The sequence below is a fragment of the Berghia stephanieae genome, chromosome 12, assembly GCF_034508935.2.
Source record: "Berghia stephanieae isolate SIO BIC M18660-M18661 chromosome 12, UCSD_Bste_1.3, whole genome shotgun sequence".
NCBI lineage: Eukaryota > Metazoa > Mollusca > Gastropoda > Nudibranchia > Aeolidiidae > Berghia > Berghia stephanieae.
This window is the reverse complement of record NC_088371.1, coordinates 26,254,878-26,317,253: the sequence shown is the minus strand read 5'-3', so window position 1 is coordinate 26,317,253 and position 62,376 is coordinate 26,254,878. Positions and strand designations below refer to the sequence as shown.

Here is a 62,376-nt window from a genome sequence, read left to right as displayed (position 1 = left end):
GGATTTGAACCCAGGACCATCCGGGTCAAAATGCATTGCCTTAACCACTCGACCACTTCCCCCCCCCCCCCCCCCCCCCCCACCAATTTGCTTTCAACAACCACAAAAAGTAGTTCTTCATAGCCATAAGGCGCATTGGGGATGGAGTTTATCCCGGTTTCTATAGCATTAACGCAGAGTAGACATTGTCACCCCTTTGATAAGGTGCTCGTCTATAGCAAACTACTTTCCGCCTCGGGATCGAACCTGTTCCATTGCTTGTGAAGTGAGTACTATACCAACTGGGCTATTAGGACCATCCACAAAAAAAGGAAATCTTTTTCACCGGTGTGTCGAGGGAATTGATTTCCACGAGCCATCCTTTTTTATTCTTTACTAAAATTTTTACGGTGTATCCACGTGTAAGGCTTTTGCGATTACAGAAAAGAAAAGCTACACAGTTAATATTAATATATCATAATATATTAATATTAATTGATTAATTAATTAATATTAATATATCATAATATATTAATATTAATTGATTAATTAATTAATTATTCACACCTGCTTATTGATGCGATGCGTTTAGGTTGACGTGCACATAAATCCAGTAATCCCTGAAAACAGGAGTCCCTATGTTTTTACGTTAACACGGCATCAGATCTGAGATGGACAATATTTTGCGTCAGTTTGAAATTATCTCCATTACAAGAATGAGCCCATAGACCTGCAAATAAGAACACACCGCTGTAGGTAGAATACCCAATCATTTTGCCCGCCAAATGAATCATACCAGCACGTTTTTAATATAGGAACCAGACCAGCTTATCTAATGACCCTTTTAGACAGTATTTATTATATTGGTTTTATTTAAGTTCAAAGTGTTAGAATTTGTTGGAGTGACTGAATGACTTTCGTTATTTAATGCCACCACAAGATTCCTTTGTTATATTTTGTCCATTCTATTGATTAGTTTGTTGTCTTATTTGATTCTCTTTATTATTGCTTAAAATAAGAATATGAAATAGGAAAAAGTATACTTTTTGTTAAGATAATTTTATTATACTTTTCCCTTTCCATTGATGAGGGTCTTTTTGTTTGTTTGTTTGTTATTGCTTACAATAAGACGAATAAACAACTGTTACTGTCACAGAAACTCGATAGGGATTGTGATTGGGAGGAAGGGTAGGGGGTTAATATACTCAAGAGAACAATTGAAGAAAAGAGATGAACGAAAGAATTGGATATATAAGAGAAGACAAAAAAGATAAGGGTGGATGAGTTTTTAATTTTAATAAAATATTTTTTTTTTGGTGGGGGGAAATCACAGCATTAGGTAATAGATTAGGTATGAGCTATGTGTACATATATGCAGGTCTGACATCCGAACCCACTTATGGGCCTAGTTTAGCATTGTTGTAATGGACAATATTTTGCGTACAGTTTTTTTTTTTTTGGAGACTTCTATGAGGTATGAGAACTACAACAATGAGCCCATAAGGATTACGAGAAGCAGATACCTAGATATGGGGAATGGAGAAGTTTAGCTAGGTAAGGGATCTGTTGGCATGGAGTTAGGTAATAGATGATAAGATTACAGTTTGTAATTGAAAGAGTTTCAACACACAAAACTATGCAGAATGCCTAACGTTTACTATTCGATGGAATTTAGTCTCTAAGGTAAATAAACAAAGTACGGATTCTAATGAAGGAGTGTCGAGCGGAAGTCTCGATGATACCTCAAGTCATCGGCCACCAACACTCAAAACTTCCCGAACTCGATGACCAAGGAAAAGTCGGGAATTCCCGAGAAGTAGCACTTCAACTGAGCTTTGGATGGCTTTTTTGTATTAAAACTTAAAATACATTAAATAAATTCACTTTGTATAATAATAAAACATTGATACCTATAACCATTTTGATCTATTTACGACGTTTGTGTTTTGTTAGCTGTTTAAAATATGATATAACGTCAATACCCAATACCAATGACTAGGTATTGAATGAAAGCACCGATGACTAGAGCGATGCTCGAGACTTTTTTGAGTCTCGAGACTCAAAAAAGCATCGAGACGCAAAAAAGTCTCGAGCTTCGCTGGAATCATCGCCGACGAGAGAGGGGTGAACAATGCAGATAGTACACATTGTTAGTAACGCGTGCGTCGCTCGCGCAGTATAGTCTCGAGACTCGGGACTCGGGACTCAATACGAGAAGCATCGACGACCAAGATTCTCGAGACGAGAAAAGCATCGAGAACTAAGTGGAGGTCGGGAAGTTCTCAGTCGTCGATGACCTGACTTCTCAAAACCTAAAGCATCGATGACCTTTTGGTGATCCGGATGCCCTCCCCTATAATGAAGGGAAGTGACTCCCAAAATAATTTTTGAGCCTAACGATTGGTCAAATTGATGGCGCCCTCATAGAATTTGACCAATCGAAAACGATTTCTATTCACTTCCTGTTTACAACGCCGTCTGAAAAAATTCCGCCATTCTCTTTCACTTTCACCAACTTCACCGAAGGAGGAAGACGTATTTTCTCTTTACTTCATTTACGTACTTGTAAAAGAACCTTCAAAATGTCTGGACGTGGTAAAGGAGGCAAAACTAAAGGCAAATCCAAGAGCCGTTCGTCTCGTGCTGGATTACAATTTCCAGTAGGCAGGATTCATCGATTGCTTCGCAAGGGAAATTATGCTGAAAGAGTCGGAGCTGGAGCACCAGTTTACTTGGCTGCAGTGTTGGAATACTTGGCCGCCGAAGTTCTCGAATTAGCAGGCAATGCTGCCAGGGACAACAAAAAGTCGAGAATCATCCCCAGACATCTGCAGCTCGCTATCAGGAACGACGAAGAATTGAACAAGCTGCTGTCCGGCGTCACAATCGCCCAAGGTGGAGTTCTGCCCAACATCCAAGCTGTTCTCCTCCCCAAGAAATCCGCTGCTGCCACTTCAGCAAAGGCCAAGTCTGTCTCACAGTCTCAAGAATTTTAAGCTGTGAGTCTTGCTTTTTGGATTAGTCACACCGGCCCTTTTAAGGGCCCCAGCCAGAAATCCCGAAGTTCAATCGTCTTCTCGTCATGAAATCATTTTTTTCTCTTACGTCTTAGTCTTAGTCTTAGTCTTTAACTTTAGCCTTAGCCTTCTTACTCAGCATGTCTCTCCTACTTTTTCTCAACTCTATACCAATACTGCACGTGCTGTCCTGTTCATTTGACCTTTTTTGCTTTTTGTTAATATTTAGTATTTTTTTAAGGTCGGTAAGCTCAGCTCACCCCGTCGAAATTAGGCTATTTTGGGAGCTCTTCCATTCTCATGACTCATACTCTACCACTCCACTCTAAATCTCTGAACTGAATTTCGTCTTTTCTCACCATATCTTAAAGTTTTATAAAATGTGAGTATACTCTGTCGGTGAATTAGGCTTTCTAGTGCCTTTGCTGACCTAGGGTATAGATAATTCTTTGCAGTCATCTCGGTTTGAGTTTGATGAGGGCTGGGGGCTCATCTCTAAGCTGAATATTGCCTCTTGCCTAGCTGCTTGTAGGCGTTGAGGTCTGGAGCTTCTGCAACTGAGATTGGAAGATTGTTCCATCGATCAATTAATTACACACTGGCTAAAGAAATAATGCCTGAGTGATGTTGCATCTGGCTTTGTTTAATTTATATTTGTGGCCTCTGGTATTATTGTCATTAAACAAATAATCCCTTCTGGATATCGTATAGGTTGTGCATAAATTTATACATTTCTAAGTCTATCATGCCACCTCTGATACATCTACACTGGGAATTTCAATCATTTTCAGTCATTCTTCTTAGCCTTTATCTTTTACGCCTGGTATTATATTAGTTGCTCTGCTAACACCTTCACCTAAACTAACAGCTTCTTGTCATTTTTCATATTTGGGTGACCATAAAGCATTCTCATGGACTCTGATTTGAGAAATGTAAAGGACTTTCTAAGGAGTCCAAGGATTCTATTGGCCTTGTTTACTTGGATCTCAATACTCAATGTGCTTTGAAAAATGTTCGGCTACTATTAAGGTTGCAATGTTGGTAAGTGGTAAAACCATAACAAAGTAAGCTCTAATCAAAATATTTTAGCTTTAGAGGTGTGATGTTATGGAAAAACTCCCGATGTTCCTACACTGTGATCATAATTGAAATTCAGATGATTTCACAGTCAGAATCAGCGTCTTTTTCTGTGCTTATTATAATGTCACTTTTTGAAGGCATAATGAATTAAAAAATAGGTTGGGAGTGCCAGTGCGCGTTTTGGGTTATTATTCTTTAAGCCTACGTGCGACAACAAAAAACAATAGAACCTCTGCCTTATGGTATCATCAATCACTATCTAAACCTTTAATTTTCAATTGCAGTGCCGCAAATGAGATTTCTCAACACATACAATGTGTGAGGCTTACCAACGACATGGTATCGGTCTATTACGGAGACTGAGTGCCAGTAAAAATTTCCTTCACTCTTTGCTCTCTATATTTTCTCCTTCCTCTTCATCTTACCAGGACACAGTACTGGTACTCCGCTTCTCGGTCTTGAGAATTTACCGGTAAGGCCATTGCCGCTAGTAACGCACTCATGTTGACACTGCCTGGCACTAAAATATTTATATATATTTAGAGTTTAGGCTATCAATGCCAGTTTTCTCACAAATATTTCACTCTCCCGAGTGTTCCATTTCTTGATGGTTCTTGGGAAGAAACTTTTCATATGCGTTGGTTCTGTGTTGGAATAGTGAACTTACTGCCAAGATAATTTCTTGTGAATGAGCTTTTATAAAGCGCAATATCCACTTAATGTGCTCAAAGCGCTTTACAAGGGATCCCTGATCAACAGCAACACATAACATGTAGGACGAGACATGACGCCTGTTAGGCGATATTACAATTTTTTTTTCGACAGAGACAATGCTGTTCATTTTACACCCGAGTTCAGTGAGAGAATGTGAGTAAAGAGCCTTTTCCAAGGACTCAACTATGTGCCGAGCGAGGCTCGAACTCGGGACCTCGGGACCTTCCAATCCGAAAGCAAGTGTAATACCACTAGACCACATAGTCGCATGCTATAGTGTTGTTTTGTAAAATATTGTGGTAGAGTTACTGCTGTTTTGGTGGAATGTACTATTCTGTGGAGAAGTTGGGTTTTCTTTCTGCTTACTCTCCAGTGTTTTCCACTGCAACAATTTCAGGGCCTCAGTAACACATCTTGGTTCGTGTAAGTACTTGTTGGTGACAAACCTCGAAGTTGTCCTTTGAATTTGTTCGATTTTCTGGATCTGGCCTTGCCGATAAGGATTCCACACTGCACACATATTCAAATACGGGTCTGACTAAAGCATTGTATGCCTGTTCTTTTACCTTGGGGGAGGGGGGGGGGGGGGGGCACTTTTACAGGTTCCGCCTCAGGAAGCCAAGGGTATGATTTGCTTTTGCCACAATATTATCAATGTTTTGGTCCCATTTCAGTGATTTGTTTAGTTGGATTCCCAAGTACGGTATTGTATCCATGTGTTTTAAGAACTGCCCACTTATTTGTTGGTCATAATTAATTTGCTGTTTTTTGTTTGTTAATGACATCACAAAGCATTTCTCGGGGTGGAATTTCATCTGCCACGTTTTGCCCATGATAGAGTGAGACAAGATCAGTCTGTAATATTGTGTCCTTGTGGGTTTCAATGACTCAAAATGAGAGGCTGTCATCGGCGAACAGTTTCAGCTTGGTAAGAGTTGATATGTTTCTTCCTAAGTCGTTAATGAATGTTTGCAGAACAGCCCAATGACAGTTCCTTGATGTACTCCCAATAAAACGTTGCATTTCTCACTTCTATGTCCATCCAGGACTACTTCCTGAGTTTTATCGCAGAGCCAGTCTTCAATCCATGAAAGTAGCTTTCGAGTCTCTTTCGAGTCGTTTTCTTCATCAATGGTCTTTTCCTATTTCTTCTAAGGCAACACCATGTTTTCTTTTATACTGTTTAAAGATGTTTGCTTTCTCTGTGGTGTCAATGTCAATATTTCCGTTCCATCCGGTTTTTGTAAAACTGCTATGCCTGATGTATCTCTTTGTTTAAATTTGATGCATTTCCAGAAGCGATTTATGATGCCACCGTTTAGGTTTATATTAGAATCAGAGTCAGCTTTGAGTTTTTCAGTGACATATTTGTCATGCTTTTTTTTAAGTTGTGTGTTTATTTCCTTACGTAGAGCTTTAAAATTGCCCCAGTCCTGTTTTTTGTTTGACCATTTTGCTAAGTTATAGCAACATTGATTTTGTCGAATTAGACTCTTGGTGCCATCCAATGCAAGTGTTGCTTTCTACTTAAAATTTTGCTCGGGATGTGCTTATTGACTGAGTCCATGATGGTTGTCTGGAAACTCTCCCAATTTTTATTTATATCATTTAAGTTTGGTTGGTTTTCAAAAGCTTCAAAGTTGTCTTTAAGGTCATTCATTATCCCGTTCATGTTTCCTTTTGAGTATTCAAATACTTTTCTTGATGGTTTTCATCTGATTTGTAGTTTACCTTTAGTTTCTAATTTTGCAATGCCATGATTACTCATTCCTGGAAGAACTTGTATGTTTTGGATGAGATCAGGATGTGTGCTGAGGATGATGTCGAGAGTGTTTTCCCCACGAGATGGTTCCAATACTGTTCCATACTGTTTGGTCATGTTGAAGTCCTGGACGATTTGAAGCATCTTTTCATATATTTGTTGAGTGTCTAGTTGTTTTAATGTCATTTTGTTTATAATTTGAAATGTCTCTCTGATAAGGGAGTCCATCCAAGCTGTGTTATGATAATACATGTATATTTTTTAAATAGCAAAGATAATATACAGACAACAATGAAAATTACTGCACATGGGTGATTTCCATGGAAAATAACTAGATGCATTTGTTTTTGTTATATAAAGTCGCAAAGACTCTGGGTAGAGTTTAAGCAGAGAGTCTTCAAAGAGTACCCCCCCCCCCCTCCTCCCCTAAAATGAGTTATTCTTCAGTTTTTTTTTAATTACAAATGAGATCGATCCCAGGTGCAGTCCAGATTTTTTCTGACTCCCCTGTCCTGTCCACCCAGCACTGATTGGGTAATTTGGTCTTTTAGATGTGACAGAAAGTACTTTCCCATATAATAATGTCCTATCCAAAGGGTAACAAGCAATTGCTATTGTCCATTTCATGCTATAGAAAACAGAATAATTTCCGGCTCCATGGGCCTAAAGGCTCTGAAGGTTTACTACTACTAGCAATTTCCTTGAATCTCTTGGGACATGCAAAAAATTTCTGGGAAATCGTGTACAAAGAATAATGATGAAAAAATGTGGGACATTTGAGTTTGAGGAAACCATATGTTTGTGAATCTGTACATAAGTGGACAGGGTCCTCTATTATCTGGCCCCACGGTTTTTGCACAGGGAATTAGGGAAAATTTTCTGATTTGCATTGCAACCGCAAAATGTGTACGTTTTGCAGATTTTGGACAAATTCTTTGATTTTTAAATTTTTTTTTGCGAAATTTACAAGCTTTGATTTTTCTTTATTATAACTATTTCATTGACAGCAATTTTTTTATTGAAATTTTGTTTTCCCAACTTTGTGCCTATTTCCAAATCAGCATAATTTCTGGCAAAATTTGCCATTTTTTGTCCCATAATTTTGCATAATTTTGAGCTTGAAATTGAGTAATTCCGCGGGGATATTTTATTACATAGGTTGCATGTAGTTAGTTGTTAGGTGTGATACAACATATTTAGAAACCTGCAAAATTTTTGCAAAATTTACTTATTTTCTTCTGAAAAAGTTATTCTTTTCTTTTCAAATTTTTGAAATATTTTTTTTGCAAAAAACCGTGGGGTCAGTTTTATGAACACAAATTTCAAATAGTTACATCAGAGCAAAGTAATAAGAAAAAGATGCCAAACTCTGTAATCTTGATCAAATTGATTTATTTTTAATTAAATATTGAATGAATTTTGGTTATCAAGTAAAAATATAGACCAAAGTATCACTCAGTTTAAGTATCACATATTACATAAGTGGTAAAGCAAACTGACGATGAATACATAATTTATTCTTCCAAAAGAAACAAGCTTTTTCAACCTTGACTAATATTGAATGATTTCCTTTGTAGCCATTTTTATTCCCTTACAAGCCTAATCATTAAAAAAAATTATATTAATGGAAAATATTTACAATTTTAAATGCAGATAAATAGACCTATACTCCCCCCCCCCCCAAAAAAAAAAAAAACAAAAAAAAATTTTGTTTACATTGAACCACTAAGGTATTTGTTTATTATTATACAAAACAAGCCTCTTATAAAGGTGACAAATTAGGGAGCAGGCACGCACTGGTCTAAGATAAAGATCGGATGAAGTGTATCAAACAGTGCCAGAAAAAAACAGGGTAACCTCACTTGTTGCTGACTTTACTGTAATTACATTTAAAAAATAGTCCATTTTTGCTGTTGTAGCAAAATTTGAAACCGATTTCATGCCCCCCTAATTTGGATTAGGGGAAAATTTAAAAAATAAATTAAAACAAACAAACAAAAAAAACCCTGGAATTCTCATATCATATAAACTGTATAAAACGTAAACTTAATACATGAGCTTGGCACATCTGCTGAGATATAAAGGATGTATTCAATCAAGGTTTGTTTGTTTTTGACAGTCAAACAGTAGTTTTAACACAGTGCTCGCTGGATTCTTGCATGCTCTTTGGAGAAGCAAGAAAAGTGTGGTAGAATCTGAGCGTGCGAAATCCATTACTCATGGGAGGTAACAACAACTCATTACAGAGGAACTTTGGTATATAATAGTTATGGTGGGACCAGCCTAAAATCCCTGTTACAACCCCGAATTTCACAATCCAAATGGTATCACCATTTTTTATCATTTGTAATCTTTCTCTTTTTCTCTCTCACTTTCAAGCTGACCGTTGTGTGTGTGTGTGTGTGTGTTTTGTGCTCGCATTGTCTGCCTGCAGCAAGGCCAATGTAATACTGAAAATGGTTTAGTATAGTAGTAAGTAGCCTACACACATGCGTGAGCACCACACACACAGAGTAGTCACGAAATAGGCCTATAGCTCATCAGCCTTTAGCTGTAGGCGTACTTGAGCGTAATGTGGGCTAATATATTGTATTTGGAGATATTGAGATTTGGTACCCCTGTTATATCCCAATAGGCCCTTAAAAGTCCCTGCTATAGCCGAAAAATTTTACTAAAGGCAAAGAGGGAGAAAAAATGGGTATTTAAAAATCGGGTGCCTGTTATATCTGGAACTGTTATACCAAGGTTCCACTGTTTATAAAATTCGGTCACCCAGTTCCTGAGTGCCGTAATACAGAGCGTGCTAGAATACAGCGAGTACTGTACAGGCCTGAGACAAAAAAGATAAATGGAAGTATAGTATGATAGTGATAGAGGGAATGAATATTTGGCAAAACAACACTGCTTCATTCTGATCCTGGTAAAAAAAAAAAATGAATATGTGGAAATCTAATTCATTCTCTTAATAAGTAAATAATTGACAGCTTACTAAGATAAATCACAAGGAAAAGAAAGGTATGTCTCAAAAACAGATGGTGATTATCCGCCAATGAAAAAATAAACAAAAGAACACACACAAACCTTGGTATGAATTACTGAGAAAAACAATAAATGTATTATCAAATAAATTGTGGAGATCATACAAGTTGAAGAAAGGATAGGTCTATATTATCATAAGGTAAATCATGTGTTGATATAATCAGTGACAAGATAAATTCCATTACAAAAATAAAACAAAAGCAATTTAAAAATTAATTTCAAATTTAAAGGAGACAAAAGCAAATTTTCATTACTTCTGTCATTTAATTCAGTTTCAAGATCAAAATATTACGGTAAGCTTCAAAGACTTTTTTTTTCAGTTTTATCATGTTAGAGTGAGAATGCACCATGGGATTTTTTTTTTCTTTCAAAGTTGTATAGATGTTCAAAGATAGTCTATTGGATCAACTTCTGTTTTCTTAATAAACATGTTATAATTTTTTATTAATTCCAGGTAAATCTAGATGCTAAAGGTGTTGTTCTGACTCTAAATGAAGAAAATGAATTATAATGGCAACGGCAATCAATTGCATTTTGATATTTCTAGGGAACAAAATTAATCTGACAAACAATCAGAAACTAAAAAATAACCAAATCAACCCCCCCCCCTGCCCCCTCAAAAAAAAGAAGAAAAAAAAATGAAAGAAAAGAAAACAACCCATGTATACTTATTTTCAGACACTTCAACTGCTGGAAAATGTGATCATCCCCCGCCACATCCTCCGCCATCCAGATTAAGATCTAATTAACGAGTTCGATTGTGGCAACACTATTGTAATAACATCATCTTCTAATTATCAACTTTCTGTGCCTGTTATTGAGTTACCATCAGTCTGTGCTTGAAGATAAGCTTTCAATAGTTGTTCTGCTTTACTCCGATTGGTCAACTTGGTGGCCTTTCCTCGAAATACTCCTTTGCTTGGGGCGCCTTTCCCTCCAAGAGTTTCACAAAGCCTAAGGGAGATATCAATATTTATAAATTGGGATATACACACATTCAAATGGGTTACAACAGTCACCCTTATGACAAATTAAAAGTAAAGCAAAAATATAGGTTGATCTATTATTTTTCATTTTGTCTGTATTGATCGTTATCACGAACATAGCATCTGTGTTTATCATTTTTTTTTTTTTTTGGTCAAAGTTGCCAACAGTTGCCAAAAAGAGAAAAAGAAATGGCAAATGTTGCCATAAATTTTCTCGTCAGTGATGACGTATAATATAGCATTTTATGTTGGTGGAGGTAACTACATCTGAAATTATTGTGCTTTGTTAAAGTATCCAAAATATCATTTGGAGCAAGAGTGCTAGAGCGTAAAAACGTGGAAAATGAATGTCTCACAAGAGAATGAAATAACAATTAGAACAGCACATAAACAAAAACACCTATCCAAGGGCTGGCCATTTTAATTCAGGACATTTGTAACATTTAATAAAAGGTACAGAAATGTAAAATATAGAATCACACACTTGTGTCAGGGGGCCAGTCAGTATTAGGTTTTGGTGGAAACATACCCTGACGTGACACATTAAAAAATGGCATGGATAACATCAAATTATATGTATAAAATACCACACATACATACACACACACACACACACACACACACACACACACAAACACACGATAAAGAAAAACTACATCAAAAAAATAACTCGAAGTGAAAATTAACATACCAAAATTTTAGTTAAAACTACAGGAATAAAAAAAGAGGAACGGCAATATAAATAGCAAGTGGAATACTTTTATTTCCCGGTGGTTTTTTTAAAAACATGAAAATTTATTTATCAATTGTATTTGAAAAATGTAAAAATTTCAACCCCTATGCAGATTCCAAATGAACAAAGAATATAAGACCTACCAATACAGCATCACAACTAAAACTATGGGCCTCTACTTGAAATGTATATTTTTATGAATAATTCGATCATTACCTCAATGATAATTTTTAATGTCAAATAGTTAAATATGAGAAGTAATCATTGTTGAAAAAAACTCAGTTTGATGAAAAAAAATAGGCATGGTCATGGTGTAATAATAATATTCTTGAACTCCTGTGTTTCAAATTTCGAACTCCATCCCAAGGCGTGTTCCCACGTTTGCGCAGTGGAATTGGGAACATGTTTGAAATTTCAAAAGCAGGAATTCAAGAATTTTATGATCGTTTATTGTGATGATGTAAACTCGACTTACTGAGGTCCCAGCTCTTTCAAAAGTTGGTCATTCCCTGCAAGCGTGAAGTTTCCTCCCTCTTTCTCATCACCGACTGTAATCAACTTGGGAATGTTCTGAAATAAGATAATACATAATACAGGCATCTGGAAATAAGAACGATGGAAGATCATCATAAGAAAAAATGAATCTAAATTGTGGAAGTCTAATTGGTTATCTCAATAAAATATAAAGGACAGCTTTACTCAGATATATAACAAGGGAAAGAAAGGAATGTCCCAAAATTAGATTGTGATTATTCTCAGATGTAAACAAGACAACAAACAAACAGTGTGGTGAACTGCTGAGAAAAAACAATGTTATGTCAAGTAAATTGTGGAACTCATTACAAGTTGAAGAAAGGATAGGTCTATATTATTATAAGGTAAATCATTGATACAATCAGTGACAAGATAGATGCCATTACAAAAAACGAAAAAGAAAAACAATTTAAATAACTTTCTCTTCAAACTTAAAGGAGACAAATACAAATAGTCTTACCCTGATAGTTTGATCTTGAAATTAAAATTTAATATAGACTTATCATTAGGCAAATCATGTGGTCATGATATAATCAGTGACAAGATAAATGCCATTACAAAAAAGAGAAAGAAAAACAATTTGAATCTTGAATCTCTTAAAGAGGAGACAAATACAAATTTTCATTATTTTAAACATTTAAATTTCAAATCAAACTATCAGACTTTCAAAGACTTTCTTTTTTGCATATTAGCATGAGGATGCGCCATGTTAATTTATTTTTCTCTCAAAAGTTGTATAGATGTTCATAGATAAGGGATCAACTTCTGTTTTCTAAATAACCATGTTACACTAGTCTGCTTAAGATAGACTCCCGGGGACCAGAAAAAAAAAAAAGTTTAATCTTTTGAAATGAAATGAAATAAAATAAACATTTAAGAACATTTATTTAGAGAGCATTTTCAAGAATTCACCATTCTGAATGCGCCACATAATACATCATTTAGTCCCTTAGCAGGCCAAAAGAAAAATTTCAACTTACATCAGTACAAATCTTCAGTTAGGCATCATTTTTGCATATTAGCTTTCTTAGAATATTCATCACTGTTTATAGCTTGGCAGTCATTTCATACACATATTCATTTGGGTAAAATATGTAAAGTTACCCAACCCATTGTCATCCATTCAGACGATGACCACAACCAACATCATTTGACGTTGTTACGAGGCAGCTGTTTTAAGGCTACAAAGCTTTAAATTTTAACATAAGTATAGAAGGTTGAAAGTCCTGATCAAATCTCCTTATTGAGACATTCTGAGATTTTGTCTATTCTTCTATTTTTGATGTTACAAACTCTAAAAAGAAGTTCTGCCTGTTTTGAAAATTTTAAAAAAAAAAAAAAAGAGAGGGGAGGAGTGGGGGTATTTGCTCACAGCTCTCACCCTCTGATAATTAATAATAAAGACTTAATTTCCGTGAAGTTTAAAGGAAATTAAGCAAAAATATCATTGGCATTGCTTTATAAAACTGAAACTGAAATGCTTTCGCAGATTCATTTATTTTCTTTTCCTGGCAATCACCTCTCATGCACAGGAAACTGAACTTTACTATAAAAATAACATGGTACTCTCCTTTTCAATACTCACAATGTCACTGAGTTCAGACAATAGCACGCTGATGTAATCATTGTCGCCATCTTTTCTAGATGAAAGAAAATAGTACCGAGTTACTTTTTAATTTATAATCAGAGAGGAATTTGATAAGAAAAGGATGGTCTAATGATGAATTTCATTATGCTGTAACTGTAACTAACACCAAGTCTAGTACTCGTAATGGTAATAGTAACAATACCATTAGTAAATTTATATATATACGCCTTTTGCACAAGCATCAAGCCACTTTTACAATAAGTTATAGGACATTAAAACTCTAAATGCTCACTTCACAGCACTACATAAATCTATTGATACCTGGGATCTCTGTCATTTTTTCAAGATTGACTCAAACACAAATTTCTTATTAGGATGGACCTTAGAATTTGTGACTTAAAAAAAGTATCTTACCCATTACCATGAGCAATATTGGGTTGGCATGAGTAGATAATGCAGAGAAACCCGTTTGTTTGTTTTTTTTGAGGGGGATAGATATTTTCTTCCTTTGTAAATCATCTCTGTTAATTAAGGCTATGAGATAATCCTCCTCTGTGGAAATCGTGTGTCTAGGTTAGGTTCATTTCAGACAAGCCTAATGGATATATTACTATTTGTGATATATTTTATTCCTTGTTCGACCTAGTCCCATTGCCTTACTTTTTCTTTAGGGCTTGTAAACACATTTTCAAACAATAACATACACAATAATTAGGTGATAATAATCACAAGTCAACGAGACACTTCCATCAACCTACTGATGTGTGACAAAAACTCCATCTCCTTGGCCAGTCAGTTTAAAAAGTCTTGCTTCTAATGATGCCATTTCTCGTAATTGGTTATTGCAGTTCTGATAGAATGATATGAAACGATACAATTTTAATGAGCCAGGGTTGAAAACAGAGTTGAATATATGACCATGTCATCAAGTTTCTACAGTTACAGACTTGCCAACCATCCCAAATCTTCCAGGACTGTCCTGGATTCTAGTTCTGGAGTTTAAAAACCCTAATAAAAACAGTCTTCAATTCTTGTCGAGGTTAAAAAAAAACCAAGTCTCAGTTAAAATTTGGTTGTGTCGTAAAAACAATATCCGCAAAAAAGAAATATGGGTGACGTTTGTTATTGATTTATTATCTTCATCATCACTACCACTACAACTGCAATCATCACTACCACTACGATTGCAATCATCACTACCACTACAACTGCAACCACCACCACATCATCATCACTACCATTATTACTATTATTTCCCCTGGAAAAGAGGTTGCGATAGCGATCACTCATAAAAGTACTGACTTTGGTTCTGCCAGTATGGCATGATTTCATTTTCCAAAGATTGGCAAGTCTGCAGTTATATCATTTCACCATCATAGTCATTGTATAATATGTAATGTAATTCGAGACCCACTGCATCAATCTGGTTTCCTGTTGAAATGAACTACAATACATGAAGAAAATTGAGTTTAAAAGTTGAAATTAATAGAATTTATGTAAATGTTGCTGCTTGAAGCTTGAAGAAATGAATAACAATAATAAAAGGGAATAGAAACTATTTTGTTTTTTTCCTCCCAATTTACCATAGACCCAATTTGTCATCAGCTTAATTCTACAGCTAAATAAAGTTGTTTTTTTTCTCTATCTCCAGCAACCAGCTACACGGACTTGGAAACAAATCTACAAATACATTTGACTTTATCCTGATGTAACTCATTAGCGTAGATGACAAGAAAACTACCAACCTTAATGGCGTCTTATTCTTTTTCGTTAAAAAATGTCATGATGTAAATAAAAATGTATTGGTTAATCAAATGATTTTATTCATCAATTTATAGAATATGAATTTAACTCAAATAATTTTGTTTCTTTTGCTTAACACAAAATAATCAAACTGAAACTGACAAATTTAAGTTAACAAATATGCCAAATTTACAACATCAGAGATCAAAGTGAAATTATACACTACTCTGTATTGTGTACACATAATTTTGTATGTTGGTACGTTTTATGTGGCTGGCAGATGTGAATATATTACCTAAATGCATAGTACCAATAAAAAGGAAGTTCTTCAGAGCCATAAAGCACATAATAAAGCTAGATTTCATCTTGCTTTTAAGAGCTTTAAACAGAAAATGGCAAATGCTTGCTGTCTATTGTATATGAAGCTAGTTTATCACCTGGAATTGATTGCTTACGAAGTGAGTACTTTATCAACTGAGCTATCAGATGAAACTGCAGTAACACAAGTGTCAGTGTTTGAATATCTCTACCAAAAATTCTACTTTTTTATGGAACAAAATCACTTTCTGAAAATGATATCTTTGTTTCTTATCATTGTCAAACTTCTAATCAATTAAAAATTGAACAGGAATCTCAAATTCAAATTTTATACAGACTTGACTCAAGTGAAAGACCTTTGTGGTCTATTGGTATGACACTTACACTCAAACCTGCAGATCCCTAGTTCAAGTCCTTGGAAAAGGCTTTTGACGTACATTCTCTCACTGCACTCGAGTGTAAAATGAGTAACAACAGTCTTTTTCATTAAAAATTTGCATTAGCATCTTACAGCATTATGTCTTTTTCTGTGTGTTACTCGGTACTGTTGGCCTTGTAAAGACTTTTGAGTATATTTAGTGGACAATGCCTAGTGTCAAAGCTTAAGTATTTTCGAATTTAAAAGACCAAGCAGGTAACCTGACATTATCTACGCTTTTGTGTTGTTTACCTTTTGTGTCTGCTTTAAACTCTTGATAGCTTTGTCAGCCAAGTCACAGTGTTTGACTGCAGGGCCTCTGGATGGAAAAACGATTACAAAACAGAATAAATACAGATTACAATACACCCTCACTGTAGCCTTCAACGTGGTTTCAAACAAATTTCTAAATTACAGCGCATTGAAAACATTGCAGCCCGTATTGTCACTAGAAGTACTGTGCAAACTAGACAACAATCACTCGTGAATCTTCATTGGTTGCCTGTTGAGCATGTATTCATTATAAAATAGCATGCATTTGCCACCAAATTATTGGTGCACCATCCTACCTTCAAGATCATCTTAACTTTTATTCACCTGGGCACAATTTACGATTGTCTACGTCAGTGTCTTTAAAAAAAACCCAAAGTGAGCCCTCCAATGGGAATGTGCACTATATAAAAACGCAATTTATTATTATTAAATGCAGCTGCAACTTTTGGAGTAGCAATGGGAACGTTTTAACATTTCAAATGCAGAAGTTCAAGAATCTAATTTTATCCAAAAACCAAGGGGCTGGCACAAAGAGTTTAGGTGGAATAGTGGGTCAAACTGTCCAAAAATGGGAACAAAGTTGACCACAAATTTTCGCGATTTTGAGAGGCTATTTTTGCCAGTCTTTGAGCAATTTGTCATTATATAGCCCATATCTTATAAACCAATAATTATTGACTTAATGTTTCTAATGCAATATCTACTAAAATTGCTCAAGGTGCTATACAAGGGGTCTAAACCAAGCAGCAACACTTCACATGTAGGGTGAGAAATGATCTCTGTAAAAACGTTTCATTTTATACTTGTACTAGATTACAGTGAGAGAATATGAATAAAGAGCCTTTTCCAAATATGTACTCAACCTTGCACTGCTCAGAATTGGACTTAAACCAAGGACCTACCAGTTTGAAGGCTTGTGTAATACCACAAGACAAAAAAACTGTCCAGAGACAAGTTCTCTACAAACGTGACTCATAGAGATTGCGGTTGTTTCAAGAATTCATGATTAACTCACTTGAGAACTCCAGTGAGAGTTTTTTCTCTGTCAAAAGCTGCCCCTGTGTAATTCAGCAGACGATTTCCCGCTAGAAAGCTCAGGTTTACTTTTCCCTTTTTTCCCTTTTCTACTCCCAGAAGCTTTATGGCCTGAAATAGGAATGGAAAATAACAATGAGGGCTATGATACTGATGCAAATAATGATGAATGTGGTGATAATGATGATGATGCTGAATACCCCCATCCGGTAATCCTGGGTGGGGTTCCTGACCTCCCATAGTGGGCAGGGAAGTACTTACTGTGTCTTCTATCCCCTATATGTACTTAAGGTCTTTGTCTTGGAATGAGATTACTAGGCTTTGCCTGGCCGTGGCTGGGAGGGAAACGGTCAAATGCATAGTTATTGTTTTGGAAGATATTTTTTTCAGTGTAAATCATCTCTCTGTTATGTATTATTATATTTGTTATTTTGAATGTACAATGTAAGCATTTGTGTGTATTCCTCTTTGTTGGATCTTGTGCTTGTGTCCGGATGAGACTTATAGATGATCTCAAACTAAGAACATTGGTGATATGCTCTTGGAATCTACATCTGATCCCTACTTGTTCCCAGTTCCCCTTTGTCTTACTTTCTCTTGGGTGCTTTGATTGCAATTCTAGAACCTTTTACTATCCCATTTTCTTCCTTTTTACTTGCGCTGATATAACCTAAATGTATTGCAAGTGCCGTAAAACCCTTAAAAACAAAACAAACATCCGTTCATCATATTAAACGTTAAAATTAAATTCATCACTGAATGATACTTCTGTCCTTGTATCCTGCAAGCCAAGAGTTTTCTGTAAAAAGAAGTTACACAACTATAGCCTAAATGTGCAAGGAAATCTCAGAAATTTGTCATTGACAATCGATCCAAGATGCTTTTTTTATCCATTTTTTTTTTGGACATCCAATCAACAAATCACAGCAACTTTCATAATTTGTTCTCTTCTTCATTACGTAGTCTCCCCTTTTTATGGAAGATCACTCTACATTTGACAACAATATGAATACAAGAAAAAGCAAACCTTTAACACTTTCATTTTCATGGACATTACTTATCTGTCACTCAGAAGGAAACAAAGGTGGAACAAAGTGTCCACAGTTTGAGAGCTATGAGATGCTATGGACTATAAATTTTATATTCATTATCATTCAACAACTTTAACACCCCATAGGCCATAATTCAATGTTCCAAATACAATATGAAAATGAGGGTCCCAATGTTACAGTTAATAGAGCACCAAACTCACAAGCCAGAGGACTAATTTCAGATCCAGGTAGAAGTGGGATTGGTTTTCTGACTCCATTGTCCATCCAGCAATAGTTGGGTGGCTGGATCTGTGGCCTTGTGGTATGACACTGGCTTTAGGATCAGAATGTCCTGAGTTCGAGCCTCGTTCAGCGCATAGTTGAGTCCTTGGAAAAGCACCTTTACTCACGTTCTCTCACTGTACTCGGGGTGTAAAATCAGTACCTGGCCGTTAACGGCGTTGTCTCTGAAAAAAATGTAATATTGCTTAACAGGTGTCAGGTCTCGTTCTGCATGTGAAGTGTTGCGGTTGGCTAGGGACCCCCTAAAGTGCTTTGAGCAAGTTTAGTGGATTTTGCGCAATATAAAAGCTCATTTTAAAAAGATTGTTATTTGTGAGAGAATAATGTCCTGTGAAAGGGTTAGCTAACTGTTTTTCTTGTCCATGCAAGTCAGACAAGAAAACCTTGGTTCCATGGTGTTTTCACAGTTTGAAAAGTACCACATACCTGAATATGTGACAAATTGGAGACATGGGTGCCACAACATAGAGTGCTATCAATGCCGTCAATCACCAAAACTCTTACAGGACCAACATGGTCATCTGGGAGGCCTCGGGCTCGATACTGAGGGGGATGACAGAAAAGGTCATGCTCAAACTCTAATAATAATAATAATAATAATAATAATAATAACAATAATAATAATAATAATAATAATAATAATAATAATAATAATAATAATAATAATAATAACAATTACAATAATAACAATAACAATAATAATAATATTAATAATAATAATATTAATAATAATAATAATAATAATAATTAATAATAATAATAATAATAATAATATCAATGCTACATCACCATGTGTACAATTTTCACTGTAGCTGGGTATGGCAGGTACTGTTTATATATATAAAACATATGAGAGAGAGAGAGAGAGAGAGAGAGAGAGAGAGAGAGAGAGAGAGAGAGAGAGAGAGAGAGAGAGAGAGAGAGAGAGAGAGGGGCGGGGGGGGGGGGGGGGGGGGGGAGGAGGGAGAAATTCACTTTTAACGAGAGTGGCGTTCAAAGTCCCAACCAAAGACCTAGTTGAATCCGACTTCCACTGTCTACAACATTTGTAAAACTCAAAACTTAAGTTTAAACTAGCCTTTAATATAAATATTATTTTTACAAGAAATAAGTATATGAGACATTAATATAAATATGATGAATACAATGAGTCCATGTAAGAATGACAATTCTGTAAAATTTATCATTATGACTTCATCATACTTTATATCGATATGACTGTAAAGAACAATAAGTACTGAAGGCAGAAAGAAAAAAACATGTTTTGTAAGAAAACTGGTTTGCTTCAGAAAACTAAATATCATAAGGCATATCCAGCATCATAATAAATGTGTAAATCTTTGTACTTATGTTTGCTTTAGTTTTTTTTTTTTTTAGAATTTCACAAACCCTTTGACACAAGAAAATAAATAAAATCTAATTTGTAAATTAATAAAAATTCCTGTAACTGAATGCATCCCAAGGGACAATTTGCCTTTTTAGAAAATTGAGCAACAGGAGTTTAAATCTCAATGAAAATTGAGATTCTTGAAGTGGGTCTCAAACCTGGGTCCTCCCCTCCTCCATATTTAGTCATATACACAACGATGTATATGTAGTATGTAAATTTCTATTAACTACTATTCATTTGATTACGTAGGTGGCTCCATGGTGTAGTGGTTAAGCTATCAGACTCTAGCATTTAACTCTTTCAACGCCATTGGCCGCACTGTGCGGCCACAGCAGAATCTGTTCTACTGGCCAATGGCTGCACAGTGTGGCCGGTCTTGAAAGGCAAAAAACAATAATGTAATCCAATCCTACTTTCTACAAAAGTACTATTAATTGTACCAATGGTTTCATTTCTTTCATCAGAACATTCAATTGACCCTAGGGGGATTTAAATTGAGATTTTGTGCCGAATTAGAATGTCGCTTTGTCTTAGCTTGTCAGACTCATGCTGTCTCAATCAGATGTCAGCAATTTTGTGACGGAAATGCAAATATAGCCGCCACGCTGAAAGATTTAAGATATGGGTTTGAATCCCGGTGTGGACATTTGGTTACCTTTGTTGCTATTGGTTATTAAATGTAACACAGAATAAACATCAACTTTTCACCACAGAGAACACCTACTTTAGCTAGCTCTGGATCATCTTTGTCTTCATAGTAAATAGGATTGACAGATACACCGTTACGTATGCATTCATTGACATGTTTCTCCACCTCCTCCATTTCTGACACACTCATAGACGGTGTATCAAGTTCTATTGTTGCCACATCTGTGCCAATATTCCTGCAGATATGAAGCAATTTTTAAAGTAAATTTTAAAATCATATTAGCACTGAATAAAAATGCAGAAAAAAACCCCCAGTTAAACCAAAATTCAAGGGACTCAGTGTTCTAATTTGGTTTAGATAACAAAGTGAAATTGAATGTAAGCTTCAATTTAATATAAATAAAATAAATAAAATAAAATTCCCTTTATTCAACCCCAAGGGAAAATTTGTCTTTAGGGTCTATTCCAATGGAAGACGAATAACCCAGGCGTCAGCCGCAGTGCAGGGCCGCAAAGTGAGCTAGGGCGAGGTGACTTGCTCAAGGCCACACAACGAGGCGGGTAATCGAACCCGGTACCTTTTGGGTACGAAGCAAAGACCGTACTGCTGAGCCACGCCGCTGCCCCAAGACAGCAGTAATGTTGTAAATACGAAAACAGATAATATAGATGTTTCGGGTTTCCCCTTTATCAACAAAACATATTATTTCATTTGTCTGTAGTGTTTCATTCATCCTGTTTTGTTTATAAAGGGAAAAAACCCGAAACGTCCATATTATCTGTTTTTGTATATTAAATTGAAGCTTACATTCAACTTCACATTGTTATTTATTTCTTCGAGCTTTGAGCAGCAACATTTACATTAATTCGGTTTAGGCAAACCTCAAAAGTTAACATGATTTTCCAGGGGTATTATTACTCCACTGCTATTATTCATCCAACTGTCACACAAAATACATCGCATTTAATTCTCCAACTATGTAACTTTGTAGTTGAAGTACTGTAGTATGTGTGTACGTATATGTGCACATAAACAAGCATACTGGTAGTAGGTGCCAAAGAGAGCAATAGTCTTATAACTTCAACATCATCTTTATGGAGTTACAACATTACTGCTCTAAACCAGCACAATGTGTTATCACCATCAAGTAAGAATGGACTGGTGCGTTTGGGGTGGGATTGGTTGGGAGGGTGAAGTGAGTGGGAGAGTTGAGAGAAAAATAAGGCGTTGTGGATTAGTGTGGGCTAGGTTGAGGTGGGGGGTGAGTTGGTGGCTAAGTGGAGATTTTCATCAGAGGTGTGTAAAGTGTTTTTAATCGATACACGAGAGCACATTGGGTAACAGTTATAACAGGAATTTTGTTCAGCTATCAGAAAATTTTTAATTCAATTATTCAGGTATTCAGCAATTTCTTTTCGGTTTAAAGATAGTTTGAGCATAATGGCTTTCAGTTTATCGATACTTGATTAACAGAAATAAAGAGGAAAAAATGACAACATTTTGACTTCTTTTCGGTTTATCTGTCTTTTCAGTGAAGACATTTTTGGTTTAACCGTTTTTTGACTGTATAAAATTAATAATTAGGAATCCATTGATACCTAGAGTTATGTCTCTGTTATCCAAATGCCCGAATTACTAGCAATATGTCTGGGTCTCAAAGATTTTCATTTAATGGAATAACTGATCAAAATGGAACATTTTGTGACTTTGTGCAATATGTACTAATCCTCTTTTGAACCTTTTGGACCAGAATCTAGCTTCTACGTCAAACAATAGAAAATTCCATATGAAATCAGTATGGTTTAATAAGTGCAAAACATTTCCTATGTTTAGGACAAACCATGATGTTGTTTTGTAGCCAAATTTCATGTCTGTGACAGCAGTGATGAGATGCTGGCCTGAAACAATTTGAAATCAAAATAATGAATGAACAGTTGTTTAAGAATAAAAGGATAAAACATTTAAGTCAGGTTTAAGAAGACGATGGAGTTGAATTGGACACACCTTTAGAAAGAATGACTCCACTTTAACAAAGAAAGTATTGGACTGGAACCTTCAGGGCAGAAGATCAAGGGGAAGGACAAGGGGAACATGGAGAAGAATTAAAGAAGCTGAAATACAGAGAAGTGATAAGACATGGAACGAGATAAAAAAAAAAAGTTAGCTCAGGATAGAAAAGGATGGAAACTGTTTGTCTGTGGCCTATACCCTGACCCAGGGTGAAAAAGGCAATGATGATGATGATGATGTGCCATTAACTGCTTTGGTAGCCTTTCATCCTTTGTCTTAGTTATGTGAGATACCCATGTAATCTTCTGTGTGGTTTTGTGGGATAAAACTTGACTTTTGAAGTGTTGCTCCCTCTTTCAACTCCTACAGTTGGCAGAGCAAAGATGAGTCCTAGAGAAAGGCTTTTTTACTCACATTCTCTCACCATACTCAGGTGTAAAATGAGTACCTCAAGCAACATTGCCTCAGTCAAAAAAAAAAAGAAAATTTCATTTACACATTACAGGCGTCATGTCACATCCTACATGATTTGTATCGCTGTTAGCTTGAGACCTCCTATAAAGTGTTTTAATCACATTTAGTGAATATTGTGATATATAAAAGCTCTCTTTTTTTCTTTTTCTGTTTTGGTTTTAAAAAAAATCAAATTCATTTATAAGTTAATTTCCAGCAGACATATTTCTTCGTATCCTACCTAGCCTAAAGAAGTTTTCCAATGGAACTGAAATGGCAATCTTGCCAGATAACATTTGGTCTCTTTCATGCATCTCAATTCTCACAACTGGGTCAGAATATGAGAATGAGGCCAACAAGGGTGTCATACCAGTAAGGTCATGGGTTCAACTCTCACTCACTGTAAAAGGTTTTTATTCTACATTGTCTTCTGGCACTCTTTTAATAAGATATGAGTGCATATTCTACCCATTTTTATGAGATGAAGATGACCTCATTACAAAACACAGCACTCAATCAGTGGAATGATTCAAAATATATATAAATCAGAAAGAAAAGGACAAATCAAAAAATTAATCAACCCCCCAAAACTCAACCTTCCTTGACTGGAAATTTTTTTTGGGAGGATGACTTTTTCTTGTAGTCACCTGTGTGTACTTGCATGTGCTCAAACCTCCTTGTCCAATCAACCTTCAAGTTGACATCCGTACTGACTGGGATTTCTGTTTGAACAAAATGCACAGCCTCTGCTCCAACTCTGGTGATTCTCAGGACAGGGATGTCGTTTATCTATGAGGAGATAAAAGTTATCCTTTAGAGCTATGAGACTCATGGAGCCAAAAGTTTATCCCAGTTTCTGCAACATTAAATGAACAATAGAAATTGTTTGCTACCCTTATAACTGGCAGCAAGTACTTTGCATCCTATCCAAATAAAAGAGGAGAAAGCAAATGTCATCATACACTTAATGAAATAGACAACAATAATAAACTCCTATTTCATGGTTATGGTGACTCTAAAGGATAAGGTGTGTTGGTTTTGTAAGATACTGTGTAAGTCAGAGAAAATGTTAAAACATGGGGAGACAGCGGGAGACCCACCCAGAAATTCTCCCCAACCACTTAAAAATATGACAACAATAAAAAAAAAACACATCAGTGGGCCATGGAAAATGTAAAGACTTAAAAAGAAAATACAGTGAAAAGTGTGTGCTGAGGCACGAATTCAGACTATAATGATGGATATTGCTGATGAAGGATGTACAATAATAATTTGAGTCAATACATACCGTCCCTCTGTCATCTGGCTGTAAAGTAAAAGATAAAAAAAAAAGATAAGAAAATTCAACACTAAATTTCATGATATATTGATATATATAGTTAAAAACATATAAATAGCTGGGGGTGGGGGGGGGGGGGGGAATAAAAAAAAAAAGATAAGAGTATTCAACACTAAATTTCATGGTAATATAGTGATTAAGTTAATAACTTATAGCTGGTGGGGGGGAGAGATAGATAAGAGTATTCAACACTAAAATGTATGATATTATAGTGATTAAGTTAAAAACTTATAAATGGCTGGGGAAAAAAAAGAGAGGCTAGATTCTTACCACAAACCTCAACAGAGCATTAAAAACCTGTCTTACTACAGGTTGCATTTGTTTTGTCAACCATTTTGTCATGATAACTTTTAAATATATTATCTCACTACAACAAATTCATCATCACCATCACGATCATTAATTGAAGCATCACTCCCATATCTAATATCTTTTCCACATAATCAGTATCAAGAATATACAGGAATCATCATCATAACAAATGTCTTCATCATCGTTACTACCATCCATGAGAGATTTCATCACCATCATCATCAATATCATTTGTATATCAAATTTCCCAACATTACATTGCCACCATTGGTTATCTTTTCAGACTGCTGCATAATCTGAACTTTTTTTATATAGCTCAATATCCACTAAACATGCTCAAAGCGCTTTACAAGGGGTCCCTGGCCAACAGCAACATTTAACATTTAGGACAGGACATGATGCCTGTTAGGCAATATTACAATTTGTTCGGGCAGAGACAATGCTGTTAACGACCAGGTAGGCCTACTCATTTTACACCTGAGTACGGTGAGTGAATGTGAGTAACAATGCGTTGAGCGAGGCTTGAACCGAGGACCTTCCGATCCGAAAGTGAGTGTCATACCACTCGACCGCATATTCGCATGATAATTCATAATTTTTAAAGTATTCTCTTAATACCATCCTATCCACGTCATCAACATAATCATCTTTACCTGGCCACCCCCTTCTGGGAACAAAATGGTATCTTCCAGCATGACATCAAACCCTTGAAGCTTTTCTTTTTTCCCATCTTGGACCAACGAGAGGGAGGAAGGCTTGCAAGACTTTACTTTAGTTTCGTGCTGTGTGAAAAGAAAAACATTTTGTTGTAACGAGGTGTCATAATAGATAAGAGACAAAAAATTAGGGAGAAGGCACTGGTAAAGGGCAAATATCTGAAAAGGTGTGCATGATACAGTACCAGACAAAGCAGAAAGAAAAATATAGGAAAAAATAATTCCAAAAAATGAAAAATCAATTGCCGAGTGAATAAAACTAGAAAATGTCAGGTCACAATTTTTAGACTAGGATTGGGGCACAATCACCTGAATTATCACATACACAAGAACTTTAAAATAAGAGAAATGTGATTGGAGAGGGAGTGGGAGATGCTTATCATATACAGTGCAGAGCGGATATAACAACAACAGTTATATTGACATTAAGCTTACATCTGCATGACATCAAAGTCCCATTTTTTTCTTCGCTATATAACATTAGTAAATATTGCTTGCTTGTAATTATATTGACAATTTTACCACAAGACGTTTATAACGACATGCGCATAGTTGAGTCCTCAGAAAAGGCTCTTTACTCAATGTACTCAGGTGTAAAATGAGTACCTGGCTGTCAACAGCATTGTCTGTCGGAAAAAAAATTTGTAATATCGCCTGACAGGCGCCATGTTTCTTGTTTACATTACGTGTTGTTGTTTGGTCAGGGACCACTTGTAAAGTGCTTTGAGCATGTTTAGTGGACACTGCTCTTTATAAAAGCTTAAGTATTTTTTTTGGTCTTGTTTATTAAATTATTTTTTGTTATTATTTAATCTGCTGGTGTGCATGTTGCCGACATATTGCAAAGGTCTGTTTATAGATGCACGTTGGGGGTGGGGGGGGGGGGGTAACAAAAAGGAAAAATAAATGCTTTCCAAAATTATCTACTCTGATCCAACTACCAGACGACACCGCCTTCGGGCGGCAGCTCCGGCATGCTGGCTCGTAAAAAAGCGACAGAAGACGTTGGGTGTTTGGTATGGATAGGTCTATCGGCTTTTCTCTTTACTCCTAGTGTTTTGTCGGGTCGTCGGTACCAGTCTCCGATGTGGGTTAGCTTACACACAGCCAACGCCGACAGCCTCGACTCCTAGTCCTATGCTAGTCCTAGGCCGAGAGCCTACATACCCACATTGTCATTGATTTCTTTACTTTAATTAAGAAGGCGAGGGCTTTTAAAAACAGAGCAAGCAGAAAATTATGTTTAAAAACTATCAAACCTGTCGCAAATAGCTTTGCCGTTGGCATAAAAAACTCATTCTTCTTCCTGGTTCAATTAATTCTAACTAAAACAATATCAAAGAGAAAGAATGATGCAAGTTATGTCCAAATAATTATTTTTAGTAGGTACACCGAAACTTTTTCATTCCGAACCCGTTGTCTACCGCTTGTCGTCCATAGACTCGTTTCCTCTTAAACTCTCTAACTACGACTTTAATCTTTTTATAATTTTTATGCTAATAATTCTAAGTTTTTATGCCAATACTGGCTTTGATTTATCTAAATTATCTATCTCTCTCTCCCTCATACACAAACACACTCTCGCCCGCACACAGATACTCCACGCCCCCCACCCTCTCTCACTCCTTTGTAAATCTCTCTCTCTCTCTCTCTCTCTCTCTCTCTCTCTCTCTCTCTCTCTCTCTCTCTCTCTCTCTCTCTCTCTCTCACACACGAACACACATTCTCTCTCTCTCTCTCTCTCTCTCTCTCTCTCTCTCTCTCTCTCTCTCTCTCTCTCTCTCTCATAATAATAATAATAATAATAATAATAATAATAATAATAATAATAATGATAATTGATAATAATAATAATAATAATAATAATAATAATAATAATAATAATAATAATAATAATAATAATAATAATAATGAATAACACTTATTATAGCGCGCTATACTTTATATTCACTCAATACGTGGGCTTACCTATGTCTACATTGTCTCTACGTCATAATATGTTTGTCGAAGGGAGGAGGATCAAAAGATTAATTGCTGACTTGCTGCACTGTCATAGCAAGACGAGAGTGTGCTGTAATTCTTGGGTCCTTGGTTTGATCCTCATCACATCATGGCTCAGCGGTTTGGTCTTTGCTTCCTACCCGAAAGTTACTGAGTTCGACCACCCATAACGCTATGTGGCCTTGAGCAAGCCATCTTGCCCTAGCTCAATTTGTAGCGCTGCATTGCGGCTGACGCCTGGGTTATTCCAATCTTCCATTTGTATAGACCCTAAAGAGAAATTTCCCCATGGGGAAGAATAGAAGGAATTTTATTTTTATTTTTATTTATTCTCTATTGTCTTCTCCATTCACTATATTTCTTAATAAATAGAGGTGCCTAAATGAGTCAATTGTTTTGTGTTGTTCATTCATGAGTCAGATTTACTCCCTTTATCTTTATCTCCACTATATTTCTTGTTTGTTTTTAAGGGTTTTACGGCGCTTGCAACACATTTAAGGCCATATCATTGCCAGTAAAAAGGAAGAAAATGGATTAGTAAAAAGCTCTAGAATTACAATTAAAGCATCCAAGAAAAGGTAAGACAAAAGGGAATTGGTTCAAATAGGAAACAGGTGTAGAGCACCCTATCAAAGTACTTAGTTTGAGATCACCTAAAAGTCTCATCAAGACAAAAGCACAGGTTCCCACTAAGAGGAATACATTCAAATGTTTACAAATCATATATAATATGTAAACAAAACATAATACAGTGCATAACAGAGTAGATGATTTACAATGAAAATAATATCATCTCCCAAAACTAACTATACATTTGACTGTTTCACTCTCAACCAGGGTCAGGACAAAACCAAGAAATCTCATTCCAAGACAAAGACAGAAAGCATGTTGGAAAATAGATACAGGGGGATAGAAAACACAGTGAGTGCCTCCCTGCCCACTATGGGAGGTCGGAAACCCCACCCAGTACGAGGAAAAAACTATCTCCCAATACTAACTCATTCCAATACAGAAAGCATGTTGAAAAACAGATACAGGAGGTTAGAAGACACAGTTAGTGTTAGTGCCTCCCTGCCTACTATGGGAGGTCAGGAACCTCACCCAGCCTTTCTGGTCTTCAACTGTGCCATTCGCCATGCCTCTGTGGTTGTTCTCACAATCCAGTCTGCTACTGCTATGTCTTGAAACCACCTTCTCCTTGGCCTCCCTCTGCTATGCTTGCTCTCGCAGACAAATCTCCTTAAAGAAGTTTAGGTGTGTGTAAATTACCTTGGGAAATGTTTATGTTTTGTTTGTTTGTTTGTTTGTTTTTAAGGGTTTTACGGCGCTTGCAACACATTAAGGTTATATCAGCGCCAGTAAAAAGGAAGAAAATGGGATAGTAAAAAGTTCTAGAAATACAATTAAAGCACAAAAGAAAAGGTAAGACAAAGGGGAATTGGTTCAAATAGGGAACAGATGTAGATTCCAAGAGCACACCGTCAAAGTACTTAGTTTGAGATCACCTAAAAGTCTCATCCAGACACAAGCACAGGTCCCAACTAAGAGGAATACACTCAAATGTTTACCAATCATATAATATGTAAACTAAACATATTACAATGCATAACAGAGAGATGATTTACAAGAAAAAAAATATCATCTCCCAAAACTATAACTATACATTCGACTGTTTCCCTCCCAGCCAAGGAACTCCGGCAAGGATCAGGACAAAACTAAGTAATCTCAATCCAAGACAATGACAGGAAACAATTGGAAAACGGGTATGGGGGGATAGAAGACACAGCATGTACCTCCCTGCCCACTATGGGAGGTCAGGATCCCCACCCAGGCTTATGTTTTTAAGCGTTTTACGGCGCTTGCACTACATTTAGGTAATATCAGCGCCAGTAAAAAGAAAAAAAATTGGATCGTTAAAAGATTCTAGAATTACAATGACTTGTGGAAAAAGTAAGACAAAGGGGAATTTGTTCAAATAGGGAACAGATGTAGATTCCAAGAGCACAACATCAAAGTCTCATCCAGACACCAACACAAGTCCCCACTAAGAGGAATACACTCAAATGCTTACATTATACATTCAAAATAACAAATATAACAATACATAACAGAGAGATGATTTACAAAGGAAACAAAATATCATCTCCCAAAAAAATAAGTAATAATAACTATGCATTTGACTGTTTCCCTCCCAGCCAAGCACTAGAGCCAGGGCCAAGGCAAAACTTAGTAATCCCATTCCATATATGATATAAAAAACACAGCAAGTGCCACCGTGGCCACTATGGGAGGCCAGGAAACCCACCATTACCTTGAGAAAGATTCTGGTTTCTGACAATACAACCCGTATAACATATTTGTGACAAAATTTAGAAAACATAAAATTGAAAAATTCAATGCTTGTGTTTTTGATTGTTTATTCTTTTGCTCTTTTATTCAAAATCAAAACATGTGTATAATAATTGGAGAATTCTGAACAGGGAGTGACTCCCCCTGTCCAATTTCCCCTCAGAAAAAAAGCTCTGATACATGCATTGTGTATATGTGTGACCCATAGTCTCAAAGTGAAAATATGTCAGGATGAACTAGACTCATTTTTAATTTTATGTTTTTGGCAAAATTCTAAGGCAAGGAAGTGTTCACATATGTCATCAGCTAGGGGAAGGGGGGGGGGGGGGGGGTGGTGCAAAATGTTGACAAGGGTTGACATGGGGGAAGGGGCGGGGGCTCATTTTTTGTTTTCGTTTTTACGGCGCTTGCAACACATATAGGTCAAATCAGTGTCAATAAAAAGGAAGAAAACGGGATAGTGAAAGGATTCTAGTTGTACAATTAAAATGACTTGAGGGGAATGGTTCAAGTAGGGAACAAATGTAGATTCAGAAATTTTGAACGAGCATTCAAGATACAAATAGATAAGGGAAACGCAGCATGGCACTCTAACAGTCATTAAATATTATCTCTAATATTAAGCTGCACAGAACAGGAATAATCCCATTAATATTTTACAGGCTCCAAAGGATACCTCTCCCATGTATATAATGTACAGTCATCCCAAGATGTGGATCCTTCTATGCATGTACTACCAACCCAGGAGGAAAAGTTCACCCCTGAGAATTTTCTTTTTTCATTCTTTTCAATTTTGTAAATATATTCAAGCCAAGACAGATTTTTATCAATTCATTGATACGCTTCACAATCTTCGGATTCTCTTAAGGTAAGAATTTTCCTTTTCCCCCTTATGGCTAAGACTAATGGATGGAGGTGTGCATTAGAAGGGGAAGGAATGTGTAGAAGTTTTTGTGTCACTGTTTGTTGTGATAATTTTGTTATGTTATGACTGTCGTGTCTCGATCGAGCTGTTGTGAGAAATCTTCATGTTATGTTCGTTCACAGACAGCGGTGACTTACCACCACCATTCTTTAAAAAATTGTGAACACTTTTATCCTCCAACTGATATTTACTACAGGCCCTGAGGCTGTAAGCGTAAAAAATGCATTACAACCGTGATAAACCAACACTCCCCTCACCCCAACCAATGCTTACCCCTGTCAAAGTGAGCGAGAGCAAAATCCATCCACAAAATATAAATAACATTGTAAAAATGTCCCTACTGGATTCACATTCAGTTTGTAACAAAGCAACACTTTTAAATGAATACATTATATCAAATGACATTGATGTACTATTTATAATGGAGACATGGTTGAAAGAAAATGATGATTATATTTTATGTGATCTTTTACTGGCCGGTAATTCCTTCATCAGAAATGACCGCTTGGATTGTGGCGGATTGATGGTTGTCTTTAAAAATGGATTGAATTTTAAAGTTATCACCACCACAACACCATTGACATTTGAACTGCTTGAATGTTTTAATTTATCTTCCTCCACAATCAAAGAAAAATAAAGCCTCAATCACAGTTTTTAGCAGAGTTTCAAAAGTACAACATCGACATCTCAACAAATACTATTTATTAAAAAACTACAGACCTTTTTCCAATTCAAATCAAAGGTTATTGAAAGGCTTGTTGTGACACGACTACAACAGCATTTTATTAATAACAATCTACGCAATACATTTCAGTCTGCATACAGACCGTGCCACAGCACCGAAACTGCACATCTTCTAGTCCATAATGATCTGATTCCCCATTTGGAACACAGTAGCAATGTTGCACTGCTCTTAGATTTAAGTGTGGCATTCGATACGGTCGACCACAATTTACTTATGGACCGAATGGAGGATTCTTTTGGAGTCACCGGCACAGCACTCAAGTGGTTTTCTAATTACTTGAAGAATTGAATGCAATGAGTATGCATAAATGGAACATCTTCGACAACCATCACACTTGATTTAGGCATGCCTCAGGGGTCAGTTTTGGGTCCATTTCTGTTCACTGTCTACATCACACCTCTTAATAGAATCAGTCACCATCTTTACGCCGATGATACACTGCTATATTTCCCAATTTCTTCTTCCAACTTAACTTCAAACAAGACAAACATCTTTAACTGTGAATTTAATAGTCAGAGAAAGATAGTGATTTTTCTTATGTGAACCTCCAACTAATTGCAACATAAATCTTTTTTGTGTCAGATTGTAGAATGTAATTCACTGATTGAAATGATCCATTGTTTACCATTATAGAAGGGTGCTAACATAATTAAATTTAACATTGAAAATTGAAAAAATAGCAAATGTGGTAAAATTGATACAACTGAAGCAACATACCTGCACAATGGATAAAATTTTAAAAAGCAAACCGCATTCCCCCCTCCCCCTACCCATCTTTCTGGCTCATCCATCAACGTCACGCGCGAACAATGGGGGATTACCGCATCCCACGCATATGGCCAAATATGGCTACACAAAGATAGAAAAAATATTATTATCATTATTAATATTATTATTTTATTATCGACAATGAAAATAAAGACTTTGAATTTTCGTCGATTTATTGTGAAACATATGGATGAGTTTTTGGGGGGTTTTATTCTGAGGGTTATGATTTAGTAGTGATTGGTCATGCGAAGTTAAATTTGTCAATTTTTCATGTTCTTGATTGGCCACATGGATTTATTTTTTTGGCCATCTCCCAGTCCGTTATTAGAGACTATCAAGTCATTCTCGCACATTTTAATGTAAATCTAAGTCTGTTTTCAGCATTTCTGTTTTTCCCAAGTGTGATATCAATTCAATGACTTATTTCAGTACAATGCAAGGTAAGAAGTATGTTCATTTTTTCATTCAATCTAATGTTCTCAATTTAATAACTGACCTAGAATTCAAAACTAATCAATTGAAACACTCTCTCAATAAACATACAGCTGAATTAAACAATACAAAACAGTGTTATATGAAAGTAAAATGAAAGTATGGAAACCCAAGTGTTTTGTTTTTAAGGGTTTTACGGCGCTTGCAACACATTAAGGTCATATCAGCGCCAGTAAAAAGGAAGAAAATGGGATATTAAAAAGTTCTAGAATTACAATTAAAGCACAAAAGAAAAGGTAAGACAAAGGGGAACTGGTTCAAATAGGGAACAGATGTAGATTCCAAGAGCACACCGTCAAAGTACTTAGTTTGAGATCACCTAAAAGTCTCATCCAGACACAAGCACAGGTCCCAACTAAGAGGAATACACTCAAATGTTTACCAATCATATAATATAATATGTAAACTAAACATAATACAATGCATAACAGAGAGATGATTTACAAGGAAAAAAATATCATCTCCCAAAACTATAACTATACATTCGACTGTTTCCCTCCCAGCCAAGGAACTCCGGCAAGGATCAGGACAAAACTAAGTAATCTCATTCCAAGACAATGACAGGTAACAATTGGAAAACGGGTTTGGGGGGATAGAAGACACAGAATGTACCTCCCTGCCCACTATGGGAGGTCAGGATCCCCACCCAGTATGGAAACCCAAGGGCGTCATGTTTTACAGATTGAAGATCATACTGCGTTATCGGCGACCTATGTTGCGATGAGTAAAGTGTTAGCATCTACTGCTTATTCAAATGTTTTATGTGTTTTAGATACATAAAATAAATAATTACAACAGTTTTTCTAGCGCATTTCCAAACATTTACCATGCTTAATGCGCTTCATGATATTTCAATTTATCCCATTGACCAAATGGAACCATATTTCCATTTCATGCAGCACCAATTGCCTAAAACCAAGGACACGTTCACACCTTAGTCGAGTGGGGTAGTGTGTGTTAATTGTAGAGAGCGGTGGGGGCTGCCTGAAGCCTGCTTACCAAAGACGGAACGTAGGCACCAGAATTGTCCACGATCACTTTCACTCATCCGACCACCGATCATGCTTAACAACGCTTGACTTTTGTCATAATACCTCGGTCTCTGAGCCACTTAACCGCGCTCTATAAATTATATTTTCATTTCTTTATCTGCTGTTTAATGTTTAATGTTGCCTTCGAAATCGTTTAAATTAATAGTCATCCATACAGTATTTCTAACTATTTATTAAAACTTTTTTGTCAATGCTTGATTAAAGACAAAATGAAATTTCACTTTCAGATGACTGATATTCAACAACAATGTCCTATTTGCCACGAGGAATTCATTAATACTGATGTTATAACAACTCTTGGCGAAAAGGGCTGTGACACCATTAATAAAGTTAGTGTTAAGAGAAACGACAATCTAAAACTGATACCTGGCTCCAAAATACATCGGCGATGTCAGCAACATTACACGAATAAAAAGAATGTTGCTGCAGCAGCTCTAAGACATTACAACGCTAAGCAGTCAACACCCTCACTACGATCAACATCTTCGTTTGATGTGAGAAATGAATGTTTGTTTTGCGGTCAATATCTCTTTAAGAGAACAAAACGGAACCCTGATGTTTTCCCTGTTAGGACTGAAAAACAATTTTTGCTCTCAATTAAAAGTAAGTGTAAAGAAAGAAAAGACGAATGGTCCCAGATGATATTAGGTAGATTAGAATACTGTCAGGATTTACATGCCTTAGAAGTCAAATATCAACAATGTAGTGTAAATTTTAGGACAGACAAAGATGTTCCATCAGAATTTGCGACTCAAGCAGAGGTTAAAAAGAATTCATCTCGTGGCAGGCCAGTAAACAATGAGTGTAAAGCGGCATTTGACCATGTCATAACTTATTTGGAGCAAATTGGGGATGAAACAGTTACGATATCTCACCTGACCTCTGAGATGGAGAAGTATGGATCAAATGCGTATTCTCCATTTTATTTGAAGAAAAAGTTAAGAGACCATTACGGAGACACCCTTTTTATCTATGAAAAAGATGGTTTGCCAGATATTATTTCTTTGAGAGAAAATGCTCAAAAGATTATCCATGCTTTTCACCAAACTCAAGAATGTTCTACAGCAGAGGATGAAAAAACAAAAATAATCGAGACCGCTGCAAAATTGATAAAATCGGACATCAAGGCCTTAGAGAGTAGTAAAGCATTTTATCCAACAGTGGATTCTATTTCATCAAAGGAAGCGAATGACGCATTTCTACCTTATAGCTTAAAGTTATTCTTGAAAAGTTTGTTTGAGCCGTTGGAAAATAGTATCATAACATCATCTCTGGGCCAGGCACTGATACAGGCAGCAAGACCCAAGTCATTGCTCACGCCACTTCAAGTCGGTCTTGGTATCCAAATTCACCACCAGACTCGCCCCTAATGAATCACTGCCTTGACGTATGCATCATACACTGGCAGGGGTGCTTAAGTGCTGACCTAGAGCAAGAGGTGGACCGGTGCACCGTCACGAGACCATCCCGGAGAAACCAGCTAACTTCAGGCGCCTAACGACGGTCTGACGTGGGATGCGCGAACTGAATGTGATTCAACCAGGCGTCCGAATAGGATTACTCCTATCCCGGACATTCGTTCGGTAGGCCGTTTTCATGGCGTCACCTACCGGACACGTTCGATGGGCCGTTTTCATGGCGTCACCCATCGGACACCCACGGCTGGCTAGCCACCGCTAGCCGGTTAGTCTGGCTAGCCACCGCTAGCCGGACACCCCCTCCATTCTGTTATCCACCCCCTTGCGGCCCCAACCTAAAGCGATAAAGCGAACCAATGGCACGCATGCCCAGCTGCAAGGCGAGGGCGGCGGCTACGTTCGTGGAGCCCTGGCTTTGCGGGTCAGGACGTGCTGGAGATACGGCTCCTGTGGGGGCAGAGAGTACGTTTTCCAAACGGCTGTACTGATAGGGTCTTGATAGGGGAATCTATGACCCGAAGGGACGATCTCGCGCGTCGCCTCCCAGCCGCGGGGAGGCGTACGGGGCTCAATCGTGGGTACTTGGCAAAACCTAGCAGGTAGGAGATGTACGAAGCCCAGATATGAGGACTTGGCGCCTCCTTTGAGGGTGGGAGGTGCCCGCAGATCGGACCAACGGTGTAGCCAAAGTGGGAACCGAACCTCCTGGTAGGTAGGAGGAAACTCCTGGCAGGTAGGAGTAATTGGACCCAGACGACCCCCGCCGCGTAAATGCGCAGGGTTCCAATCGCTGACGTGGCTGGTGGTTGAGTCCTCGCATCCCGCCTGGGGACCGATGCAGGGACAGGCGGGCTCTGCTTCCAGGTTCGCAGAAGGCCACGTATTCAATCCAGGTGTTGTAAGGCGGCGGTTGTGGGATAGTCGCTTGAGACTAGGCCTGGCTGCCGAAGTTTTTCTCCCTAGCGGAGTTTGGCTATGGGCGGCGGCTATCCGACATCAGGTCTGGCGAACTATATGGAAACCCGGGTAACAGAGTGAGGGTAGTGGAGCCATTAGAATCTGCTACCACCAGACTGGATCGAGGCTCCTTGTAGATGTTCTGCACAAGCTTGGTTTTTGTTGCGCGTATAATGAAGTGAGAACATTTGAAAAAAGTGCCGCCTTGGATTCTGGTAAGGATGTAAGCCTTTCATGTGATAACGCATTTTTGCAATTTGTAGCTGACAATGTTGATCATAATATTGCAACAATCGATGGTCTCAACACATTCCATGGCATGGGAATGATAGCAATAAGTTCACCCCCATCTGCGATTACGAGAAAAATTCCCAGAAAAGATGTTTCAATGGAAGAAATCAGGGAATTAGCGAAAATTAAAATTCATTTTTCTAATCCAAAAGATCCTTCATCTCCCATTCTCTACAAGCCATATTCAATACCCAACTCTCAAGATTCTCTTGCCAGTGTTGATATTCTATGGAGAACCTCTTGGATTTTCAACTCTCGGAGACCAATGTGGTCTGGATTCATGCAAGCAGTTGTTGGAAATAGAGTTTGCACAGAAACATCTGGTATTGAATTCCTTCCAATCATTGATCTGAAACAACTGATGAATCATGCATATTATCAACTCTGAAATTCTTGTCATCACAAGCAAACAAATGCAAAACAACACCTGTCATTACCTTTGACCAACCATTATATTGGAAGTCCAAAGTGCTAATGTCAAGAAATGATGACAGCCTAAATAACATCGTGTTAAGACTTGGTGGATTCCACACAGCAATGAGTTTTCTTGGTTGTATTGGAAAGGTTATGGAGGGATCGGGTATCGAAAATGTCCTCAAAGTGATCTATGCTCCTAATTCTGCTCCCTTTATCATGAATGGAAAGGCCTACTCAAGAGCAGTCAGAGCCCATTGTCTTTTAGATTCCGCACTTCATGCTGTTATTGTCAGTGATATTTTCAATCTAAATGTTTCAGTTTTAACTCGATCAGTTGAAGATGAAGCCAATGCCGAAGTATTCAGCAAAGATGTGCCAGGGATTTCAGATATTATTTATGAAAATCATTTAGATCAAACCACACCTGAGAGTTCTTCTGGCTCAAGAGAAACCCGCTTTGAAGAAATTAGTTCATTGGTCGATGGAATAATGGACAAAAGCATTGCCATAAATAACCTTGAAACTAATCCAGTATTTCAACACATCATGTCACAGCTACAAGACAAAAGGGAAACTTCTTTAGATAGGACAACAGCACAATTGTGGTTTCTGTATTTGGACATGGTAAGAATCCTGCGTGACTTCATCAGGGCTGAACGCACTGGGGACTGGAGACTTCACTTGTCAAGTCTTTCCAAAATGCTACCTTTTTTCGCCTCGTGTGGACACAATCTATATCTAAAGTCAGGGTATATCTATTTAACATCGATGCTTGACCTAGAAACATCTCATTCAAATGTCTATAATGCATTTATGGCAGGTCATCATGTGGTTAGATGCAACATCAACAGTTGGACAGGATTATCCACAGATCTTGCCATTGAACAAAGTTTAATGAAAAATATAAAGTCTCAAGGAGGTCTCACAAGGGGCAGGGGGATGGATGAGAGTCAAAGAGCGTTGTGGATCATGTCAATGCCCGCATGTGCCGAGATCACTTCAGCATTGACCAAATTTGCAGGTCATGAAATTCCAAATGACCAGCTTCATAAAGATATTGGCCTTGCACGACGCCAAAGAGACAACAACGATACTAGGAAACTCTTTCAATATCTCTATGAGAGAAATCCTTTTGTCGGGGAAAATGAATTACGTAATATATGTACTGGTCACATTGCTGACTCATCAGTCAATGCTCACCTTGCTCAGGCATTGGGGGACAACATTATCTCTGGCATGATTGGTGAGAACGCTCTTATTTTTTCGTTTAAAAGAAAAAAACAACTCATTAACATGGCCACTAAAACAATATGCCACGTGGAAAAAAAGACTCTGCATGTTGACTCAAAACTGCTATTCCAGCGGCTCACAAGCGTTGCTGAAATAACAATTGAAAACAAGGAGAACATTCTTGAACTCTGCTCTTTTCCTCCAGCACTGTTTGATTCGACAGGTTTGCCTCTAGAGGCAAGGAAACCATCGCTTCGAGATGCTCTGTGCAGTCAATGTGAAGGTGGAGAAATTACTGGCCTGCCAGATGGAGACTATTGTTTTGTTTTAGATGGTGGTTCTCTTTTACAAAGAATTCCTTGGAATCGTGGCGCAACTATTAATGACATCATCACACAATATTGTACATATGTTACATCTAAATACAGATCTGCCCACATTGTTTTCGATGGATACAATTCTCCACTTTCTACAAAAGACACAACACACTTGAGACGAAATGGAGGAGCAGGGGTAAAAGTTAATTTCGACTTAAATTCTATCCTCCACACATGCAAAGAAATGTTTCTTGCCCATAAGAGCAACAAGGGACGTTTTATAACCTTCCTCTCTGAAGCTTTGAAAAAATCAGGCCATTTTACTGTACATGCAATTGAGGATGCGGATGTTGACATCGTAATGACAGCTCTCGAACAAAGCATAAAACGAGACACTGTAGTGGTTGGAGAAGACACAGATCTATTATGCATTCTGAGTGCCCATTTTCGACCCAGTCTTAAAAATGTTTACTTCACATCAGCCAAACAAGGTGTAAGAGTGTGTTGTATTCGAAGTATAAATGCATCTCTTGGAATCAATTCATGTAGACTACTTTTTGCACACGCATTACTTGGGTGTGACACGACATCTAGAGTCTATGGGATAGGAAAATCTGTTGCTTTAAAGAAGCTAAAAAAAGAAGAATTTCAGACAATCGCAGATATTTTTCTGAACAGTTCGTCACAAAAAGCCGACATCATCAATGCAGGGGAGAAGCTTTGCTTTTAGTCTATGGATTAAATTACCAGTCCCTGAATGAAGCGAGGATTCGACGTTTCAAGGACAAGGTTGCCAAGTCTGTTGTCTATGTTGAACCACAAACTCTGCCTCCAACTTCTGCTGCAGCAAAGTTCCACAGTCTTCGGGTCTATTTCCAGGTACAACAATGGCTTGGCAAGTTTGATCAGCAGTTGGACCCAATAGATTGGGGTTATTACGTCAAGAACAATCGTCTGACACCAATTATGACAGACCTACCCCCTGCTCCAGAAACCTTGTTAGCTGTTGTTACTTGTGCCTGTAAATCTGGATGTACCAGTCTTCGTTGTAGTTGCAGAAAACATGGACTTAAGTGTACACATGCTTGCTCTGGCTGTTTTGGAGAGACTTGTTCAAATACCGAGAACATGAACTTGAATTTCAGCGATGAGAGCAATGTGGATATAGACGACCAATTTTAACACAGTATGGCTTATATTTGTTTTTATTCTTGACCATAACTCATCAACACCACTCTGGGTGTCTATCCCAGCTATTTTTTTTCTTTTCTTTCTTTTTAATTTGATTTCGTCAACATGTAAATGAATGTGATTGCGGATAGTATGTCTGTGTGTGTGTGTGTGTGTGTGTGTGTGTGTGTGTGTGTGTGTGCGCGCGCGCGTGTGTGTTTGTGATGGGGGTGGAGAGGGGGCGTCTTCTTTGGCAACATTTTGATAAGCCTAAACAATCAATGTATTCGCGAAAAAAAATTCATTGTTACCTTTTCACAGATGTATCTACTTTTTGTTTGCAGCAAATATTTAATTACAACGCTTATATATTTTAGGTATAAGGGTATTCTATGGGGGAAAATGTTAATAGTATAGAATATTTGACATACCAAAAATATTATACTCCTTACTTTGTAAATACATACCAAACAGAGCGCGTTAACCATCGTAAGAAACTATCGAAATGGACCTCTGCGGGTTTCCGTCAATGCTCTAAACGTTTATCAACCGTGTCATCAGAAAGGGTAACTGATACAATTCATGCGTGCCGGTCTATGGAATCACAGTTTGGAAAGTAATACATTTTTGTAAAATTAAAAAATTATTTTAAAATAGTTAGCACCTTTTTATAAAAGTAAACAATGGTTTATTTTACTTATTGAATCGTATATAATTATATGTAAAAGAAATAATTTATGTTGCAATTAGTTGGAGGTCAAATTATATCTTTCCCTGACTATAACTGCATCTCTCACATCAAACTCTCGATGACCCAAAACAAGATAAAATTCAATGACGATAAAACTGAATTTACCCTAACCAGTAGACTAACTTTATGTTTTTGGCAACTTATAAGTGTTAGGATATATTATAATAACTTAAAATAAAAAAAGTATATCATATATACGTACATCAGCCACACATAAATCTTCCTTAATTTTCCCAATCGATTTTGTTTTTAACGGTTTTATGGTGCTTGCAACACTTTTAGGTCAATTCAGTGCCAGCAAAAAAAACAAAAAAAAAGGAAGAAAATGGGATAATCAAACACTTATAGATTAACAATTAAAATCACCCAAGAAAAGAGTAAGACAAGGGGACTGGTTCATAAATTCATTTCAACCTGCTTTTCATCATCTCCCCAGATATATGTGACATGTGTTTCTTTTTGTTTTTAAAGGTTTTACGGCACTTGCAACACATTAAGTCATATCTTTTTTTGTTTTTTTTTTTGTTTGTTGCTTTAGGTCTCTTCCAACACAATTGAGGTTATATGAGAGACCGCTGAAACAAAAAAACAAGCAATCTAACAAAAGTAGTACAAATGTAAATCAAAATCATAACCTAAAGATATCATAAGCTAAATTATAAATAACCAAGAACAAACAGGCAGAAGATTTACAGAAAAAAAATATCCCCTGTCAAAAATACAATCACAAACCAAAGAAGCAGGATAGGCTAGTAAAGAGAAGAAGAAACGACATCACTATCGGATCGTACACCCATGCGAACATCATAGGTATATGATTCAAGGGTGATGCTCCCATCCAACAACCTGCAAGGTCATATCAGCGCCAGTAAAAAAGGAAGAAAATGGGATAGTAAAAAGTTCTAGAATTACAATTAAAGCACAAAAGAATAGTTAAGACAAAGGGGAATTGGTTCAAATAGGGATCAGATGTAGTTTCCAAGAGCACACCGTCAAAGTACTTAGTTTGAGATCACCTAAATGTCTCATCCAGACACAAGCACAGGTCCCAACTAAGAGGAGTACACTCAAATCTTTACCAATCATATAATATACTATGTAAACTAAACATAATACAATGCATAACAGACAGATGATTCACAAGGAAAAAAATATCATCTCCCAAAACTATAACTATACATTCGAATGTTTCCCTCCCAGCCAAGGAACTCGGGCAAGGATCAGGACAAAACTAAGTAATCTCATTCCAAGACAATGACAGGAAGCAATTGGAAAACGGGTATGGGGGGATAGAAGACACAGCATGTACCTCCCTGCCCAATATGGGAGGTCAGGATCCCCACCCAGTGTGACAAGTGTGAGTATGTCTTTGTGTATGTGTATGCGCAAGTATAAGATTATGTATGTGTGTGTGTGTGTACCTGTGTATGATAAGTTTTAGAATTGATGTTTTATATAGGCAAATTTTGTGCCAATGACGTGTTTTGAATACAGGATTAGGCATGATGTAAATATTAGGCACTGGAAATTGAACTCATAGCCACGAATATAAGACATGAAATTATACTTATGAAATTATGGTGTAAAATAAATACACTTTCAAACAGCAAAAAACATCATTTCATTTATAATTCATTTTTAACCAGTTAACTGCTGTACTCTGGAAAAACTTATATTTAAAAATTTGTCCTGAAAGCTCTTCAAATATCGATAGATTTAAATAACCCTCATTCTGGCAAAAACTCTCAAACCTAAGATTTCGTGAAGTCGTGAGAGTTTTTGCCAACAAGCGGGTCATTTAAATCGATATTTGAAGATTTGAAGAACGAGTTTTCTGGCCAAATTTAAAAATACAAGTTTTTCCAGAGTATGACAGTTGACAGGTAAAGGATCCAGTTCATCCCTGCATAACATGAATCATTTAAAGACAATGAGTCACACATTTTCTTTTAATAGCATTAATAAAAAAAGAAAAAAAGGCAAACAATGGAATCCACTTTAACATCATAACAAGTGTGCTTGGGGTTAGTTTTTTTTTTAGCACTTGCGACCCCTTCAAGTCATTTCAGTATCAATAAATAAAACAGGAAGACAGGATAGCAGAGCTGCCAACTTGAAATTTAAAAAATTTGTAGTTTCCAAGGGAAAGAAAGAAAATTCCATTTGAATATCTTTAGAAATATATAATTTGCCCTCAGCATGATCCGAAGATGCCCCAAACTCCCGAATATAGGGTCTGAGGAAATAAACTTTCCTTTTCAAAAGATCAAAGAGGCGAATGCAATTTGTATTTCTACTCATTTTTCGTAGTACTAGGGGCAGGTCTGGGATAGTCAACATGCAATAGATTAGAGTAATCGCCATCATTTATCCAGACAAGATGTACAAAGACATTTTCCCCTGACTCAGTGCTGCCAACCTTCTATTAAAAATGTTTATTTTTACCTACTTTCATTCATTGTACGCTTTTACACATTTTTCTGAGGATCGTCCGCAACAGTCAATTTCAGTTTTTACAAATAATCATACACCTTTTTAGTGTACATACATCAACAAATTAATTTGTTTCACGACCCGGGTCCCTGGTCAACAGCAACATGTAGGACGGGACATGCCGCCTGTTAGGCGATATTACACTTTTTCGGACAAAGACAACGCTGTTAACAACCAGGTACTCATTTTACACCCGAGTACGGTGAGATAATGTGAGTAAAGAGCCTTTTCCAAGGACTCAACTATGTAGGATTTATACCATCAATTAACCTCTGAAAGAAAGTTTCTGCACAAAGAGTAGTTGTATCATGTTATTAGTAACATTTATCAAGAGAGAGTGAGAGAGAAAGATGATCATGCAAATGGAAATGCGGTGCTAAATTTTCCCATAATTCAAACAAAAATTCCCTTTTTTTCTGGATTGCAACATTTCTTTTTCAAAAGCTTTTTCATTTTAGCTCCCCATTACACATGTTTCCATGGGCTAGGGTTGGCAGCACTGGTATCTATTTGTATTTTAAACGAAGCATTAGCATAAAACAGTTCACTCCCCTTAATATCAAATCAGTTAATCACACACTCCGCTTATACGCTACACATTCCCGAAAAACGGATTAATTTCTAGATAATCGCTCCGCTTAATCGCTACACCTGCGGTAGTAACAGCCATATGAAATCAATGATGCTGTTTCCGTTCCACACAACTATTCGGCCACAGCATTCAATCAATTCGTAACAATGACAACATCAGCGGTCAACTGACATCTCAGGAACTACTGTACTCCACTCACCCACATAAAAGACAATGCTAGATAATGAAGATGAGGATGAGTCATCGGAATTTGACACACGAACCCTGACAAACACTGAAAAACTTGACATGGTAGACAAACTACGCACTTCGTCCAAGAAGAATGCTTGACAGGGGATCTACATTGGGGAGATTGGAGACAAAGCTTTATCAACAGCTAGCACAGAATAGAAAGCCATAAACGCTTCGCGATTACTAACAAACAATAATGTCACATTTTGTTGTCGATTAAAACATGAAAAAGAGAAGATTTTTTTTTTTTAAACAGAAAAAAAAGAACATTTTTTAAAACCCAACCCAATTAATTAAATGAAAATCAAACATTCTAATGAGGTCATGTCTAAAACGTAATGATCCCAAGCCCGTAGAAAACTCAGAAGTAAAGGTCCTACATGAATGACACATGAAAGCTGGTGCTTAGATATTATTTTTAGCTTCTCCGCTTAATCTCACACTCCGCTTAATCGACACACTAATCTGAACTTCCATGGTTGTGCTATTAAGCGGAATCGACTGTAATTGTTTTTGTTGTTGTTAAGGGTTTTGAGCAAGAAACGTTCCATGTTGAGTATTTTATTCTTTTTTGAAGCTGTTATTTTTGTTTTGTTCAGTAGCTTCTAAAACAGATGACAGTAAAAACTAAACATATTTAGATCACATGTATTCTTATTTTTCCTCCAAAAAAATATTTTCAATATCTTGAAACCCTCATTTATAACTATCCTAAAACTGAATAATTTACTCTGTAATGAAATCATCAAAATATTGTTCTGTTCTGTTTGGGGGTCCCAAATAGCTCCGTTGGCAGAGCACATGCTTCACACGCAAAGGGATAGTGATCAATCCCAGGTGATATCAAGAATTATTTCTGATCCCCCCCCCCACAGTAATTGGGTAGCTGGGTGTGTTAGACCTGGTGGCAAGTATCATGCGTAGCAAGAAATTTCTATTGTCTGTCGAACACAATAGGAATGAGGCTAAACTCCAGCTCCATGGCATTACGGCACTGAAGGACTATTGCAATCACTTAGTGTTCTGATCAATCTGAGTGAAATTGCTTCTTGTGTAATGTCCAACTTCCTTTATGCTTGAAACCTTTGTTGCAAATTAAACATACATATGGTCTCTCTTCAGAATGAGTTGCCTGATGTTTTTTTAGGGTTTTTGCCAACTTGAATGCTTTCGGACAAAGGGAACACTGATGGGATCGCTGGTTAGAATGATTTCTCATATGGCCATTGAGAAGGCCGGGAGTAAGACACTTCATTCCACATATTATACATTCAAAAGGCCTTTCTCCCGTATGACAACTCCTTACATGAATGGTGTGCGCAGTTGAAGTACGAAACAGTTTTCCGCACAACTCACACATTACTTTTTTCAGCATTTTCTCCTTCTTTTGAACGCATCTGAGTTCTTTGCACATTTTCCCATTTGAACAATGCCCGATACAATCACAGTCTTCTTCAATATCGATCTGAAGGGGAGGAGAATTGTCATCAGAATCTGTAGAACTAGAACTCTTTGAGATTTCTGGTCTCACAAAACACTCATTGCCATTGTCTATTTTCTTAGAACTTGTTGTTCCTCCAGCAGTCTGCTTTGGCTTTTGAGTTGTGTTCGAGAATAAAGAAGACTGACACGATGCTAGGCCATCACCTTTAAAAAAAAAACAAAAAAAGAAAGAAACAATAAAGAATAAAATATATATATCTATATATATAGATAATTCATTTGAACATTGATGATGATTTATGTCTTAAAAGTAGGTATTTTCTATGAAATATCAAAATATGTTCCCAAAAAAGGTCTCAACAGACAAAACAATATCTACTTGCTTCGCTACATTGACCATTTGACCAGACTGCTAAAATCATAAAATACAAGAAGAAAAAGGTAAACAAGAAGAAGAGGAAGAGAAGGAGATGGAGGCAGTGGAGTAAAAAAATTGATCTTTTATATAGCGCAATATCCACTAAACGTGCTCAAAGCGCTTTACAAGGGGTCCCTGGCCAACAGCAACATTTTGGACGGGACATGACGCCTGTTAGGCAATTTTACAAATTTTTTCGAACAGAGTCAACGCTATTAACGGCCAGGTATTCATCTTACACCTGAGTATGGTGAGAGAATGTGAGTAAAAAGCCTTTTCCAAGGGCCACACATAGCTGCACAATGGTGAGGAGAAGAAAGAGGAGGAAGAGGAAGAGGGGGAGGAGATGATGGTGATCATGATAATTACGACATGATGATGATGATAAATAAACTATGAATGACAAGTAGATCCTTACCCATTTTTGATGAATCTGTATAAGGCAGTTTTTCTATGGCAGGATTTAAATGGCTTGATTCTTTGAATTCAACCTATTTAGGAAATCGGGAAAAAAAAATAATCTAAAAGTTGTTTGATGTTAATAGTATAGTGGTGGAGCTACAGTTTACTCCAAACAAATCTGAAACCATTTATATATTTCCGGTTTCTATAGCATGAAACGGACAAAAACAATTCATTTCTATCCTTTGGATAGAACGCTAGTCTATTGCAAAGTACTTTCTGCCAGATATAACAGACTCAGCTACCTAATCACTGCTGGGTGGACAGGTATATCAAAAATAATCTTAACTGCAACCAGGATCAATCACTGTCCCTTTGTGTGTGAAGTGAGTGCTTTACCAACTGAGCTATCGGGATCCCCTCACATTACAAAAGCTTGGATGAAACTCTTCTTTCCTTTTCTTTCTTTCTTTCTTTATTTATTTTAAACATGAATCATACAGAGAAAATACTTACAAATTTAGTACTTGAAGGCAATTGGCTTGTTGTTTCTGGTTGTATTTTCCTATTTTTATAAGACACTGATGGCTGTTCTGAAAATCCTCTGTTAATGAGATATTAATTTTTTTTTGTTTAAAGTCAGCAAGTGAACAATTTATCTCGTCATTTTATTTGTATTTGTAGTTGTCCACGGGGCACTTTGCTGAGCTGTTATTCAATTATAAATGAATTAAAAATTAAAAACCTAAATTTGAAATACATATCATTATCATTTTGATTGACTGCTGGATGAGAAATATAATGTCTCCAAATGGATTTTTTTTAAACTAAAAAAAAAGCAAGGGTTTACTTGCCTTAAACCTTGCATTGAAACAGTTGACAGATATTATTGGGGTAAAAGCAGGCCCTCCTCATGTAAATGAGGAAATCAGCATTTTCCTTGAAACCCCCCCCCCCCCCAAAAAAAACCCGCCAAAACAAACGAATAAGTACATTTATGTTTTTGTTTTTAAGGGTTTTATGGCGCTTGCGACACATTTAGGTCATATCAGCGCCGGTAAAAGGAAGAAAATGAAATAGTCAAAATATTCTAGATTTACAATCAAATCACCCAAGAAAATGTAAGACAAAGGGGAATTGGTACAAATAAGGAGCAGATGTAGATTCCAAGAGCATTCCGTCAATGTACTTAGTTTTAGATCACCTAAAAGTCTCATCCAGACAGCAGCAAGGATCCCACTAAGAGAAATACACTCAAATGTATACAAATCATATGTTAAAAAAATAAACAAACGAACAAAAAAAAAAAGAAAAAAAGAAACAGAACATAACAGTAACAGAGAGAAGAATATACAAGGAAAAGAAAATCATTTCCCCAAACTATAACTATACACTCGACTGTTTCCCTCCCAGCCAAGGACTCCAGCCAGGGTCAGGACATAACTTAGTAATCTCATTCCAAGACAAAGACAAAGAAAGCAATTGGAAAACAGATACAGGAGGATAGAAGACACAGCAAGTACCTCCCTGCCCACTATGGGAGGTCGGAAACCCCACCCAGAATAAGTACCCTTATTTTACATTAATATCTAAATAATTCATCAATTAAGAATAACTCAGTTATGGGTTAAAGCAGACCTGCCTACGACAACAAAAAATCCATAGAATTACGAAATTTTGGCTCCAAGTTCAGAACTTCATGAGTATCATAATATCATTAAAACTTATTGAAAATGAAAGTTGATGCCAGACTACATCATTATGGGGATTTTTAAGTATTATTTAATCCTTATGAGGGTAATTGGTGATTTTAAAAGTTTTAAAAACTATAGCGACCACAATATTTTCCTCTCAAAAATTACGAATTTTTAGATTTTCAAGAAGGCAGGTCTGGTTAAAGCAAGTAGTACTAGTAGTATTCCTTCAGAGCCATTAGCTGTCCCTCCAGGAAATCGCGGCGCTTGCGGCTGCAATTTTTTGCAATTTTGACAATTGCCGCAATTTTTTGCAATTTTCCATGTTCTATAGTCACATATAATCATATAATGCTAAACATAGGAAAATACTACTGCCACCGTTACACAAAACTATTAAAGATGCTATTTAATAATAGTTTATTGCTAACATCAATCTATTATTATATTATATATATATATATATATATATATATATATATATATATATATATATATATATATATATATATATATCTATTATATATATATATATATGTATTGAATCGTGTTTGATACAAATATGGTACGAAAAGTGCTCGACATGTAGTAATGGAGCGAATTATTATTTAAAATATTTACCACAATGTTTGGGGCAGTCTACATCAATGTTTCAGGCTTAATTTTATATATGTATATATATATGTGTGTATATATATATATATATATATATATATATATATATATATATATATATATATATATATATATATATATTATATATATTTTTTGTTTTTTTTTGTTTTTAATTTATCTATTTTTTACATTTTTTTTTATTATGAGTGTTTAATATACTACCATTAACATAGATTCATGTAACTCGGAAATAGAAAGTTTTTATGGTCGGTCCCCTCGACCTCGTTATTCCCGAGTTCCACTGTATTATTATGATGTGTAGATGTACTTGTAAACATAATAATACTAATAATAATAATAATAATAATAATAATGATATTAATAATACTAATAATAATAATAATAATAATAATAATATATAATAATAATAATAATAATAATAATAATAATAATAATAATAATAATAATAATAATAATAAAATTTTAAAAAATTTATGAGCTTTTCTACCACATAAATTTTAGGAATCCATACATTTGTATAAAAGTGTTGTTTTTTGTTTTTTTTTCAAAATCTCCTGGTGGCATCCCCTGTATATATAGATGGCATAATATTTATTTTCTGAGTATGCAATGTCAATATCAATGTAATTTAATGTAATTTATGGACACAATACTGTATAATACATACCAACTAAAATTGGTGGACTGTGCTTGTCATAGAATTAAAGCAAGAATAAATTATTGTGCGCTGTTTATTGAAAACAATGTCTTAAATTTGCAATTTTTCCTTGCAATTTTTGCATTTTTTGCATGCAATTTTTTAAATTTTGGGTGCAAATTTTTGGGTTTTCATTTGCAATTTTCTGCAGGGACAGCATTAGACGCATAGAGCCGGAGTTTACCTCAGTTTCTATAGCATCACCTCCTTCTATGGTTTTACTCACAGAGATGTCCCATATATAAATGTCTATATTGACTGTTTTTTTTTAATTTATGGAATATGATTTCTTACATGACAGATTTCATGGATGTTTGATTTGAGGCAGAAAGACGGTGAATATTTCTGACTTCTCCTCTATCATCTGTCTGATTGACAGGTGAAGGCTCTGACCCTTTCTCTGATGAAATGTCAACCTAATTTTGAAAAAAAAAAAAAAAGGAAAAGACAAAATTGATTGTTTGAAATCTAATTGAATATTTGTACACAATTTGTGGTGTGATTTTGTAGTCTTGTGCGGGTCTCTGGTTTGAGCCCCCCTTTGCAAATCAAGATGTCAATCATTTTTGTTAAACAAATCAATGAACGTAAATGGAATAAAACTGCATCTTATAAGAATCTTGAGCTTTAAGAAATAGCAATGTCCATTAAATATGTTCACTCAAATGGTTTTACAAATGATTCTTAATTCCTTCAAGTAAATAAAATGCAAAAGAAACAATTGGGCAGTCTTAAAATAACAAGAGCTAGTAGAATTTGGAATTCGAAAGAGAGGTAGGCCGACATTGACTTGGAGGCCGACCATAGAGTAGGATTTAAGGAAAGGAGGACTATCATGTGAGGAAGCTGAAGAGATGGCCCATGCCAGGGATACATGGAGATTTATGACGGCCCTATGTGCCAGTCGGCACAGAAGGAAAGAAATGTCTTCTTACGGTACAACCAGATCACATTGGCTTTCTTTAGGGTGAACAAACAGGACAATGGCTGGTGGATTGCATTACGGCTGGGGTTGTCTTTTTCTTCTTTAATCATTATTATTATCATTATTATTAATATTTCTATTATTATTATTATCAGTTAATAAATGAATCATTATGAAGTAAATTGAGAGTCGTGAGACTAGAAATGCCAATTATATATACTAGAATATTAAGCTGCTAGACGCTGTTTACTGTAAACAGTGTTGAACAGGAATGAAAATTAAATAACAAAATACTATGTGACATTTTGGGCGCAAAACCCTTCTTCAACGAAAAACAATTAAATACTTGACACTTCAAATTGTGAAGTATTGTCATTTTAATAGTTGGCTAAAGAAGGGTTGAGCCCGAAATATTCCGTATTAAATATTTTGTTCTTTTATAAAGCTACTATATTAATTTCTGTTCAATATCTCTTACATTTATATTGAGTATTTAACTTACTTCTAATTGATCCAGTATGTATCGAACTAGTCCAAAAATATTGTCCAATTCAGTCTTACCCACTTTGTCACCACTAGCGGACAAATCTTTCTCAGTCCTCCTGACAAGCAAAAACAAAGTTTAGGTTAAGTAAAGCAAAATGTATACGAGGAAAATAAACAAAAAAAAAAAAAAAAAAAGGCAAACAACATTTTTAAAAAAAAAGGATTTGTACAATATCCACTAAATATGCTCAAAGTGCTTTACAAGACACCCCAAGTCAACAGCAACACTTAACATGTAAGACAAGTCATGTTGTCTGTGAGGTGTGGTGAGAAAATTCTCTCTTCTAATGATTCAACTTTTCACTGCCCACAGTAGGGCTCCGACTAGGGACCTAACACTCCAATGGAGAGTGTCATATCTCGATACCACAAAGCTCCAAAGAAAAGGAAAAAAAACAAACAAACAACAGGTGACTTTACAAAGAAATTTGATAGACCTATAAATTTTGTTGTTAAGGTATTAAAAGACATTAGGCTATGCTTCTTTTTATTCTTCATTCCCCCTCATGTTGTCATCATGTTTGAACGTCAAGTTACTGAAGGAATGCAGTTGTCTTCCTCATATAACATCGCATCGCCATTTTAAATTAGATTGTTATAGGACAGCGCATTGCCATTGCCATGGTAAAATACTGGCCTATGTGTGATTGTGGTTTAGTGGTATGACACTTGGCTTGAAACTAGTGGATCAAAGCTTCAAATCTTGTTATCGGGTGCGATGACAAAAAGCAAAGTCCTTGGAAAAGTCTCTTTCCTTGCTTTTCTCAACTTAATCGGGTGTAAAAATGAGAGCCTTGATGACAACAGCATCATCTCTATTGAAAAAATAATGTGTGGCTGGCTGAGAAAACCCGGAAAGATGAGCAAATTTCATAAATTGAGTAAAGTATGCAGTGGTGTAGACCACATCTTTCTGATCATTTACCACTTTAAATTTTCTTTCTATGTCTGTTAGAACCCTAAGTTATAAATTTTTTGCTTGCCGCATCTTCCCGGATTTTCTCAGCTAGCCTCACATAATACCTCACTGGCTCTTTCCATACATATATTGAGTGTTGTGGTTGGCTTGGCACCCCTGTAAAATGATTTAAGTGCGTTCAGTGGATATTGCTTGATATAAAATCTCGTGTTTGTTTTTAAAGCCTACTTTTACTTCTAAAAGTTAGGGCAAAGAATGTTGTGACCACTACAGAAGAAAATCAGCAAAGACTGTATTGAGACGTGCTCTAGACAATATTAAAAAATTTATTCTCTTCACTTCCTGTACCATCAAATTCATAAGAATGTTTATCATCTTTTGATGACTTGGCTATGTAATGTCTTGTAATTTTTGAGAAGCAAGCAGGAAGATATGATGGCTGTGGCCAGAGCCTTAAAAACTCTGCAGTCATGAGAAAAAATCTCAGGTCTCTCCATCAGGATTCAAACCCATGAACTTCTGATTCAGGACGTGTCTTTATCACTCAACCATTGACGAAATTCATGCAACTATATATGATTATATCTAGAGCTACTAACCTCATTACAATAAAAACAAACACAAACACATGGATATCCTCCCTCTCTCCCCCATTTATCCCCTTCTCCCTTCTCTTGGGCCTCTTCTTGCATCCACATCTAACAACCTCTCGATACATTTACATTATTTCCACATTCGACAAAATGTGATATTTTGCAACCTCACATATTTGTGTTTTGTTGTTTGTCTCATGACGAAGGCCAAGGGTCGAAACGTGTTTGTTTTGTGTTGTTTCCTTATATATGAGTCACATTTACTCACTTTTATCTTTCTCTCCATTTTAATGGCTCATTTTGGCACCTCTAGTTTTTGGTTTTACTATCTTTGTTAAAAAAGATGGAGACTCAAAGAAAAGAGTGTACAATACTCTTCAACAGTCGTAACGTCAATTCCTTCCTAATGACGCATGGTAACTTAGTAACACTGGCTCTAAATTATCGGAACAATGGCGGACACCCGTATGAAATATTTCTCCAGCGACCATAAAGGGTATCCAGAGGAAAAAAACCCCATAAATTTGATCATGTTTTGACTTTTACACATTCTGATCACAAGACATATGAAAAGTTCTAGCCAGCATGAAAAATAAAAAGTAATGATTTTCTTTGTTTAGAACCAAGATGGCCGCCGTTGCCGGGCGGCGTGACATCAGACTATTGAATCGTATTCAAACTTGTAAATCAGCAGTCAGAACTCTCATTAAGTAATTTTGGAAATAATCAAATGTTTGTGTGGGAAAAGATATCAGACGCTTAATAATTTATTTTTTTTCTTAAATTTTTTTCTTTCTCATTTTAAAGGTAAACATGGTACCAAACAAACCATTATTGTGGTAGAATTGTTTCAAAAATATTTCATCTTCCAAGTGTGAAAGGATGAGAATAAACAAAGCTACATAATGAGAATTAATTCCAATGTCAAAAATCATACAATTTAAAGGAGAAAACATAAAATTAAAATAAAGCAGAAGTAAGAAAAAGCATAAACATCTACTTTTTTGGCATACTGTTGGCAGCTCTGTATGTGTATGTGTTTTGAGAATTAGGGGTATGCCATCAATTGTGCCCCTTAGTTGTGACCAACACAGTGAACGCTATAATGAAGATTACTCAAAAGGAAACAATATTTCTGAGGCTTGATAATTCAAACAAGGGAATAAAACTCACAAATTGCACAAAAAACCCCAGAAAGCAATAAGCCACAGCATTGAGAGACCAGTGGGGCATTTATAATTTTTTTTTTTAAATTGAGCTTTTATATAGCGGAATATTCACTAAACATACTCAAAGTGCTTTACAAGGGGTCCCTGGTCAACAGCAACACTTAACACTAGGACAGGACATGATGCCTATTAGGCGATATCAAATTTTTTTTGGACAGAGACAGCGATGTTAACAGCCAGGTACTCATTTTACACTCAAATACAGTGAGAGAATGTGAGTAAAGAGCCTTTTCCAAGGACTCAACTATGCGCCGAGCGAGGCTCGAACACAGGACCTTCCGATCCAAAAGCGAGTGTCATACCACAAGACCACATAGCCGCACAATCATTACTCAGTAAATGATCATGGGACAAGCAAATTCAATCAATGAATGTAAATAGAGATGACCTAATTAAACATACTCTGCCATTATCTGTAAGACTTTAATTTTCTCCTTGAGTTGCATCAACGTCAGCAAGGCCTGACACAAATCTTGATTTAATTTCTGTTTTTCCTCCTGACAAGTTTCACTGTCACAAAGCATCTCGCATTTGATTGCTGGGGTTGGATCTGGCCAGATGTACAATGGTAAAAAAGAATAAAGAAGAATAAAGAGATAAAATATACCATTGCATTTAATTAAAGATGAAAAAAATATATTGCAGGGGTTTGCCATGAATGCTTATAAATTGAAACAGATGTATTTGATGCTATGTGTCTTGTGGTATGACACTCTCATTCAAATCGGAAAGTCCTGGGCTCAAGTCCAACTTTGAGCACACGGAGTTGAGCAAGAAAAGGCTCTTTACTCTAATTCTCTCGCCATACTCTGGTGTAAAATGAGTAAATGGCCATTAACAGCATTGTCTTTTATCTCATTTTGCATGTTAAGTCTTGCTGTTGTCTAGAAACTCCTTGTGATGTACTTTAAGCATTTTAAGTGAATATGTTCAATATTTTTTTGTAAAGCTCAAAAGAAAGGTTGGGAGACCAGTCTGTGACCATAAAGGTGAGATCAGAGAGGTAGGATTGCTTCAGTGATAACACAACATTGTCTCTGTTGATTAAAAAATTTATAATACCCTAACAAGCTCTCCTCCTGTTTATTCAATGTTGCTGTTGGCTTGTGAGTCCTTGGTAAACACTTTGTGGACAGTTAGTGAATGTGCACTATGAAAAAATCTCAGGTTTTTACTCTTTTTGTTAAATGGAAAAGTAATATGTAGCATATTCATTGACCTGGCATGGCAGTTTTTTGCATCGCTTGCAAAGTATCACTGATTTGCATTGCGGCCGCAAAATCTGCAATTTTTTGCAGTTTCGAGATTCTGGAAAGAAAAAAAAAGACGAATTTTTTTTCTTTTCATTTGATAGCTCATGTAGAATGTGAAAGATAATTATTAATCAAGAGTAGTGTCTTTTTTACTATATCAATTTCTTCCTTTTACTGGAGTTGATATGACCTTACATTTGTTGCAAGCCCCGTGAAACTTTAAAAACAAACAAATACCTTTCTCTTTCATGAACTTGTTATGGGTTTTAGGAAAATTAATCGCAATTTTTTTCCAAATTTTTTGCAAATTTTGCTGTTTTTAGCTTGCAAAATTTGGGATTTTTGTTTTTCAAAAAACTGCCATGTCAGTATAATACCCTAACAAGCTCTCCTCCATTCAATGTTGCTGTTGGCTTGGGAGTCCTTGGTAAACACTTTGTGGACAGTTAGTGAATATGCACTATGAAAAATCTCTGATTTTTTACTCTTTTTGTTAAAAGGAAAAGTGATATGGAGCACATTCATTGACATCATGAAGTGAATGACACCTAATCAGATGTTCCTGTTTTACTAATTAGTGGAAGTCATTTAGATTCTAGACCCTTTGTCAATATTCAATGCAAGAAATATTATTTACCAATTACCAGTATCAATATTTCTTCAAAGTGAATACAATTTTTTAACATCTGAAATAAACAAAAAAAAAATCCTTTTCACATAGCCTCATTCATGGGGTTAAAATTACCCAAAATACTTACAGGATTATTGAACTATAAGAGAAATTAAATACTTTCACAGTGATGCAAGCATGTTTGACTGTGTGGGTGTGTATGTGAGTGTGTGTGAATTTGAGTTGTGTGTGTATTTGAGTGTGCTAAACTTTTTGAAAACATGTTAAAAGTATGTGATATGAAGCACGTGATAGAGATTCTGACAGGAGGCAGTATAGAAGAATCATCATTATCATAAATACCTAACTGATCCCTTGAGCTTGGGACAGTAAAATCTTCTATTTCTTCAACTTCTTCAAAAGTGTAAAATCCTTCCTTCCCCTTGGGTATTTCCTGTCCTGAACAAGATAAAAATAAAACAATATTTTTCTTAAAAATCAAAACCTAAAACTGTGACCCATCACCTCAAATCAGTAATAAAATGCCATAGTAAAACGTGTTGGTAATTAAATTCAGTATTAAAATTACCAGAAATATCAAAGTTTGGTTTTTCGCACAATTAAGAATTTTACCCATCCTCCTCAGAGAAAAAAAAAATGAAACTTTACTAAGGTTTCATATCTTACAGGCTATTTTGTTCATTTCTTCTAGCCATTCCATAGTGGCAGAAAAGAAAAAAAAAAAATTCATGAAATTCTGGGAATACCCGGACAACTTTCATCTCTAATGAGGGGATGAAAATACACATTAGAAAACTTGACTCAAATGTTCTCACAATTGTCCTACAAGGGTTCATGGTACTAACTTTTCACCAACTACATTCTTTGACACTATAGTGCATCCACCAAACTCACACCTTTAGCTGTATGATTCGTAAACACATATTTGAGTGTCAACACATCCAATTCCAAAAATATACAGGCAAAATTACAAAGATTCTGCCATTCAGACCTAGATTTTATTCATCGTATTTTGTAGTCTTGTGGTGTGGCACTCGCTTTTGATCCACAAGTCCCTGATTCATGTCCTGTGACGATGCAAAGTCAAGAGAAGGCTTTTAACTCAAATTCTCTCACCATACTCAAGTTGTATAATGAGCACCTGTCTTAATGTTATTTGTGTCAAAAAATATGGTATAGCACCTTATAGGTGTCATGTCCCATCCTAACTGTTCAGTGTTGCTGCTGGCTTGAGACCCCTTGTAAAGAACTTTAAAGTGATTCTAAGCTGCTAGAAGCTGTGGACTGGAAAAAGTAATAAGCAAAAATGAATATAACAGCTTAAAAAAAGAACAAAATACCAAACAAGGAACATTTTCAGCTCAAAACCCTTCTTCAGCCAACAACAAAAAACAATAAAAACAAATACATAACTTAAAAAACAGGCGACGACTAAATATTTCGTACGTCTTCTCTGTTGAAGAAAAATCCTGGAATGTAAACAAAAAGATGCTTCACTAGGTAACTAAGAGTGCCAAATTGAGTGGAATATAAAACAACACATATAATTTGGTGAGTAAAAAAAAAGGGAGGAACAGGGGTAGAATTGAAATAGGTATGAAATGTATCGAAGCGGTGACATTCCAGAAGCTAGTAAATTACTGTAATGTATTTATGTTATTGTTTTTTGTTTTGAAGAGGGGTTTTGAGCCTGAAATATTCATTGTTTGGTATTTTGTTCTTTTTTAAAGCTGTTATATTCATTTTTGTTTATTACTTTGTAAAACGCTTTGAGGATATTTAGTGGATATGAAACAAAATAAAATCTCAGTTTTTTTAAATATAATTAATGACACAACATACCAATAATTCCTTCCAAGGGAGCATTAGAATCATCATCATTGTCCGTTGGTGCCGAAACATTTGTGAAAGCTCTGGTATGAAAGAGTACATATAAATATTTATTATATTTTCTTTTTTTTTTCGGGTCTCAGAGTGAACAAACATGACTGAGACTGTGCCAGAATCAGGTTTGTCATCATAGTTAAGCAGATCGGATCATACCTGATAAAAATTAATTAAAACATTTTACCTCCTTTATCAAAGATGTTTTGATTCACGAAAATAAACTGTTAAAAAAAATAAAATCAAAAAGATTTAAAGAACAACATTTATTTTGGTTAGAAAATACAATGAAATAAAAACATTCTAAAGAGATGATTTACAAGAAAAAAAAAAAAAAAGATATAACTCTCATCATTCACAAAAAGACATCCCTTTGACTTTCTCCCAGTAAACAAAAAACCCCAAGAGTCTCGGCAAATCTAAATGTGAGGAACCACTTAAATGCAGTATTAAGTCGGATTTATCTATTTATTAAAAATGGTATGTAGACAGAAAAATTCAAGGCTTCAATTAATTTCATGGAGGAGATTATTAAAGTAACATAAACTTAATAAAATGTCACTTTCTAGTCCTGTTAATTTTAAATCACTTCTTTGGTACCTGGTTCAATCCAGCATTATACTGTTTTGAGGCAAATAGTCACTTTACATAATAAAGAGAGAGACAGCAAAGGTGGGCAAAAAATAACAGCAATATCTCCCTGCCCATAAGCCAGTTAAGCTTTTTACAGACACTACTATGCAAAATCAAATTAAAATTAAAATGCGCTTGGGAAAAACCAAATGGTTACATCTGGGACAGCAAAGATGGGAAAACAGCCATATCCCCCCCCCCCCCCCCCCCCCTCCCATCCCAGTGGGTGAAGAATTTCAAACCATGTATCAAGTGTTGAATTCTCATGGACAGCGCTGTACAAACTTACCCAAAATCAAAAGAAAAACGTTTCCTCCGTGTGCATCCTGGAGTAAAGAAAAACTTTGAAGGCACCGCCCCTTTCTTGATCATTCGCATGCCTGATAAAAGATAAGATAAGATATCTTGAGTAATTTGACTCAATTTTTTTTTAGTAATTAAAAAAAAGTAATTATGAATTACATATTTTATATGAGTTGGGATCAACCAGACAGTAAATTTAGAAAGGAAAATGAAGGCTCCTTTGTCCACCGAACAGTGAATGGGTGACTAGGTTTGTTAGATCAGGCTGCAATTTCAGTTCAGTGCAATCCCTTGATAAGGAGTGGAAAATGATGTCATTATCCAGGGGTGTCGTTATTCCAGACTTTCTACTTCATGACCTGCATGGCTGTCTGTTGAGAAAAGGATTAAATTCAAAGCTTGTGTTTTAGTGTATAGTTGTCTTGAAGGTACTGCCCCTTCCTACCTTTCAGAACTAATTCAAAACCCCGCCCCTTACGTTCGGCCAGTGATTCCACAAAACTAGTTGTCCCTCGAATTTGGAAAAATGCTGGAATGAGATCCTTTTCTCATTTCGGACCCTCTATTTGGAACGCCTTACCACAGAGCATTCGTGAAAAAGAATCTTTGTCTATTTTTAAACGTTCGCTTAAAACATATCTGTTTCGATTTTAGTAGATGGTATGAGAAGCAAGATAGGTTTGGTTTGTGTTGTGTGTGTGCTTGTGTATGTAAATGATTATGTTCCAGCCAAAGTAATTTGTAATTTAAGCGCTTAGAGTCTGGTGTCTCGGAGTTATAGCGCTATATAAATTTTCAGCATTATTATTAAAATGTTTATTTTTCTGTTGAAAAGAGTTTACTAATTTTCATTCTCAGTTGTATATTGTCACTGTTTTTATCATAAACATTGCTTGAACATCATTTTGCTTCTATCATTTATCTGGGCTTATTACCGGTTTAATAATACAACAGAACACATTTTGATTCTTGATTCGTCAGCGAGGTTGAAAGTGATAGGTAAAGAGACTCGTCGCGCTGTGACAAAGACCAGAAAATGCGGAGCATCTGGTTAGTGTAGTGTTGTGACGAGGCTACCGGGCTGGTTTGCCACTGTACACAAATATGGCAACAAAATCGCTTCCTGGATAGACCATCATAATAAGTTTGTAGTGTGAGACCATTGGAAGCTGCTGCTGTCAGAGGTCCTTGTGGTTAATTTCGACATTCAAAGTTGCCAAATAGAACCTCACTTGGCTAAACACCACAAACATTTTGACTCCTTGAAAAACTCATTGGTTTTGATAAATAATCAATCAACTACACTATGAAAACAATATTGTTATTGAGAAGAAATGTTGCTAAACAGGGTTTTTTTCTAAAATGTACGTCGCTATTTGAGGGCTTTTATTAATAATAATAATATATTGCTAAGACAATCGAGACCAGAGGTCAATGTCGTTATACAGAAATTGCACTGTTCTTAGAAATATACTAATGGCCTATCCAAATAGTAACAAACAATTTTTAATGTCATTTTAATTTTACAGAATCCATGGGCTTTGAGGCATGGACTAATTTCTTATTGATAAGTTGAAGAGCCTTGTGGACCAGAAACATCCATACCCTCCCCAACTCGACTAGGATTCAAACCATGTCTCTTTACTTATACGAGAACGAGAGTCAAGTAGGCTACACAGACCCATTGAAACATCTAAGGTTGGTGTTTGAAAATCATTCATTAAGACGTTACCTGTAAATGGCTGGTAGTCGAAATCATCGTCATTGAAATGATCCGAACAAAGGAAGCTATATCGTGTCGGAACAAATCCATCTCTTTTAATTCGCTCAATCCATTTTGCCAGAACTTCGGGGTGTTTTAGTGGAAACCCGTGAAATGTAACCCCTTCCTTGAGAATTTTATTTTTCAATTTTTTACTTGTATTTGTGCAACCTATAGCTGCACAATGTTTTCCCATGATAATTATATTTTTGCACGACTTTGACTTAGCAACAAGTTAATGCAATGGCTGCAGTCGTCGTTTACTGAGGATGCAGTTGAAGACTTCAGTGTTCAGTAGCCAACAGTCACATGACCAGTGCTAAAAAAAGATCAGCCCTATTCATCAGTTTGGAAACGGAGGCCTTCATCCTTCACTGACACCTTCAACAAATGGCAGAGCACTACAACTTTGATCAACCGTTTTTTTATATGGTGAAGATAGTCTCAATCCACAACAAAACGTGAGCCACATGGAAATCGAAAGTTCAGAATTCGTGGTCGTAGGTCATGTAGCTAGTAGACTATCTCGCCGTAGCAGTAGCATTCCAAATTCTGTACAACCTTGACATTGAGTTTGCTATTCGAAGGTGACGGTCACCGTAAATTTTGCCCGCGAATCTGATTCTGAACTGAACTCACGCATTTAACATGCACTATGCACAATTTAGAAAAGAATAGATAGTTTGTCTTGTTGATCTCTCTCTCTCTCTCTCTCTCTCTCTCTCTCTCTCACACACACACATACACACAACACATTTTCTATCTCTCACAATGTGTACATCAAACTCGCTCTCTGAGTCCCCCAATGTTCACGGGAAAAACACTCCAACGACAACGGATTATTGGACGATAGATTTGACCAAATTCGAAACTCGTCTTTCGAAGTTGAATAGAAGTTTTCTCCAGTGGGACAGGAGAAATTTGTCCTGGGACAGTTTTGTCCTTGTGCGGAAGGAGTCGAAGTCCTCTCTGCGATATTTAAAAAAAAAAAAAGAGGATAGAAAGGTGAAAAAAGTTTAATCCCGCACCCCCCTCCCCCCCCAAAAAAAAAAGAAGAAAAAATTAAAATTATGGCAGGAATACAAGTTGTTTGTGTTAAAGGATTTTACGGCACAAGTTCGTTTCAGCGCCATTGAAAAGGAAGACAATAGAATAGTCAAAAAGTTATATATTTACAAAATGTAAATGTTGCTGCTCGAAGCTCGAAGAAATGAATAACAATGTGAAAGTGCCGTCTTGACGCTCATTGTGAAACAGAAAAATACTGTTTGTAAAGTTTTAAGTTTAATTCAGACACCTTCCACTATGTGGCATGCCCAAGTTTTGAGAGACGTGAATTAAATACGTTCAGGAATGCACAAGAGCGGATAAAAGGCTGTAAAAGCCAACATAAATCTGGACTTATATCATATCAAATTGAATGTAAACTTCAATTTAATTACGAAAACATATAAAATTGACGTTTCAGGTTTCCCCTTTATCAAGAAACAGGATGAATGAAACTACGGATGAATGAGATAATGCGGTAGTGGCGTTGTTAAGATGAAGAAACAGAACATTGATGGGCAGGAAATAGTACGCCCCCTTGTAAGGAAGCACAAATTAAAATAGAACAATAGTAATAGATATGTCTAAAAGGTGCGCAATTAATCAAGCGAAAAGAGTGGAGGCGGAGAGGAACTGTGTAATGCAGTTTAGAAAGTGAAATAGAAAAACGTGTAGACTATTGTTGGAAAACAAACAAAATAGAAGCATATAATAAAAAATACAGTTCGTATAATATAATACAGTGCGTAGCAGCCCGAGCAAAGTAGAGTAGTAGTAGTAGTAGAGTAGTAGTAGTAGTAGTAGTAGTAGTAGTAGTAGTAGTAGTAGCAGCAGCAGCAGTAGTAGTAGTAGTGTAGTAGCAGCAGTAGCAGTAGTAGTAGTAGCAGCAGCAGTAGTAGTAGTAGTGTAGTAGCAGCAGCAGCAGTAGTAGTAGTAGTAGTAATTATACTGATTTGTAATAAAAGGAAAAGACGACGGATGGCCGGGGGAGTCGGGGGACAAGAGACAAATTGTCGTAGAATATTTAAATATGAGGTCCAGTTTCGAGTTCATGCCGTGAGGTGAAAGGGTGTTCAGTTTTAGTATCAGTTCTGCCTCCCCACATTTCCTATATTGTTTCGTGGTGTGACAGAACTGAAGGACGGCAGTTTGGATGTCGTGCAATCCTCGATGACTGGACCCATTGAAGTGGTGGGCGACAGGTTTGTCCTCGTCGTTTCCAATAGAGGGCAGATATTGTCCAAACCTGACGCTTAGTCTCTTGCCAGTTTCTCCCACATATGTCTTGTGGCAACGTTTGCAGGTTATAGCTTAAATTAGGTTACGATCCGTGCAGGTGAATGAGTGTCGGCTGTACCACTGTGACGAGCGATTTTCTTTCACTGCGTGATTTCTTTATCATTCGTCATCGTCTCGTTCAAAACCACTTCAAACCTAGTGGACGAGATATATATTTGATCAACACCTCCATTAAAAATACTCAAACACGGACAGCCTTTCTCCAATAAAGCCCCAAATCTTTCTAACGGAAATTTTGGTCGTTAGGTGGGAAAACATTTCCATTGTATAACGGAACATTCACTTTCAGCTTAAGGCTTATTTACCTGTTCAAATTGTCTGCCCATTGTATTCATGCCACCTGCTAATTACCTTTTCCAAACAAGTCGCCATCGTGCATATGCCCTGAGGTCCTTGTCTCGTTCAAGAGTAGCTAAAATTACAATTAAGGTCTAGCTCTCC

The 62,376-nt window shown here is 36.4% G+C and overlaps 4 protein-coding genes across 4 annotated transcripts; 2 read left to right on the top strand and 2 right to left on the bottom strand.

The window, feature by feature from the left end:
• The first annotated feature begins 2,469 nt into the window (after positions 1 to 2,469).
• On the top strand, positions 2,470 to 15,247 carry LOC144958307 (histone H2A). The gene is made up of 2 exons (XM_078890192.1): positions 2,470 to 2,978; positions 15,084 to 15,247. Exon 1 carries the CDS (start codon positions 2,562 to 2,564, stop codon positions 2,973 to 2,975), a length of 414 nt encoding a protein of 137 aa, XP_078746318.1. The 5' UTR covers positions 2,470 to 2,561; the 3' UTR covers positions 2,976 to 2,978; positions 15,084 to 15,247.
• Positions 7,928 to 27,038, bottom strand: LOC144958306 (alanyl-tRNA editing protein Aarsd1-like). Its single transcript, XM_078890191.1, has 13 exons — positions 26,682 to 27,038; positions 25,360 to 25,488; positions 24,344 to 24,361; positions 23,703 to 23,844; positions 22,433 to 22,490; positions 20,668 to 20,827; positions 18,980 to 19,096; positions 17,200 to 17,330; positions 16,164 to 16,230; positions 14,191 to 14,282; positions 13,430 to 13,484; positions 11,786 to 11,880; positions 7,928 to 10,545 (listed from the first exon to the last, which is right to left on the bottom strand). Exons 1-13 carry the CDS (start codon positions 26,718 to 26,720, stop codon positions 10,389 to 10,391), a joined length of 1,260 nt encoding a protein of 419 aa, XP_078746317.1. The 5' UTR covers positions 26,721 to 27,038; the 3' UTR covers positions 7,928 to 10,388.
• A 3,879-nt stretch (positions 27,039 to 30,917) lies between these two features.
• On the top strand, positions 30,918 to 31,730 carry LOC144957605 (uncharacterized). The gene is made up of 2 exons (XM_078888949.1): positions 30,918 to 30,980; positions 31,440 to 31,730. Exons 1-2 carry the CDS (start codon positions 30,918 to 30,920, stop codon positions 31,728 to 31,730), a joined length of 354 nt encoding a protein of 117 aa, XP_078745075.1.
• A 7,961-nt stretch (positions 31,731 to 39,691) lies between these two features.
• On the bottom strand, positions 39,692 to 60,145 carry LOC144958305 (uncharacterized). The gene is made up of 10 exons (XM_078890190.1): positions 59,560 to 60,145; positions 57,814 to 57,904; positions 56,850 to 56,920; positions 55,350 to 55,445; positions 53,526 to 53,673; positions 50,339 to 50,438; positions 49,206 to 49,327; positions 46,401 to 46,488; positions 45,901 to 45,973; positions 39,692 to 45,268 (listed from the first exon to the last, which is right to left on the bottom strand). The coding sequence occupies exons 1-10, from the start codon at positions 59,783 to 59,785 to the stop codon at positions 44,649 to 44,651; spliced, it is 1,635 nt and encodes a 544-aa protein (XP_078746316.1). The 5' UTR covers positions 59,786 to 60,145; the 3' UTR covers positions 39,692 to 44,648.
• Between the last annotated feature and the right edge of the window lie 2,231 nt (positions 60,146 to 62,376).

Excerpts from the sequence above, each read along its gene's own strand:
- LOC144958307 (XM_078890192.1), top strand. The coding sequence starts at position 2,562 with ATGTCTGGACGTGGTAAAGGAGGCAAAACTAAAGGCAAATCCAAGAGC.
- LOC144958305 (XM_078890190.1), bottom strand. The coding sequence starts at position 59,785 with ATGGGAAAACATTGTGCAGCTATAGGTTGCACAAATACAAGTAAAAAA. Across the intron at positions 55,446-56,849 it reads TCCCTTGGAAGGAATTATTG|GACAGGAAATACCCAAGGGG; the intron begins GTATGTTGTGTC and ends TATCTTGTTCAG. Across the intron at positions 49,328-50,338 it reads ACATACTGGATCAATTAGAA|GTTGACATTTCATCAGAGAA; the intron begins GTAAGTTAAATA and ends TTTCAAAATTAG.
- LOC144957605 (XM_078888949.1), top strand. The coding sequence starts at position 30,918 with ATGCATTACAACCGTGATAAACCAACACTCCCCTCACCCCAACCAATG. Across the intron at positions 30,981-31,439 it reads CAATGCTTACCCCTGTCAAA|GTTATTGAAAGGCTTGTTGT; the intron begins GTGAGCGAGAGC and ends TTCAAATCAAAG.
- LOC144958306 (XM_078890191.1), bottom strand. The coding sequence starts at position 26,720 with ATGAGTTTTTTATGCCAACGGCAAAGCTATTTGCGACAG. Across the intron at positions 20,828-22,432 it reads GGCTACAAAACAACATCATG|GAATATTGGCACAGATGTGG; the intron begins GTTTGTCCTAAA and ends TCATATCTGCAG. Across the intron at positions 13,485-14,190 it reads GGAGTTTTTGTCACACATCA|AAAAGATGGCGACAATGATT; the intron begins GTAGGTTGATGG and ends TCTTTCATCTAG.